The following is a 70,618-nucleotide window of genomic DNA, read 5'->3' as shown; positions in this document are numbered from 1 at the left end:
GACGGAATTGGAGGGACAGTAAAGCGGCTTGTTTTAAAGGCTAGTCTTCAACTCGTAAACAAAAATTATATCCTTAATCCACATGAAATGTTTGAATATTGCGAAAACTGCATAAAGGGAATAAAATTCATATTTATTTCAAAAGATGTCCTGTTTCAAACCAGAGAATTTTTGGCAGAAAGATTTACCAAAGCTGTCACCGTTCCAGGTACCAGGAGCTATCATGAGTTTATTTCAATCAGGAAATATTGTAGTCAAGATAAAGAAGTTGCAACAACGTTTTCATTTTCAGGTGAAAATCCTAGCATAAGCAATACTGAGTTATTGAAAAGTATTAATCCTCTAGACTTTATTAGCTGTTATTATGAACAACATTGGTGGATTGGTTTGGTTCTTGAGAAAAATGAAGAACGAGAAGATCTTCATATTAAGTTCATCCATCCACATGGTCCTAGTCCATAAATTGTGTGTCCGTTCCGTTTACCGAGTATCTTTGTTAGGTACAGTATGATCACATTTTGTTCAAAATTGATAGCCCTATTACCACAACCGGTAGATCATATACTATCAGTGAAACAGACAAAAGTTGTACATTAAACTTTAATTTTGTTTTACTGTGTGTTATTGATAGTGGAACTGAGATTATGGACGTTTTTTCTATAAGAAACTTACTTGCTTCAGCCTTGATTTTTGTGCATTTTTGACCCCTGAAACTTAAAATGCTTTTCGCCAAGAGCTCTGTCAAAATTTGGAGAATGAAAATTACAAAGTGCACACACAATGATAAACTCGACCAGTTAAGTATTAAAATTTAAATTCTAGAGATTTTGCTCAATATTTTGCGAGTTAGCAGTTGAAAGTGCCTATAATTTTAGCCACGTTTCTTATAATCGTGTTCTTATGAAAAAGTGTGTATTTGTTAGGACGAATTATAGCAATATTAGACATCCAGTAAACCAGGAAGGACATTTAAAAACAATATGAAACTAAGCCATTATGTAGACAAGAGTATATGTTTTTGCGTTGACAATTTTTTGGATTGTTTATGTTACAACCATTTTAGTTATCTCCCGTAGCAACCGGTGCTGTATGTTAGAAAATATGAATGATAGACCAAATTATTACAACAATATCTTTTAAACCAACCACTTTTGTGTCTGTTAAGCCTTCTTATCAGATTCTCAACTCCCAAAAAGATACAATTTTCAGCACTTTAGCAATTATGGATTACCAAATAATAAAATTCAAGTGTCGCTGTCATGGTAAATGCACAATATCAGCAAATTTTAAATGTCCGATATTCTGGACACCGCTTTATTTGAAAAACTGAAATTTGGTACACATGTTTTCATCAGTTAGAGAAACTTACATAACAATTTTCGTGCATTTTGAAGGGGGTGAGTTATATTAGTTTTGAAGATATGATAACTTGACATGGAATGACCCTGATGTCAATTTTGTAGGTGCGTTTTTAACACAGAGACGGACGCTCAATGAGCTGAGTGCATCGCCGTGATTTGTAAATTAGGGTTTAGCCCCACTCTACACGAAGTAATTGTAAGTGCAACGTTATTGAGGTTGTTTAAAGGAATCTTGCTTTGCCAAATAAATAACAACCTCATGTTGCATTTAGGATGTTGTCCATGATTATATTGCCGCTATAATAAACAATATAAAATGTCCGCAGTTCAAGAACAGACGGCCAGGCTTAACTTGGATGAAGAACTTTATGAAGCAAAATAGCCTAAGCAACAGAAAAGCGGAAATGATTGGCAGCACAAGGAACGTAAACACGTCCGATCCCTTCATTATTTATGATTTTTACAGTCAAGTTAAAGAGGTATCCCAGCAAACACGCGACGTTGCAACAACCTTGCAGCAACGTTGCTTTTAAGTCACGACGTCGCCTAAACATAACGTAACGTTGCAGCAACGTCAGAAATATAACGTCGCAGTTGCAACTTCAATCTAACGCGGCTGCAACGTTGTTTTTTGGTAGCGGTTAAAACGTAATATCACGACCAAAATCTGACGTTGCTGCAACGTTGTTTTTTAGTAGCGGTTGCAACGTAATATCACGACCAAAACGTAACGTTGCTGCAACGTTGTTTATTGGTAGCGGTTGCGACGTAAATCACGACTAAAACCTGACGTTGTTGCAACGTTGTATAGTGGTTGTGGAAATTACTTACGAAAATTATATTTATTGAGATATGTCTGAAGACACATATCTTATCGCCGTGACTTTAAGTCAAAGAGAGAAACACAGGTCCGTGGCAGGAGACGCTTTTTTTGGCACAGTATGATGAAGCCCGTTAGTGTTGCTTAGACGCCAGACAAAATCTTGAGACTTAACTTCCTTGATTTCCTTTCTCTGCATAAGTCTTGTCCCCATTATGGACAAAATTTTTTGGGAGCCGTGTCCCCTGACCCCTACCCTGCTACGGCCTTGAAACATGAGACCTTGGGAACGAGTTTGTCTTTTTATTTTGTGTTAACAATATATATATCTAAATGTTGCATGGTAAGTGCGACCAGGATATATTCCGGCGCGCTTTTTTACAATGAGGGCTCCCTATGAGCTTTATTTGAAACATGAAATATGTTGAGTAGGTGTCCTGGATATGATTATTTGTTTTTATTTTGTATCAAATTTTTTACTGCAAAGTTAGTTTTATGATTGTTTGAGTTTTTTTGCCAAACAAATGTAGGATCATCTGACTGGCAGTCTTAAAACTTCTAAATTTTACATTAAAGAATTTCAAGGTGCTTTATTTTCACTAGTTTAAATTAAAAATATCTTGTTGAGGCAGTCTACTGATCGTGTAGCAACAACTCCAGAGTTTGAAAGAAACAGAGATTATAGAAGAATCTGACAAGTATATAATTGGCCAACAAAGGTTACTTCAAATCAACGGTTGGCTTTTTAAAAACCTAGTGCTTGGAGTAATATTGATACATAGTATAAATATCGAGCTTGTTGATAGTTAAAAAACTGTCTATATTTAGGTGTCACAGTTATCAAAAGTTGGTGGGGAAAATGTGAAGGAAGCTACAAGGAACATAATGAAATATTAAGTACCCATTTGTGTGTCCTTTCCTTCAGTGAATGCTCTTTATGTTTTTTGTACAAGTTTAGCTGTTAAAAGTACCTATATTCTAAGTCTAGTGTTTCTTAAAATCTTTTTTCTTATGTAAAAATGTGTTAAGTATATAGTTTACTTTCTCTTTCATGACAGGTTGATGAGTTATGCAATCATGTCACTTTTCAATATGAACGGGAAAGGCTTGATTGAAAAAAGAATTGGAGCGTTGATAGTTGTGGGTGCTCTTTCTTTTCCACTTTAATTTGTATCCATTGTCGGTCTCGCATTTGCTTTTGTGGTTTTTTTATCCTAATTCAGAAACATGAAATTCTGTTCAATTCCGTCTATTCTTTTATTTCTAACTACAAGTACTTTTCTCGAATATATTTTGAATTGACTTCCATTATTACATTTTAGCAGCAGCAAATGCAGCCGAGAAAAAAAAAAGGAAATGGCATCCGTATTGAAGTATGCCCCAGACCAGGATGGTGGGATTGGACGGAATGCGAAAAGTGCAGAACAAGTTTAACTTCCATTTGTACATTTATATGTATTCTTCTTTTGTCATAGAGATAAAGATAGCAATTTATATAACCTAATTATACCCTAATAATTCAACCAGGCAAAACGTTAGTTTTGCACCAAAACAAATCTTACACCTAAAAATATTGATTTGGTTTTCTTCTTTTTTGTTGTTGCTACACGTCAATATTTTTGCATTAAATAGATTTTTGGTATTTGTATTTATTACTAAAACGTAATTTATGCAGATAGTATGTATGTTCATCTAACAAATCGTAATCATGACAAGTGTGCGCTGTAATTCCTTATACAAACAACTGGAATAAACGAGGTAATATATTTGTTTTTCGCTTGACTCAAACCCTTCAAGGGTTTACGCAAGAGGTTTTAAAGATTACGACTTCTTAAATCAACTGTATGTTAAAAACATTTAAAGTCAGATATTTTATATTTACTGCTGAAAACATTAACTGGGTGTTAACCCTATTTGGTATGGGGGGGAGGGGGTGGGGGCATAAAGTGCCTACGGCATTTTCAATGTCTAATAACTTTTTAAATACTAAATGAAATTTACTGAAATTTTGTGACTTTTCCTAACTTTTATTGGACTTACGGAAAATAAAAAAAAATATTTCCAATAATTGTCCTGTCAACGTCCTTTTTGACAGGTGGTCATATCATTTTTTTTTATTGTAGTGCTAAAAATAAATGCTTTCTAAACAAACGAGTTGTCAAAAAGTCATCATACCATATGCATACTGTGTAATTTGCAGACCGGAATATTGGTAATTTACAGACCAGAATGTTTGTAATTTCCTATTTCTCTATTTCTATTGTCATATGATAACGTCATAGGTCATTTTGTCCCATGTCAATCCAAATTGTCTTTATTGAGTAGCTACTGACGAAAGTGCTAAGAGATATACCAAGTTTTATTCCATGACAGCTACTAACACTAAGGTTCTCAAATATAGATTTTTGAAAAAAAATTCTTGAATATTTGAATTCTGATCGATTTCCATTTTCTCCTTAGGAAAATCCTTTGTCTTTGTACCACTTTCTGTTCAACTGTGCTATTCTTTGTTTTTAACTGAGGTAATAAGTGGAGTCGTTACTCTCCAAAGACAAGATCATGTGTGATCAACACCCCCCCCCCCCCCCCTTGCTAATATTCTTTTCTTTTAACTGGGGTAAAAAGTGGAGTCGTCACTTTCCAAAGACAAGACCTAGTATGATCAAACCCCCTTGCTAACTTAATTTTTATTTGATTTTGTTTTATTTTTGACTGGCGTAATAAGTGGAGTCGTCACTCTCCAAAGACAAGACTGAGTGTATAAAAAGAAAACATATGACCCGTGACTGTTAATAAGTCATCACAGAAAATTACTGCTCTATCGTTGCAATGTATCCACCTGTGAACCATGTGGTCAAAGGCTATGGTTGTGTAGTGACCATTATTTAAGTTGCCGCAATGGTTGATAATAGCCCTTTACGAAATTTCACTTCTCCATCTACGGTAAAAGGTATGGAAATGGATCAAGGTAAGCAGTAATACGAGAGGCAAATTTTGACACAAGGCCGTTGACACTGGCAAAACGTTTTAGCTGTAAAATGAGATGGGAACCGCACGACACTACCTCTTTTTCAACTAGAGCAGTTTGATTAGCGTTGCAAACATGGCAGACGTAGGCATTAGTGTCTGACAACTGCTCGCTTTCAAAAAAATTATCTAATGAAGATTGTAACGTAGGGTGCAGAGAAATTGATATGTATGGTGCTATAACTTCTAAGGAGCTGGTAATATGACATGAATTGCAAGTGGTTGATGTCTTGATGCCAATACTACAAAGACTTCCAAGAAATTGAAAGTCTAATGACAGACCAGGTAGGAGATATTCAAGAACCTCGGAGACGTCGTGTTGAGCAAAGATAATAAACGCACTTCCCTTCGCAGCTGAGATATGATGTTTTGCACGCAAAAAATGGGAGGGATCAACTGGACTTCTAGAAACAGCCAAACTTTGAGAGGCATGGCTAGAATGGATTTCCATGACAGGTCGTTTTTGACATAATTCTCCTATCTAGTCCACTATCCTTGCACCTGTAACTGCAAAGCTCTACTTATTTCAACTGTTCTTTGCTGTTTCAGAAATTAACTTTCGAAAGCATAACACTGCTTTGTACTTGGAATTTTCAAGTCTTTGTTAATGCCTAGCCCGGCTCTACTCTATTGAGAAGTGGCCATAACAGATTTAACTGCAACCTCGGCCTCGGCGGTTTTAACATTGAGGATCAACCTTCCAAAAACCAGTTTTTAAAGCAGGGGCACTGCCAGACACTAATGGATCTTTTGAATCTCTTAATAATAAATGACCACTGATTTTAGAACAATTAAGCAAGGTGGCGAGACTCTTTATATGCAAAGGGCAGGACAAACAGGAGCTATAGAGACTAATATTTGAGTTTGACCTATGTAGGAAAATCCATTTTTTAACGAAAGAAGATGTTTTGTGCTAAAACCTTGTGACACGGGATATTGGAACTTCTGAAATAAGCATTGGCTGGACTCGAGGGATAAGGATGTTTTGTAAAACCCAAAGTTTCTGGCCACCTTTTAAACATGAGCCATTAAGGATGGTAAGGCCGCTTGTTAACTTATTATCTAGTTCATCGATTGATTTGGCATCAGAAATAGAACCGTCAATGATAGGACCAAGAAAACGGACAGGCGATGACTGAATGGATGGAAACAGTCGGTTCAGATGGCTTAAATACGGAAAAAGGTGTCGAGTTCAAAGACCTTCCTTTTAGAATTAATATGCTTCCTGATTTTCCAATACAGAAAGTCATGCCAGCCCATTTTAAAACAGCAGTGCATCTTGCAAGAAGATTTTGAGCGCCAGAGAGTGAAGATGACATTAGGTTAATATCGTCCATTAAAGCTCTAAACAAAGAAAGTGAAACACTTTTAAAAAAGACGAAATGTAGTGCAGGAGGACTAAAGAGTACAACCAGCAATATTCCACGCATATGTTGGTGCCAGCCACTGGGTAAAGAAATAGAAAATAATTTGCTATAAAGACCTATGTAGTAATTCTTAATGAAAAATATTAGTTTGTGCTCTATTGAAGGGTACGCACTCGCAATATCCAACCACATGGTTGGAAGATCTAATTTATTGGCACCAGCTTCTTTAAGTACATACCACAGCATGGACATACGCTCCCAGCACCCTGGGACCTTTTCCATGAAACCTTTCTGAACAGAGGTATTGATGAATTTGTTGTTATGTATGATATGTGCTTGTAATTGCCTTGATACAAGGCTGAATAGAAGCTTACCTTTGACATTAAGTAACGCAATTGGCCGAAAATCTTGAATATTAGACTCCATGGGAGTTTTAGATTTGGAAATATTAATTTTCAAATGGTACAATGCCATTGAACAGGGACAATAAAATTTTTGTTTTCACAAGAAGACTTAAAAACATTAAACAGAAGTTTACTAATTCGAGGACATTTTTTATTTACTTTATAAGGCATTGCATTTATACCTGGAGAAGAAGCGTTACTGAGAAATTCTTGCCATCTTTACTGCTAGGATCAACCAGTCACGGAAAACCCGTAAATAAGGTAAACCTTTATTAAGGGATATGTCTTACAGCTATTCCTAAATTATGGTATACCTTAATAGCAGTATAAAAAGCAAAGTCTATCCCTCTCTACCCCTCCTCAAAATATGCAAGAATGATCGCTGCTTTGAGCAACATTTTCGTGTTATGTCATTTAATTTTGCCAATAGTCCAGGAGAACATTTGAAAAGAGCGGTAAAATCCACACACTTTTGGTTTGTTGTCTGAAAATATACAGCTACGTACTATACTTGTTTTTTTATTTTTTGAAAAATATAAACGAGTTCAAAGAAAAGAAAACTGAGAGGTACGTCCTCATACGACATTAAAGACCGTGGTGATGACGGCGTGAATAATTTAAATTGGTCTCATACAGAAGCGTGCGATGTGCAGAGATCGAACAAATATGCGAAAACGATCATTTCTAAAATGCGATTGAAAAGGGTACTGACGCCAAAGTCGATGCTGTTATGTACTCCATGTTACATGAAGTTTAAATCTTTGTAAGTGTGCACATTCTTTGTTTGTTTTTAACAATAAACAAATAAGCACACCAGTGTTTATCAAACTTCTACATAATAATCTATCCTTTCTAATTTTTTAAATTTTTATTATTCCTTTTTTATATTTACGCTTAAGAATATCCTAAGAATATACTCAGACTCGACTATTTTATCTTATGATCTACGTATGTTTTTTTCTAGAAATGACTCGATCGACAGTGGTCACCAAGTAAGCGAATCAGAAACTTTCTTCTTGTTATTACTTTCTTTCATTGTTTGACGTCTATAATTATTTACATTGAGACCTTTAAATAATAGCAGTAGCACTTCATCGATAATGTTTTTGGAAGATAGTAATACTGAATCATCCAGGTAATTTGAACGTTTCGTATCATCACCGTTGTATAGGTTGTCGTCTTTGTTGGGTTTCTGTTGATTTCGTTATTGTTCCACTTTGGTTTGGATATATGTTTTAGATCCAGACCTTCAAATATAGAAACTACTATAACTTGCTACTTGTTGGAGTTATCGGAAGATAAATCCGAACATCATTTTTTTGAAAAGAATCTAGTTATGCTTTTTTCTTTTTACGCATTACGACAGGTTGTTGAAGGCAATTACTGACTTAACTTCGGAAATCGAAGCTTGTACAGATGAAGTATTGTCCGATGAAGAAGAAATGGCGCTACAAAAACTTCTGTGTGTTATTGTTAAAAAACAAATATATGTTGATAGAGAACAATTAGCACCCATGTACCAAAATATTTGTTGACAGGTTTGGACTCGTTATCCTATCTTTCCGAGAGAAATAAGCTTTTGTTCAATTTTCTTAATCAATGTAAATAATATTGCAGTAGATAATCGCTGGATCTCCAAAAAGTACAATGCACACATTGTCACCATTGAGATCAATGAAAGTTCTCGTGCAGGTGAGCTTTTCTATTCACGTATGCTATTACTACATGCACGTGGTGAAACGTGTTTCCAAGATTTACGAACTGTAGATGACAATGTTGGATGGATCATTTCGTGAAGCTTGTTTACTGCGTGGACTCCTCCTAGATGACAAAGAATGGAATAATACTTTGCAGGAAGCTGTCAACTTCCAGATGCCTTACCAGTTAAGGCAACTGTTTGTTGTTATACTTACTCACTGCGAACCCTCCGATCCCTTCACTCTGTGGACGACATACAAGGATGCTATGTGTGAGGATTATCTTCATCATATGGGTGAGAAACAAGCTGAATACAGGGTGCTTCAAGATATTCATTCTGTACTTAGGCAATTTGGTAAATCTCGTAGTGATTGAATTCTTCCTGATTTATATGAATTACCTCCAGCTGAAAATATTGACGTAGCTTCTCAACTAAGAGCACAACTTACTCAAGAATAGGCAGCAGTGGCTGATGCGGTCATAGAAGCTGTTGTAAATATTGCTAACAATATAGCCCAAAATAACCGTTTATTCTATTTAGAAGGGGCTAGTGGTTGTGGTAAAACTTTTACTTATAATTACCTTATTTCTGAACTTACAGGTAGGGGTTGTCAAGTTGGTACTGCTGCATTTATTGACATAGCAGCAACTCTTTTAAAAAAGGGTACAACCATACATACTGTTTCGGTTACCTGTTCCTTTTGTAGAGGACAGTACTTGCAACGTAACACCAGTCTCAGCTTATGCTACAGTATGCGACAAAAGAGTTTCTTTTTACTTGACAATGCTTCCATGATTCCTAAACATGCTTTCCATGCAATAGATCGGCTTTTGAAAGACATTTGTAATAACGAACTTCCATTTGGAGGTGAAGTTTTTCTTTTAGGTGGTGATTTTTCACAGTTATTGCCTGTAGTTAGAAAAGGAAAACCAACTGATATTGTGGACGTGTGTTTAAAAAGTTCCCCACTATGGTGCTTAGTTAAAGAATTTCAGTTACTTCGTAAAATGTTACTTCGTAAAATAAGAACGAGACCAGGAGAACAAGAGTTTGCTGAATGGCTTTTGCAACTTGGCTGCACGAGAACAAGAACCTTTCCATGGTGTGATTCAAGTTCCACCCAATTGTGTGTTAGAAAATGAGTGTATTGTAATACTATGTTTAGGGATCTTACACGAGAAAATATGGCATTGTCTGTTATTCTAACACCTACAAATGATGATTCACTTATCATTAATGATCAAGTGTTAGCATTGTTGCCTGGGGAAGAAAAGGTTTATCTAAGTGCAGATGATGTTGTGTGTGATGATGAAGAGGAACGCAATCAATACCCGGTAGAATTTTTAAACAGTATAACACCTTCTGGTATGCCTCCTCATTGCCTTAAATTAAGAACTGATGCCATTGTTATGTTATTAAGAAACATAAACATCAAAAAGGCTTATGTAATGGCACTCGCGTAATTCTAAGACATCTTCACAACAACTGTGTTGATGCTGAAGTACTCACTGGCAATGCTATTGGAGATAGAGTACTTATTCCAAGAGCACAACTTGCGCCTTTGGATACAGGTATGCCTTTCGATTTAGGTCGCAGACAGCTTCCATTGAGGCTGTCCTACGCTATGACGATTAACAAGGCACAGGGACAAACCTTCGAAAAGGTTGGGATATTGTTGCGCAGACCATGCTTTTTTCATGGTCAATTGTATGTTACTTTTTCTAGAGCTAGTTTAATTTAGTAATTTGGATATGTTCGAGTTGCTGTTGTCCCTTCATCCAAGCTAGGATCCCTTAATGGGAAGTGTTATACTCAAAACATTGTGTACAGACAAGTTCTCACTTGATAATGTTTTTTTAAACTCATAGCACTTTCATCATCTAGCTGTTTGTGTTATGTACAATAAACTCTAACACGGAATTTTCGCCGATGTGTGTGCGCACTATATTGATCGTTTGGCCTACTATACAGGGTTTGTGTGAACGAATTATCTATAGTGCTTTTGCTACAATGACAATAAAAACAATTACAAAATACAAAAACATGAAACGCAGAGTATTAGCAAAAACTTCTTTTTAAAAAATTTCTGTTTTAAATCTAAAAACCTTATAACAGACATGAAAGTATAAAAGATTTTGTCAAAGTTTATAATTCCTTTTTTTAAAACAACACAAATTACAAGGCATACAAAAAATGCAGAACATTTGAACATAAATTGCAAAATTATTGTAGGTAAATATGTTACACAGATCAGTATTTACGTCATTTATTTTTTTTATTTTTACGTGCTATTATTGAAGTTTTTTTTAATGTTTTTTTCCTGTTTTTAGTTAAAGCCTAAATTCTATCATTTGTGGAGATAAGGCATGAACTAAAGTAAGGGCATTACATTTTTATACTGATAAATAAATATTTATATGTCTATTTTTTAATTTACAGCGGCCGATATTTTTTTCCCGCCCCTTCTTTATTATAAACATTTTTTGACAAATTACTGTCTTTGTCTTTCTCTTAGGTTGCAGCACGAGATTGTTTGAATTGAAGCGGGAGTAAAGCGATTAGAAGAAACGTGTCGACATTTATTTGCTTGCAAGGTATCGATCAGCATACTGCCCAGGTAAGCTCACCATTTTAAATTTTTTATTATGTCGTTAAACTTTCTTAATGCTAGCAAAAAAATGTATCAATACAATTTAATGTTTGTAATGTCGTAAAGACATCGACGATGGAGAGGTCTTGGGTAGAAGAAGAGGGACAATTTTGATGACACGAGAGTTATGATAGTGAATAGGGAAAAAGAGATAAAGAGAGATATATTGTAAACACGTGTTGTTGTTTAACCTATTTTCCCGATATTAAACTGGCGACGAGGAGAAGGGAATAACAGACGAAGATTAAATTCGACAAGATTTAATTCGACAAGATTTAATTCGACAAGATTTAATTCTTATCTGTGCAGTAATTTTAAAATTTTATGCACTTGCGATGGATGTTCGAAATCTTAATCTGCCAACCTTTCCACAGTTTCCCACAGATGTGTCTACACTCAGTTCGCGCTGGAAGAAGTATAAACAAAGATTTGAACTTCTGTGTCACGCTATTGGTGTCACAGATGAGTCTCAAAAACTAGTTATGTTGTTGACCTACGTTGGAGATAGCACGTATGAAATATATGAAAATGTTAAGCCTGAACGTGAAGAAGATATAACATATCCGAATGTCATCGCGACGTTAGAAAACACTTCGAACCACAAGTAAATAAGAGTTACGAAACATATCTATTTCGCAATATGGTACAGCAAGAAGATGAAACGATACATCAGTATTTTATACGATTAAAAGAACAAGCAGTAAAAGGTGATTTTCACGATAAAAATTTGGAAATCAAAAGACAGATTGAACTTTCTACTACTAACAACAAGTTACGTTTATATAGCTTCAGAAATCCTGATAAAACCTTGGAAGAAATACTGGTGACGCCCTTGTAGGCCCCATGATAGATAGTTACTTACCAGAAATAGGTGCACGTATGCTGTCTAAGTTATGCAGGGGTCAGATTACTGGCTTAGTTCCTCCAGTTACATTGTTTGTACCTTGGCAGATCATGCGTTACTTAGTAAACATTATGGGGCAGAAGTAGAGTGTGTTCTGCCTAAAAGTAAAAATAAAAAAGGCCAAAAAATAATAATCTTTTTAAAAAATATAACTAGTGCAGAAAAGATGTTTAATCCTGTACGTTTTGATGGGACTAACTATCTTGTAAAACGCAAATATTGCAAGGACAAGGATAACATTCTGCAGTACAATGGTATGTCGAAGGTTGCTGTTAGTGAATATGCACCAATACGCCTTGAATATGCACATAGCCATTTGAAAGTGTTGTTTTATATTCAACGGTACACTGCTGATGGCTTTGTTATTGACACCCATGTGCAGTCATTAATGCTTCATTGTGCTCAAACAGTTACAGCAGCAGAAGTATAGTTAGTATAGCTAAATTTTTCGTAGCTTCACATGTCAAGGAACAATAAATATTGTATATTGTTTGCGTGGCGTTGCTTATTTATAGCTAGTAGTCCTTTAGAAGTTGTAAACTATTTAGTTTGGGTTTATGTGAGATCGACTATTTAAGCTTTATCCAATTTGTTGTCTACCTATCCATTTTGGAAAAACAACAGTCTGAAAACCATACAGCAAGCAGATATTCTTTAAAAAGCACAGGCGAATGATAAAGAGCGAATCAACGAATTGCGGTCATTACCGCCGAGGTAAGCCACATTCTTTAAACCAACGAGGAATGAGTAAAAGAGGCCGACCTCAAAATGCTAAATGTTATCGTTGTGATGGACCATTTCCCCATCAAAACAGATGCCATGCTGAAAACCAAATTTGTAACGCATGTGGAAATCAGGGTCACTTTCCAAAATACTGTAGAACCAAAACATATCGACATCAAAACACCCGAGCACGTCTGGAAAGAGGATCCTTTTACCAATCAAGACAGCCCTTCAATAACGTTACTTATTCGCCGTTAAACGATTTTTCTGCTATGCAAAATACCCTTGAAGCTAAAAGTGATGATGAAATTTTGTTTTCTATCCAAACTTTGTATGATTGTGAACTTTCCATGATTAGTAATGTGTCTTATTCGTCTGATGTTGTGAATTCTCCATTCGATAGCACAGAAAACACAAGTAACAGTAACCACAGTTATAAGAATAGTAAGCAAAATTCTGATTTCAATACTGTTTTGTTAAATTAGAAGGAGTAAAAGTAAATTTTCTAGTCGATAGCTAAGGAGCTAGCATTAACATTCTCACATTGCGTACTTTCAATCAGTTAAACGAACGCCTTCCAAAAAAATTAAATCTACTCAAAACAAAAACAAGCGTCGTAACGTACGGAAGTGACACTTCCGTACGTTACAAATTTGAAAGTTTTAGGACGCGTTAACCTCTTAGTAGAAACCACCTCTAAAATGATTAACGCGCCATTTTTCGTGATCGACACTTCTCATAGAAACCTATTATCAGGCCGAATAGCAGTTGATCTTGACGTCATTCAGATGAAGAAACAAGTTTTTTCTTTACAAAATCAGCGAAGCATGCAGCCAAACTACAAAGCAACTGATAAACTAAAATCAAAAGAAAACATTCCAACACACCTCCGCAGAATTTTAGAAAGTTATAAAGATACCGTGTTCAGTGAGAAAATCGAGTGCATCTTCACATAGATAACAACGTACCCCGAGTAGCGCAAAAAGAAAGACGCATACCTTTTGCTTTACGAAAGCGAGTTAATGCAGAAATCGCCAAAATGAAGAAAGCAGGCATAATAGAAGATGTCACAAACGAAGCGACGCCATGGTTAAATCCGTTAGTTATTGTTCCCAAACCCGAGGGAGGAGTACGAATTTGTCTCGATATGAGAGAAGCAAACAAGGCTATTAACCGAACAAGATATCCAACCCCCACCGTAGAGGATTTAAAAATCAAGCTAAGTGGCTCAAAAGTATTTACCAAGTTAGACATGCGAAGTGCTTTTCATCAACTGGTATTATCCGAAGAGTCACGACCTATCACCGCTTTCCAATCCGAAACTCGAATAAAACGTTACACTCGCCTGATTTTTGGCGTGAACTCCACGTCGGAAGAAATGCAACATGTGCTTAGATCCTTAATAGCAGACATTAATGGAGTTGAAAATATTGCGGGCAATTTATTTATATTTGCAAAATCTAAAGAAGAGCACGACGTTATTTTAAACAAGGTATTAAAACGTTTCGAAGAGAAAGGACTCACATTGAACCTGGAAAAATGTGTATTCTGCAAAAGCAACTTAGAATTTGTTGGGCATATCTTCTCAGAAGAAGGCATGAAACCAAGCCCAAAGAAAATTGAAACCATTACAAACATGCCTTAACCCGAAGATCTCAAGTCACTTCGAGGCTTTTTGGGACTCACCAACTACATGCAAACATACATACTGGACTACGGTACAATAACTTATCCACTTAGACAATTGATCAAAGAGAAAGCCGAATGGACATCCGAATGTAAACATGCCTTTGCTACTTTGAAAAGCGCTTTGAGTAGTGAATCGTGCTTAGCATATTTTGATGAAAACAAAGAGACATTTATGTTTACAGACGCTAGCCCATATGGTATATCCGCCGTATTGTTGCAGAAAAGCAACGGTAAAGATGATGTTAAGGTTATATCATATTCATCCAAATCCTTCATAGAAACTGAAATGAAATATGCGCAAATCGAAAGAGAATGTTTAAGCATCGTTTACGGATGCAAAAAAGATCGCTTGTACTTAATCGCTAGAGAGTTCACCATATTCAACGACCAAAAAGCATTAGTCAATCTCTTAAGTAACCCAAAATCCACGATACCTCTGCGAATCGAGCGACTAACACTTCGACTTCAAGGTTACAACTTCACAATAAAACATGTAAAGAGTGCAGAAAACATATCAGATTACGCTAGCAGATACCCTCACACCTTTAGCGACGACAAAAAAAGCAACGGTATAGAAGAATATGTAAACTTTACAGCCACATATGCCTGTCCAAAAGCGATTACCCTAGACGATATTAAAACCCAAACTTCACAAGATAAAATATGTCAACATCTAGCCAGTATTATAGGAAAGAACAACTGGCACCTACTAGACAAACCGACTAACTACCCTGATTTAAGTAGCAAAGAACTAGACGAGCTGAAGCATTACCGCAAGTTCAAACACGAACTCACCGTATCGAACAACAAAGACATTGTCTTAAAATAAAGACGCATTATCTTACCAAAATGCTACCATAACATTGCTGCTACATTAGCTCATCAAGGACACCAAGGTGTTACTCAGATCGAAAGTTTATTTTCAAGGAATAGACGATTTGGTTGAAAAGAAAATTTCAAACTACATTCCATGCCAAGCTGTTACACCAACAAGAGCAGATGCGCCTATCAGAATAATGGATATACCCGAACAAGTTTGGGAAACTTTGAACATTGATTTTCTTGGACCATTTCCCACAGGATACTACCTATTTGTCGTGATCGACCAAAGATCTAAGTTTCCAGAGGTGGAATTTCTCAAGAGTACCAAAGCCGAAATACTGATACCTTGTTTAGATAGAATGTTTAGCACATACGGTAATCCACGCAACGTTATCTCCGATAATGGCCCACCATTCAGCTCGCAGAAAATCAAATCTTACTTCAAACAAAGGGGAATAAAACACAGACGGATCACTCCACTATGGCCACAGGCAAACGCAGAAGCAGAACGATTTATGCAACCGCTTAATAAAATAATGAGGACAGCTAAACTAGAACACAAGGATTGGAGGAATGAAGTTTATAGATTCTTATTTGCTTACCGCTCCACACCTCATAGTACCACCAAAGTTGCCCCTTCAGAACTGATGTTCAATAGAAAAATTAGTTACTCAATACCATCAATAGACAACAAACTAACATACGAAAACCAGCAACAAATAGCCACTGACAATGACAAAGCGGCCAAAATAAAGAACAAACAGTACGCAGATGAACGTCGACATACGAAAGAACCATCGTTATGTGAAGGAGACCGTGTCGTTGTTGTACAGCATACAACCCTACAGAGTTACGAAAATAAATGACACAATGGTTACCGCTCAATCGGAAATTGACTCATCCAACATCACAAGAAATATTTCTCATTTTAAAAGTATCCCGACAACTGCACCAACTCCTATCATTATAAAGGAGGAGGAGGAAGACATAGAGCCACAACTTCCAGTATCGCAATCCGCAAACAAACCTCCATTCAGAAACTATACACCGCCCAACCAAAATCCCAAAATTTACCCCAGCAGATCAAGAAGACCAGTTCACCAGTTAGTTCAGCAGTCAAAACCCCTGACATTTTATATGAACGTTGCCTGCTGTTGTTTTGTTACATTTAGATACGGACTACGTGCATATCGTCTAGCGAAGGGAAAGATGTAATGTCGTAAAGACATCCACGATGGAGAGGACTTGGGCAGAAGAAGAGGGACGATTTTGATGACACGAGAGTTATGATAGTGAATAGAGAGAAAGAGATAAACAGAGATATATTGTAAACACGTGTTCTTATTTAACCTATTTTCCCGATATTAAAATGTTTTCTTTTCTTTTCATTTTTAGACCAAACAATTAAATCCCACGAATTACGAGAATGAAGCTAAAATAATAAAAATCGAAAATAAAGAATCAATTAACGGAAAAGGACTGTATACTATCACTTCTGTAGAATTTGTATATATGAATTAAGAAGATAATGTTAACACAGTCAATGCGACATCAATTCATTAACAAATTTACTGACTTGACACCTTTAACGTCGATTCGCACTAAGTAATTTCGTTCTAATATCACAGTTTTGTGGATCGAAACTTGCTTATTGATTGCGGACATCTTATGCCGCATTACTTTCTACCTTTTCTAAATGTAATTTGTTACTTATCTGACTTACCTTAATGCTTTTTTTCTGAAATTCTGTCAACCGCAACCGTCAAAAATTCTTACACAAAAATTTCTTCACTAATTACAAAAAAGGGTCAAGACAGAGAGATTTGTTAGCATATTTTTTTAGGATTTAACTCGGGTGCAAATATTGTAATTTAATTAATTAACAAATCAATCAATTTATAAAGGTCATAATTGTGCTACCATTGAGATGAATGAACGTATTGATCATAATGAGTGAGGTTCAGACACTTGTGACGCTCGATGTGTCAGTTCACCTGAATCAATATGGTTGCAGAAATTACTTTTTGTTCTAGAATTAAATATTGGAAATTTTTCGTTTAAACTATTTGCAGTAAAACAAAGCAAGTAACAAGGTTTCGTTGTGAATATAAGTATCGACCGGCATTTGAAACAGAATAAACACAAAACATAAGGATGAAAGACAACAGCTTATCATTCTAACTACTTTTGTACTCTCTTCATCGGTAAATTATAACATTCACAATTTGAGCTGCTATTTAAGGGAGAAACAACAAAGAAAGTAAACACTTCCTTTCTAAAATGTAATCACATAAATGGACAACCTTGAAGTTTTTTTTTTGAAATATTACCACTAACCAAGAAGGTTTAAAAAAGACACTAACTCGCCTTTACTTTCAAGCATTTTATAATAACAGGTGTCAGAAATGTTTCTCGGTAAAACTTTTAGCTTTAATCATTTCAGCTCTTAACTTTAAAAGCAACTTTGAGGATGGGACCTAAGTAGCCTTTTGAAATGACAATAACTACACAGATAAAATTAAATTTTTTTTGAAGACTTACGTGTATGTATTTAAGTTTCTTTGTTATTTATTGAAAAACTGGGTCATAAAACCGAACATATAAGAGAAATTGATCAGTAAAAAGCTAAGTAAAAAGGTTGGTAAATAATTAAGCCAATCAATCAACGCTTATTTTTTTGAATACTTTTCGAATACTTGCTAACATGTTACCAAGCACTTTAACAATTAAGTAAACACAGTTTACAGCAGGGCTTAAAAAGTTAAAGTTTTTGCAATATTTAAGCAATGGAGCGCACTTTTAATAATAAGGCAAGTAAAAATATAAATTGTTTATTTTCTTTGTAAATACAGTGGAATCTCTCATCTAGAACTCGCAAGGGACCAAAACCTTTGTTCGAGATAGAGAAAATTCGAGATAAAGAAAGGAAAATACCTTAGCCGGAGCACAAAGGGACCGAGACTTTAGTTCGAGATAGAGAGTAGTCGAGATAGAGAGATTCCACTGAATCTATACACTTCCTGTTTTATAAGAACATTTTTGTTAAGAGAACAGTCCTTATATTTTATAGAAAAAGTAAGAACTAAATAAGAACAGATTAGTGCCTGAATCATTCCTTTTAACTAACAACAAAATAAAACAAGTGACATAAGAATTAACAACACGAGTCTGAATTTCCTGATAAAGTAAGAATAATCTAATATATGCATTTTTCAAAAGTTCTCTCTCAAGCAATTTTGGCAATTTTTTATGCGATCTACGTAAAAACCGGTAAATATGTTAAATAATTTTTATTTAGCTTTCAGAAACATCAAAGAGAATGCAAAAATTCGATCTGAAACAAAAGTAATTAAATTTTAAGCAGATAGTGTCATTCTTAACAAATTTCAAGCTTCTGATGACGTGTCAGAAAATGTAGTGACGCAAGCAAAAAGTTATTCCTGCCATTTTGTCCCTTTTATGACGTACTATAAGTGTGCCAAGTTTGATTCAATTTGAACAACCCTATGAGAAGTTATTGAGGGGCAGAATCATAGTATGTTCGAAAAACCCCAGACCGAATAGGGTTAAGAATGATGTTTATTCCAATTCAAATCGAACTTTCTTTTTCATAAAGCACCTGGTTTTTACAAACATTCAGTAAATTTTTCACAATAGTCATAAACGCATTGTTTTGAATTGTTTACTGATCAATATTATTTCCAGTCATTTGCGTGACAAAATCATAACCCACCTAATTTTGCCCCTAATTTTTATCTTTTCAATTCGAAATAAGATTATTCGTTATAGCATTTTTCTTTACAGATAGCGATAATGTTAACGACACCACCACCACAACCACCATAGCCCCAGCATCAACGACACTACTACCCGCCAAAACAACGACAACAGCAACAACAATAACAACAACAGTGGTGATGGTAGCAACACCAATGGCCTCTGTAAGCACAAAATATTAATCACGTGCTAATTCTAGATTTTCTATTTGTGCTTTTTCCACTAATTTTACAAGAAAATTTACACATTAGTATCATTTTCATACTTTTAGATCCCGATTTAAGCTACAATGCTTTTAAAATATACCGAAAAGTTTATAAAGGATCGTCAAGCAGAAATGCTTGGCGTGTTTGACGCAAGAATGGTGGCAAAGACCGGGAGGGGTATGTTTGGATCCCAAAATATAAAATAGCTAAAAAGAAGAAAAATATATTTGGTAGAAGAAATATCATATTTAACGGCACTGCAAAGATTGGAAAATTAAGTTACCAGCAGTGAATGTATAAATTTTAACCCATGCTAATTCGCAAATACGTTTTCTTTGCTGGTGATATATTTTTCTAATCTTTTGTTGTATTTATTAGCTAGAATAAAATTAATTAATAAACAATCTTCCGCGTTATGTTTTCTTTCATTTTGTCAAACTTTAGAAACTTTGTTTCCGTTGCGGAATGAACAGGTTGATGACGTCAACAAAAAACCTTTAAACACCAATATCCCTGCAACCGTTTGTCAAAGATACACGATCCTATACATTTTCTTGACCAACGTTTCAAGATCTATACGATGAAGGCAACACGTATACAAATTTAAAAAGAAATATTTTTTAGTGTTTTGGGGTGAGTCTTTGCTGACATCAGCAAAATTTTTTAACCCTTATTTCTTCTTAGGCGTTGGTCGAAACGTATGATCTGTAGATTATTTTGATCAGCGTTTCAACCTCTACACAGTACAGGCAACAAATAAACTAATTTTTTTGTATCTGCACTGCTGACGTCAGCAAAAAATCTAAAACAAACTATTATACCATTGTCCTTCTGCCTAAGTGGATTTCTCCACGCGCCTTATCGACTAGTACTGAAATATTTTATGCAAATGGAATGGAGCACTCTGAAATCGTAATTAAGATTTTGAGTACAGTTGACTCTCTCTATCTCGACTACCCTCTATCTCGAACATCTCTCTATCTCGAACCAAAGTCTCGGTCCCTTGGACATTTGTGTAGGCTCTAAGCTATTTTCCTCTCTTTATCTCGAACCTTTCTATCTCGAATACCTCTCTATCTCGAACCAAAATCTCGGTCCCGTCTGACTGTTTCTCTCTCTATCTCGAACTTTTCCGGATTTAAGAACCTATTTACACTAAAAATCGAATTAAAATGTTCCATTTTCGAACGAAAATGTTTGACGTTCGAATTCTAAAGTCACTCACAAAACATTGTTTACAGTGTTTTGAACCAGAAACCTTCTTGAGGTGAAGATGTCGGCTTTAAAAAGAAAACTCAATAACGTTTCTTTAATTCAAAAATGTCAAATAATTCGGTAAATCGAGAAAGGAATGTCAAACAAGGAGTTCCAAAAGTTTCGTGTAGACGGGAGAAAAATCGTTCTTATAATCGACAACTGTCCAGCACACCCATCGATCTCGAACTTAACAAACATTCATCTCGTTTTTTTGCCCCCTAACACAACGTCTGTGTTGCAACCATACGAAGTCTAAAAGCGCATTACCGAAGGAGAGTTGTACGTTTGCTGTGCAGTGGTTTGGAGAACAACAAACCTTTGCCAAAGATTTCAATTTTAAGCGGAATGAAGATACTGGCTGATTCTTGGGAGGCTGTAACTAAACAAACCATCATCAATTGTTTTAAGAAATCTGGAATCTCTTCTACAGGACAACAGGATGCTATTGCTGATTCGGATGACCCATTGAAAGATCTTCAAGAATGTTTGGATGATTTAAGAGAGGCTGATCCATCATTGGTACCAAATGATCTCAGTGCTAATGATCTTGTGACCTTGGATGATGAGGTTATCGCAACCGCCCCTCAAATCTCTAATGAGGATATCATTGATGAATTTCGGAAATCTCAGGACGACGAAGCTGAAGACGATGGCAGTGACATGGAGGATGATTCATTTGATATAGTTGTCGAAAAACCATCAAGATCAAAAGTCGAGTGTAGTATTGATCTTTTGAAAGATCTAGCAATGTGTTGCGAAAAAGGCAATGAAATGCAAATGCATATCTCCAAATTCGAAAAAATGTATAATGAAGACAGAGTGGCATCACTTAAAAAAAAAGACATAACCGATTTCTTTAAATGAAGCTGTAAATTTATTTTATGTATTTATTTTAAAAGAAGTCTTGTGCATTGAATATTAACATTTTAACATCTCTCATTGACCTCTATCAACTCCCGATACACTGAAGGTTAAAAATACGTTTTTTACGAAAAAATCCAATTTTTGTCAATTTTTCTCTATCTCGAACTTTCTCTATCTCGAACAAATTTTCTGGTCCCTTGCGAGTTCGAGATAGAGAGAGTCAACTGTAGTTTCTTGTTCAGATATTAAAACGACATGTTTAAATAAAGATTTATTAAATTTTTAAAAACGACGTTTTTCTTAAGTGTACTTACATCACCAGGTACAAAAAAGTGATGTATTATTTTATATTTCATTAACACTGTTAATATTTTGGAATTGATAAAAAAAAAAAAAAATAAATAAAACAAACAAACTTTTTTTTAGTCGAAACAAGCGCGTGTATTTCGCGCCAATATGATAAGAGTTTTCTTGCTCACTTAATCGCGTAAACTTCTGACAATTGAAACTTTCTTGCTCCAACTTTATGTTAGTATGTGTCGTGAGACTTTTCAGTAAGATTAATTCTACAGCTTTGCACCAGTGAAATAAAAATGAAATCTATGCTAATTAAATCTATGCTAAATTAAATCTATGCCAGTTGACTTATTAGTTAATACAGAAAATTGATGTTGAAAGCTTCCATTTTGTATTTTTTGAGTCTAAAAGTTTTATGCAGTTATATTTTTTTTCTTAAAACTAAATAACTCCTTTGAATATATCTCGAAACTTAGATTGTTAAAAAAACATAAAATAAAAAAAAGATTAAAGATTATGAAAAATGGAGAAATTTTCAAAAAGATTGACTAAAAAAGGGTGAGCTAAACAGTAAATATTTTTTTATGTTACTTCGGCCGATTTCCATTGTTGACATTTTGAATGAAAATAAGCTTAGTAAAAAACATGAATTTGGCAATTTAGCTGGATGAGAAAATACGTGTAGCTAGCGAGCTAGCAAATCTTGCTAACACGTACGCAATAGACAGGCATAGTAAGCCATTACTAAAAAAATAATTTGTTATTTATTTTTCTACTGAAAAAAAGAAGTGCTCTTCCAAAAGTATAGTTTTAGTCAGACCAGCTAAATGAGTCTTCCAATTAATATAAAGAACTGATGTGACTGCTTACCAAGTTTAAAATTTTGTTGATCTGTCATGTATTGACATGTATTCAAGCAGAAACATCACACTTCTGGAAAATTTAGTCATGGGTAGAAAAATGTCACGTTTGGAAACAAAATTTGTGTCTAAAAACACCACAAAAAGGATTTAGCTACAGTTGAAAACATACAAACCAAAAAAAATTATATAGCTAAAGGAACCATTTAATAATTACATAATGCCTGAGGGGTGGGGGTATGATCATATTTGTTTTTATGTATGTCAGATATTTTTAGTTATTATAGTATGCAATTGATAATGAGGTGACAAAACAGCTAGGTGTAATGATATTTCTTGTATAATGAGAGCTGGTTCTACTATGGTTAAAGGTTGCAACCTCTAAAGATTTTACAAAAAAGCAAAATCCCCCTTTTTGCAAGGATTTGCTAAAAACATTGACCGTAAAGAGGCAGAAAAATACAACAGCGACAGAACACAACACAGAACAATAAATATTAAAGCAATTCGAAATGAATTGAACAGGTACAAATGAAATAAATAAAACTTATCATAACGTGAATATCCTTAAACGTTAAAGCAAACAACTATCTGTGCGCCAGGACTTGTGACCCTGGCTGTCGTTCCACATGTGTTACGGAGCTCCAACACTAAGCTTTACACAGATAATTGTTGCTGTGGACCTGCCTAATGACAGTACCGGCCTGTCATGACTGGCGTAATATGCGTGGGCGTTACATCACCAAGACCAGATAAGAAAATATAACACCCTTGCAAAGCTTCTGCTAAAATGAGTAAGGGCAGCAGGATTGTCAATCCTGAACGCAAAGTGAGCAAACTCTGCTTCCCTACTGGACTGGGGTAGTAAGTGGGATCGTCAAGCCCAAAGACAAGATATGATGTCAAGCCCCCTTTACATTATGAATTTGCGTTTTGCCTCTTGACTTACACAAAAGGACCAAACATGTCCTCTTGTGTGCTTAATATACGGTCCTGATATATCTTTTTCATATTAGAGCAATAGTGTGCCTTTGATATGGAATAAATATGGAAATGAATAGACAAGGTCTTAAAATTTTAAATATTAAGTAAAAAGGGGTGTGTGTGGTACTAGATTTGTTACAATGAGTTACAAGAGGTGGGGAGTCGTAAAAAGCTAATTGTTTTTGGCACCTAGCACCTTTATTTTACCAACACGGTTTGGGAAATGTAAACGAGACCTTGGCCCTGCATATATTGCTGCTCAAGCACAGTATATATTGCTTCTATTAGCTAACTATAGTTCAACTTGACAATTTGACCCAAATTTAAACCTAATATTCTCAACTATAGGCTGCTTATAAAAAATTATTCAGATAGCTAACATTTATAGGACACTTAGATATAGCCAGCTATCTAAGCTAGCTTTAGTTTTGTTTCCTTATTGAACATATAACTAGCTACATGCCACAATCTAAGACTTACACATTTTGACTTGGAAAATAGCAGCTCAATCGAGGGTTGCTAGGTTTTCATGTGTATCAGTATATCCCAACAAAATCAGCTTATCTAAACACACGTTACCACATTTTGTTGATAGTTGATAAATAATGATTCTTAAAAGATTTGATCACCACAAAATATAGTTCCATGGTGAACAAATAATAACTTGCTTTGGAAAATTTTTTTTTAAAGACACGCGTTAAAAAACATAAACAACTGAAAGATATCGTACTCACCATGTGTGAAGGACTCGATGAGATTGCCTTTACTAGCTGCATAAATTGTAACAGCGAGACAAACTGATTAAATATATATAGTAAGCACTATACTGGTTAAAAAAAGCAGCCTGTACCAAGGTCTTGTGTAGCCGTCAAATAAGCGCTAGCGCCCCCTAGGCAACAAACCCTGGGGACGAGGATGCTCATTACCCTTACACATTTACTTTAAAATGACAGTGCTTACCCTGGACTCGGAAGAAGAATGTGCAGTGACCTATAATCAACCCTAACGCAAATGCCTAAGAAATCTGAAAAAACAAATTTACCTGGGTACAATGCTGTTTCTGATTGATATACATATACAACTAAAAACAGCTTCACAAACTTAAATGTAGCAGCAAGGATGCAACTATACAATTATAAAAAATACGATTAAATATTTGCCAAAATTATTCTCGTTATTTTGATGTTATCTCTAGATGCCCAACATGTCTTCCAGTTTAAATAACTTACACTACAAGAACTGAACAACAGCCATTGTATTTAAAGGGCGCGCCAGTGTGATGTCATCTGAAATTAATCGAAATCACATGTGAGTGGGACTAAAATTGTTGTATATGGAATCACAATGTATATTTAACAACTGGCAACGAAAGTTTTTTCCTCAATCTCGTGGCATAATAATAAGTTACTAGTCGATAAGGCCCGTGGAAGAATCCATTCAGGCAGAAGATCATAGGTTGTTTTGCAGGTTTTGCTAAAGTCACCGGTGCATATACAAAAAAAAATTGCCAAAATGTAGTTCATCTGCTGCCTGTTACGCGTACAGATTGAAACGCTGATAAAAAAAATATATAGGATCATATGTGTTCACAAACGCATAAGGAGATATAAGTGTTTTAAAATTTTGATGACGTAGGGACCGTCCTTTTGTTGTTGTTTTGTTCGGTGTCGAGGGACACCATTTTGTAAAGAAAGCCGTTATATTTATTTCAGCAAATCAAGTTGCTCCATTTTGATCACGTGATGTAAACAAAGTAAATCCGCTAGCAAAATGGATATAACTTTTTCGAAGAATTCACAGGAAATTTTGTAAAGTTTGTAAGGGACGCAAAGTAGACTAACAGGTCTGTAGCTGCTTGCAAGATTTGCTGGCTTTTTCTGGCTTTACGAACGTCTGATCTACAATCGCATTCAACTGATTGCTGAGTCTTTCTTACCTAAGGAGCAAGCCGGTTTCCGCCCAGGTCGATCATCTCAAGACCAAGTCGTACGCCTGACTGAAGACATTGAATGCTGTTTGGAAAAAAAGCTCAAGGCTGGTGTTGTACTTGTGGATCTATCGGCCGCGTATGACACTGTTTGGCACCGTGGCTTAACTGTAAAACTTCCCAACACACTGCCAAGTAAAGACATTGTACGTGTGATCATGTCCATGATCTCGAACCGGCGATTCTATGTTCAAATTGGTGGGAAGAAGTCAAAAATCAGAACCTTGATCAACGGTGTACCGCAAGGATCTTTTCTTGCACCACTATTATTCAATATCTACACGTACGATATTCCTCCGACCACTAGCATGAAATACATCTATGCAGATGACATAGCTTTAATGACTTGCAAGAAAGATTTTCCAGAAATCGAAAGAGTTCTGTCACAAGACACTGATACCCTTAGAGACTATTTTACCGACTGGAGACTGAAGCTGAACATGTCAAAAACTGTTTCGAGCACGTTTCATCTAGCGAATCGTAAGGCATATTACGAATTGAATGTTGTAAGCCATGGCGAGAGACTGAAATTCGACAAAAGTCCAAAATATCTTGGAGTCACACTGGATCGAACCCTGACCTACAAACAGCATCTGATGGAAGTTTCTTCTACAGTCTCCAAAAGGAACAGCCTACTGAAAACACTTGCCAGCAACAAATGGGGTGCAGATTTTTCAACGCTGAGAACGTCTGCCCTAGCCCTATGTTATTCTGTTGCAGAATGTTGCTCCCCTGTCTAGAGTGAAAGTCATCACTGCAACAAGATCGACACCTCATTGAACGAGTGTCTCAGACTTGTATGTGGCTGCTAAAAGCCACACCGACAGAACTTCTACCAATACTGTGTGGAATCGAACCTGCAGACATAAGAAGAGACAGAAACATTCTTGAACTCCACAAACGTACCCTTTCTGACGGTCATATGATTGCCGACATAAGAACACAACCATTGTTGGACAACAGGTTAAAGAACAGAATACCGCTATCAACCCGAATGCACTCACTAGCCCTTAAAAACGATTCGAGTTCTCCAAAATCATGGGCTGCAGCAACTTGGAAAACACGGTGGCGAGAATCGAACTTTCGACTCAAACAATTCATACCAGATCCGTCGGATAAGCCTAATGGTCACGACCTCGAGCGCCGACATTGGGTGTTGCTAAATCGTATCCGCTCAGGCTACGGAAGATATGCTAACTTCATGCATAGAATTGGATTAGTTGATAGCCCAAATTGCGTCTGTGGTGAAATTCAAACCCCAGAACATGTACTGACATGACAAAGAATTGATATCCGAGGCAATATCGGAACTGTTGATGATGATTTTCGTTCGTGGCTACGTGATAATACTATTTTAGATATATGATAGGATTTTATCATATGTTTTGGAATGCATATCTAGATTATCAGTGTCATACTCTACTGTTCATACGCATATATATATATATACAGGAAATTTCGCCTACATCAAAGGAAAATGAACAGAATCGATATGCCTGTCACAGACAGACGGACACACCCTCCGTATTATTATTATAGACATTACATATTACCTTCAGGACCATACTTCGGACAGGAGACTACCTACAAGTTTGATCATATTTTGGGGTGTGATCATACGGTGCAAAGTTTTACATGATATTGCTCATTAACTAATTCGCAAATATTGCACAGATGATTATCGTGTGACCTGGCAAGGATAAATAAATGCACAATGAGTAGTAGCAAGATAAATTATGGTAAGAAATTTATATCTGTATATTCTTCTCTCATTACTTACATTGAAAAACGCGTTTTTGTGCAATATATTGTAAATTAATTTTCATATTCCAAATCTTCGCGATATTTTACGATGTTAAATGAAAATAATACTCCACCCAGGTGTTGCGAAAACTTTTGGTTTTACCAAGAAACAAAAAACTGATAAAGATAACACTTTTTACCTAAGTTAGCTCACATTGACCTTTTATCACACTTTTTCAGAACAACTATGGATGGTCTACCAACTTTCTGTTGGTTTCCAAAAAGACAAACGGGAAGTTAAATATTTTTGCGAGTATCTATGGGAAGAAAACTTAATAGAGTAACAAACATACTTAATACTGATAACAGAGGAGAAGATACAATTCTGGACTGTATTTCTGAAATGTAAAAAATTAACCGGTTAAGAACACAAATTCTTTTCTTAGTATGATGATCTGAAGTGACATTACCAACGATTTTGGGTAAGAAACTATTTGCCTGTTGAGAAAAAGTGTAAAAAAAGCTTATAGCAAGTCATCTATACTACAACTATAAAATTCTCAACAGAAACGTGAAACCATGGAACTTTCTTCCAGCAAAAATGAAATACATACAGTTTAATTCTCCCCCACAAAAGTTTAATATGAAATATTAAGAAAGGCATTAGCTTACACAAAAGCCTTTAGTGAAGTCCAATTCCACAAAAAGTTGTTCTTTCATTATATTGCATGTGGTCTTTTTCCCACCAAAGTTTACACAAAATTTTAAAAAACAGCAGTTGCAACACAAACAAAAACACAAACAACCTCTCATCCTCTGATAAATTACAATAAGTCTAAAACCCAATGTAAATTTCCAATCAAATTTCTACAACTCCCTGTAAAAATAACCTGGCATTTTACATGTAAGCTGACGAAAGTCAAACAGGATGTCAGAAACAAAACAATAAAAAATAACTTAACACACACGCTTTAATTCTAAAAATAAAACTTCCACTTGTCGTATTGCACGTGGTCCTATTGTAAAGTTTACAGGAAATGTGAAAAGAAATATAAAATACATCTGCAAAAGTTAAAGTCTTTAAAGATTTTGTAGGTAGCTAGCTAGCTTGTTACATCATAATTCGTGCTCATAAAAGAAAAAAGTTTGGAAACTAAGGTAGCTAGCTATAGATAATTAAAAGGAGGAAAAACAATATAAGTCATAGGTTAGAGCTAGCCATGGCATGGAATGAGGAGGAGCAGGCATTGGGGATGCTAAACATTAGCTAGCTAAACAGTAGCTAAGACCCCTAGTTAAATATACTTAAACTGGGAACACTTAGCTAAAACTAAAGCTAGCTATTTATGCTCATTAAAACACATATAAAGAGAAACAATAGTAATGTAAGAATAATAATATTACAGTGAGCCAGTAAGTTCAACATACCAAAGTTTTCCGGTTGTTAGTCAGCTAACAGCTTTATGTCGCATTTTAAATTTTAGGACGAACACATTAGTTACGCGGCAAGGGATACATTAATTATGCAACAAAAACATAAACAAATATGGTGGCTAGGTTATTTTTAAAAAAGCCGTAAATTATAAAACTTCAAGAAATTGAGGCTTTTCTTGGAAAAGGCGAGTCTGCTTGCTCCAGTAACATAAAAACTAAACGTCTGAAAACATCAAAGTCCTTATTATTATTGATTTTAAATCAACTTCGAACTCTAGCATTTATTTTCTGCTTTACTTCTAGCTACCACTTCTTACTTCACTTCTTGGACCTTTCTTTCTCTGAATTACTTTTTGCACTTTTTTCAAGGCGAACATACCGTTCTTTTGTTGTTGTTTTGTTCGGTGTCAAGGGACACCATTTTTGTAAAGAAAGCCGTTAAATTTATTTCAGCAAATCAAGTTGCTCCATTTTGATCACGTGATGTAAACAAAGTAAATCCGCTAGCAAAATGGATATAACGGATATGGATATAACTTTTTCGGAGACTTTCTGTTGGTTTCCAACAACAAAAACAGGAAGTTAGGGTGTGATCATACGGTGAAAAGTTTTACATGATATTGCTCATTAACTGATTCGCAAATATTGCACAGATGATTATCGTATGACCTGGCAAGGATAAATAAATGCACAATGAGTAGTAGCAAGATGAATTATGGTAAGAAATTTATATCTGTATATTCTTCTCTCATTACTTACATTGAAAAACGCGTTTTTGTGCAATATGTTGTAAATTAATATTCATATTCCAAATCTTCGCGATATTTTACGAAGTTAAATGAAAATAATACTCCACCCAGGTGTTGCAAAAACTTTTGGTTGTACCAAGAAACCAAAAACTGATAAAGACAACACTTTTTAACTAAGTTAGCTCACATTGACCTTTTATCACACTTTCCTTTATACCTCACTTTTTCAGAACAACTATGGATGGGTTACCAACTTTCTGTTGGTTACCAACAACACAAACGGGAAGTTAAATAAATATTTTTGCGAGTATCTATGGGAAGAAAACTTAATAGAGTAACAAAAATATTTAATAGAGATAACAGAGGAGAAGATACAATTCTGGACTGTATCTGAAACGGTAGTGCTAAACACCGGACTAATCCAGAAGTACCCAAAACATTACGCATATTGAAGCAGGGCCAGTGCCTGTTATGAACATCTTGATGGAGTATGGGAACAACTACCTAGTATGTACAAATTCATTTTTTCCATTTCTTAATTCCTATTTAACTAGGTCTTTTGATCATATTAGCTAACGGCCATACAATTTTTATTAAAACACCAAATTCTAGTTCAATTTTAAAGTTGTGTATTACATTAACCAACTTATGACAAAGTTTTTTAGAAAAAAAATTAGGGAAAAACAATGAGAATTTTTTTTTGATTAGGTAATTGTATTTATTTTCAGGGTCATGTGGAATTGAAATACGGGAATACTGGAAATTACACAAGTTTTGATCAAAATCTTGGTAATGATGCAATTTATGATCAAAATATCTCTGTAAGTTATGTTTATTTTAAAGCAAAGTAGGCTAGCAACTACTCATTGTACAACCATGTACATCATATCTTCTAGTAAGTCACCTAACATTAATTTTGTTATAATTGTTACTTTTTCTTAGATTCCTGAAGCACCTGAAATCTTTTCAAATCCTCTCATCAATAACCAGGCAGAAAGAAGATGCTTCTGTAAGCATTTTTATAAATAAAGTATAAAAAAATATATTCAGACCTAGCACAAAATTGAGTAAAGTTCTAGAAAGAAAAAATATGTGACGATGTAGTCAATTTTATGTAGGAATTTAATTTGGTGAATTGGTTGTTGCTAATGCAATATACTTTTACATTTTTATAGCGGTCAGCGAGACAAGATGATAATGTTAAGACATCAACTCACGTAGCAAAGTATACCTTTTGTGTATTTCTTTTATATTTTACAAAACTTAAGAAAATTTTTGCCAAAAAATTACTGAAATTAAGATTTAATTTGAGATAACAAAACAGCAAGCTGTGATGATGGAACTGGTCTAACGACCCTAGAAGTTAAAATTGTAGAGGTTACACCCTCTAAAGATCAAAACGCAATGCAAGATCTCCCTTTTTGCAAGGATAATCTTATTTATACAAAGAAGAAAAAAACTTTTTTTTCTTAATGGTCGGTGGGATATTAGAAATTGCCTTCTAAATTTTAGAAGATTCAAAGAGAATAAGAGTAACTACATCGCAATGCAGATAAAACTGGTCTTTTAAGACAGAGATGTTAATGAACAAAGGAGGTTTCTCTCCAAAGAATAAGAAGTTACTGGAGAACTTCTGTATTCTCCCCTTTACATGGATGATCGAAAGGCTAATGCATTTCGGCTGTACTGAAACAAACACCTATGAATGTGGAAACACGAGGTTTGGTGAAAATCACTCATGCTTGGGATCTGGTGTGGGCCTTTTAGTAAGCATCCTTTGCCTCCTGCAAAACCCTAGCCACATTCACCGACACCATCCGCCAAAACCACTAACTTTTGTTGAACGTTGGAAAAAGAAGAGTCGACAACTACAAATCGTATTGTTGTTGCTTTTACCTACTGACACAGAGCCCAGGGCTAAGAGTGGTAGGCTTGCAAGCCAGCGCTAAGAAAGCTCGTGACGAAGAATGAAAAGCAGCAAACCTGGAAACAAAAGAGCTTTCTGACCTTAGACATAATCACTTGAGAAATCGTATCGTAATGCTTGGGCTGAACAAGAAACCGCCCCTTAGAAAGGTAAACTTGGAACTCAGCGGCGGCAACCCAGAAAACCATTACATATCGTCTCAAACTTAAACAAGTAATTCACTTCACCATCCAGTCAACTTTTATGTTTCGAAATCTGCCACGCTCCATTCTTTGGAAAGAGAATAAATGAAAATTACAAAGTGCACGCACAATGATAAACTCGAAATAACAGAACGACTTTTGTCCAAGAATCAGTGACCCGAGCTACAATTGCCTAGGGGAGTCGAAAGAATAGTCTAAAGGCTCATTCCTGTTTGACTGCATTTTCTGCTATAGCGAATAAAAGCTAACAAGTTTTTTGTTACCGTGTGCGCAATTTGGCAAAATTAGAGATTTTGTTTCGTTAGCTTTTTGCACTAAACATGTTTTTTTGTATACCGAGTTGCTAAGGGCTGAGGCTGATATTTGGCTCAAAAACTAAGCAAGCGCTAAGCAACTGGGTATTCTAACGAAGCAAGCAAAGCAGTTTTTTAAAAAGCCGAGAATATAAAGCCAGCTATGGCCCTTCAGAACAAGCTTGCCAGTAGGAGACCCACAGTGATATTTCTTACCACTCGAAAATCGGAAAAACGCACTTTTTGATTGGTTACTTCTGTAGGGGAACCCTTCCCTCTTTGATTTTTGAGAAAACTAGCAGTTAGCCCGTGGAAATATCCACGGGTTCGCCCGTCCTTTTTATATAGCATTGTGTGCGTCTCGCTAACTGTGCAGCTAAGGTACCATTTTGTGTGACAGACAGACCAACAGATTGACAGAAGTATACGAGTATTATAATATAGACTAGTCGTTAGCCTGTGGAAAAATCCATGGGTTCACCCGTCCTTTTTATACCGCATTGCGTGCGTCTCGCTACCTGCTCAGCTAAGCTACCATTTTGCGTGATAGACAGACGGATGGACGAACTAACGTATACAGGTGTTAAAAGAATGAAAATTACAAAGTGCACGCACAATGATAAACTCGACCAGTTAAGTCTTAAAATTTAAATTTTAGAGGTTTTGCTCCTCTAAAGAATATGCTCATATAAAGGAACACAATTCTTCCTTTTTCCAAGGAGATAATTGGCACAAAAATTGAACAAACAAACAGACAGAGAGGGTAGGACAGGACTTCCGTAAAGGGTACAAGGGTTTCGACTCATATTCCTGAACCAAGGTACCCAAAATGTCTAGCTGAGTCACCTCAAAAGAGGTCTGCGAACAGTCTGCAGCAGGAACTAGATATTTCTTTCATCCATAACTTTTCATCTGTCCTACTCTGTACAACCTTGTGTGACTGGGGTAAGAAGTGGAGTCGTCACTCTCCAAAGATAGGACCTGGTACAGTCAAACCCCCTTGCTGGCGTAATTTTTCTTTTTCGCTTTTATTTTGACTGGGGTAATAATCAAGACAGTTACAGTCATCTGGTAAAAAATTTGTTAACATAACTTTCAAAACTATGGAATACGTGAACAAGAGATAAATAACTTCTCCTAAGATTACTAAGCATTGTTTCATAAACCACAGAGCATATCAAACCTTAACATTATACAAACCCTACCACACTTTGTGCACTTGTGTAGAGCGCCACCTACTACACTAACAAACATTGGTGGAGCGCAACCAACCGCCACAGTAAAAATATCTGATAATGCAAAGACTAATCCCAAAATACAATGTTTGAAATGACATAACCATGTAGAAATATCTGTTCTGCCCAGATTGCGAAAACGGCCCGTTTACAACCGGGACAGCCGGATTATGTACGCATGGTCTGATTATGTTTTTTTAGCCCTAATTATGTCGTGGTGACCGGTTTATGAACGCTGATATAATGGCAGGCAGGCTGTGATTGGCATTTCCTTCCGACTTTTGTAAATGAAACATTGACGAATCTTTATGTACGTGGGTAAGTTTATTTTATCGTTTTAAACACCTGTTATTCCAAAGAACTAATTTCAAAGCTGTGAACGTGGTAATCTGATAAAAATGAAGGTTTTGAATCTGATAAAAAATCTTCTAGAAGATGTTTAATATAGCTAAGTTTTTCGCGCAAATTAGGTATCGGGTAATGTAGCTAGCATGAAACATTAGTCAAAGATACATTTCTTCTCGATATAAAGCAGTATTTACAATAAAAATATGAACTAACAAAGGGTTTCACACTCGTTATTTTATGTTAATTCTTCGTTGTTCTGATAAAATGTTTTCTTATAAAAAGAGTGTATAGTACGATAATTTTCTCTGCTTCACCTTTTTGATAAATGATAAAACCATGTTAAAGAACATAATATGAATATAAAAAAAGGTCTGGGGTAGCCAAGCTAGATTCAACCTTAGCATATTGAAAAAATCTATGTCTAAACCGAACATAAAACGTGCTGTATATATTCACAATATCAGCCAGAATATATTCTAACAAAGCAATGAAAAAAGTTTAACTTCAATGTATTGCAGCATGTCAGCATATGCACGTCCAAATGGCAATTCACCTGCATAAACTTGCAATACATATTCACATACTATATCTGACCATTTTGAGTTTGTAGTTGCTGCTAAATATTTTGTAATCTGCATATAGAATTCTGGCTCTGTTCTTTTCAATCCCTCAAAATTAGCCGCAACTTGAAAAACACCTCCTGATTTCTGGTTAAGCAACGGATTACAATGTGGGTCTATGTATTTCTTCAATATACCGTTTTCAAGGCATCGGGTTAAAAACGCCCTCCATTGCGGCTCCAGTGGGTTCTTCTCTTCATCAGAATCAATTATCACTATAAAACAAAGTTAGTAATGCTTCACATACAGTTAGGATTAAATAAACAGGGGCAAAATATTCTGATTTACCAGTTACTTCTTCAATACAGTTCTTACAAAACCAATTACCACGTGGTTTTCTCTTCAGATCGGTACAACAAAAATGACTCTATGTGAGACATCTGTCACATGCTATGCTTCGATCGGGAGCCCCTATACTCTTCTTGCATGTGCCACACGTCCAACTTGATGTTCTCTTTTTCTTTTGTATCAATTTCTTGAGATGTTCGATAAATCCCTTGTTTGCATATTGTTTTAAAATATCAACATGGACAAGGTCGTCGCGTACAGAGTCAGGTAATGCTTTAATAGATTTAGGCAGCATACCTACTTCTACGTCCAAACTCTCGCTCATGATGAGCTCTGCGTCTTCACGCTTAACAAACCAAGACAGTAACATCTTGCACCTATTGTAGGCATCCATTTGAACATATGCTTGCAATGGCCCTTAAAATAATAGAAATGATAATGTATGTAAATATTTAAAGCTTCAAAATTAGCTACCTGGCTGCCTTTCAGTGCAATTAACAAAGTTTGATATCTTGATATCTAGGCTAATTTGAAATTGGATAAATATTAGGCAACTTCACCCTTGTCTCTTTTTTTTCTTTTTGTCCAATTTTTCCTTATCACGACTGTCGGTGCAATTACCAATGCAGAAAAGCGAGTCATCGCTATTATTGAGGATTTTCTCAAGGCTTTTGATGTCTGCAGTAATTTTTGTTTCTTCTTGTTTGTTTTCTGGAGCTTAAAAAAAAGTTACCATAGTTTAGATTTCAAAAAAAAAAAAAAAAATCAAAAAGTTTAGGATATTTTATTCGCGAAAATTAATCCAAAATATTATACGAATTTTTTCAAGAAGTACTTACTTACTTGCAAGAAGGCTGTCCATGGTTATACCGGGGGTGTATTTTTGTGCTTGCTTGGTACGAATGGTCGTAGATACCCCTTCAATTTCTTGGTTTTCAGAATCATCAACCAAGGATTCCAAGTTTCCTTAAAAAAACAAAAGGAGATACCTTATGCTTCAAAAATGTTTTATAGAGCTTTAGCCCTTAGATTTCAGTCTTATCTGCTTACTGCATAAATAACGTAGCATTTGTGGTAAATTTTCAAAATAATCATGAAATTAGCAACTAGTTCTTGTAGATTTTTAGCATAAGAAATGGTATTTTGTGTGCAAAAAAGGCATTACCCTGCAATACAAAGTAGTGTAACAATTTAAATGTACAGTACCTTCTGCACTGTGGGCTTTGTCTTGTATTATTTCATTGCTTTGTGAGTCTTCCTTGAGCACTAAAAAATATCTTATTCATCACGAAAAATTCTGTCCAGCTGTGCAAAATTTAGTACAAGTAATGCCGATGTTATGATATGACATGTTTACATACCAAATAAACAGTGTGAAGGTCTGTAAAGTGTTTCCAATCCACCATCACTTTTTTTTATTTGAGGTTTCTTAAGACCATCAAATTCGTACCACCTATTGTTGTGTCGCAACAATCCCATGTAGTGGTACATGTTACAAAGTGAAACTGCAACCAAGTCATACCTATATGATATTATTATTATTCGTTACACATAACTTTAGACATAACATTTTGGCGTCAAGGCATTCGGAATCATGTATATTGAAAATATATCTTTACAAAGAGTTATAATAAAACTTTGTGGATAGTTGTCAAAAAGTTGATATTCCCACAATGTTACTCTATTGTATAATATAAACACTTGAAAAAATACATTACCTTGTTGTTGCCACACATAAAAGTAAGTAATTATGAAAAATGGCATATACTTGCCTGACATAATTTCCATTGATTTCAAGATCCATCATCATAGGTATTGAATGGAAATCAATCCTTCTGTCCAAGCCTGCCACTTCAACATTAACTGGTAAAACCATAGGTGATTTTTTAAATGTTCTGAAGTTTGAACGTCGCTGACCATTACAAAATGGTCTCCAAGTTCTGTAATTAAAAAAATCATGAATCATATACCTTAATTATGCGTAAATTCGCTCTCAAATGTGCAGTGCTGGGATGCACGAATTTCAGGTTGCATGAATAGGTTTAACACAAAATTTATGCTATACCCTTTTGTGATGTTGTCATCCCAGAATGTCCATTCTGAATGATTTGTTTCACATTTGAGCGATTCTCCACATCTTGATGTGTTTGCAGATTTGAACCATTGTATGATTTGCTCTGTGAACACTTCAGGGGGAATCCAATCAGTTTCTTTGTAATTTTGGAAATCAACAGCAGGAAATTCAGTGTGAATTAATGTTTTGTTCGGTGCAGGACAATTTGGACTATTGCAATTTGATGTTATGCAATGTTTCATCACAGGTCCCAAGTAAGTATTGATAAAGATATGCTCATCACCATAAAAATTAAGTATATCATTCTTTTCAGGTAAAGAAGTGCTATTGCTACATGATGCTTGGCAGCATCATATTTTGCATCATTTAGTAAACAGAGCATTTCTTTATTTTAGTCACAAGATTCATCACATAATCGTGTATAGAATCTAGGATATTCGTTGAAAGTCACTTTCAATATTGAAAACCATGTGTCCAATGTACAAGTGTTGTTGAATGTAATGTTTCGTCCATTTAGGTTCACAGTTCCACCAAACATTGGGAGCTTAATGCAAAATTGTTCTATGTTTTCTGGAGAAAAAAAAGATCTGTTTTAGAAGCCTATTCAGAATAGCAATAACGAAATGAAGTATCAGCAAAAGTGGAGCACAACTAAACAATGCAATTTCGACACCTATTACTTACCAGCTTTTTGATTTCCACATTTTACGCCAGAATGGCATTTCAAATTGCATGTGACGTTTTCTTTGATGCATTTGCATATGTTTGTTTTGCATCCTGACTTACAACCACATCGACTCACTACATTATCTGTTACATTTTGAAGGCGATTTGCTTCCCTCAAGCTGACAAACTTATCAGAATTTTTAAGGTCCATGTTGAAATTTCCCCTGAAAAATTCTAGATCCCCAGATCTGTATTTATTGTGCAATACGCCATGTTGTGTAAGCAGTTGATAATGTCTCTCTTTGCTGCAATGGTTTTTCTCAAACCGTTGAACCATCTCCTCTCTCGTTTTTTTTATCTTTTTAGAAGCTGTTGTTCGTGGAGTCCAATGTCGTTGGAGTGTTGACAATGCTGTAATATATGCAAGAACTATTAATATAAATATAAAAAAACTGAGTATGGACGTTACTATTTCTTATTGTCTTGTGAATGGAAAAGCACCATGTTGATGGTTTTCATGGTAAATATTTTTATGTACTATATGTTTCTTCTTTAAAAATTGATTATTTTTCATTAATATGAAAGGTCCACTTGTAAGTTTTTATATATATTTTTTAAAAACGTGTCAGTACTTACAACAAGTTTCGCAATCGTCTTCAATAACATGTGCTTCATTTGTGACGTTCTTCGAATTCGTATTCTCTTCGCCTACACAATTGATTCACAACAAAGATTAAACACAGAATTCATAATAAAACGTCAATTTTAATTTCAGTTCAGTTGAAGAAAAAGTACATACCATCGTGTGGCTGTTCAGCATGACGTTTGTAATTCATTTGTTCTTTAACAGGTATGGAGAAAAAGTCGATGTCTTCATCGTTATCAAAGTTCGAATCAGTGATAACCTTCGACTGTTTTGAAACAGTCGGTATGATTGTGGTTGATGGTGGCTGTCCAAATACCAGCTCGTAGGGAGTAAATCCTGTAGCGCTGTGTTGTTGTGTGTTGATGGCATCTATTGAAAAAATGAAAAATAAGTAACGACAATTCGATCTGCATTTCGGAACTATTGTTATCAACCTACAACATATTTGTGGCAACCACGAGCTCCAAGGTTTAGTTTCACTGGCACACTCAGCTATCATGACTGATACTTTATGCTCCACATTGATATGAGCCTGTTCTATCATGCCTTGACTCTGTGGATGGCGAGGACGACCACGAACCACCTGAATCTCCCCTGGCCAAGCTTCGATAAGATGATCTACTGATTTATTTACAAATTCTGAACCGTTATCGGAATGAAAGATCTTTGGTGGTCCGAACAATGAAAATATTTTTTCCAACTCAACAGTGATTGGAGCGCTTTCCTTTCTCTCCAGGGCAGCAAGAAAATTAAATCTCGACCAATGACCAATGATCAATGGAATGAAGGATATACTTATAGTCTCCATCAGGCATATGACTCATGTCTATTAAATCAACCTAAAAATGCGGAAAGTGAAAAGTTCATAAAAAATATAAAACAAACATATGTAAATTTTAAGCATTTGATGTTGAGGCAAAGAAATCTCCGGTTGAAAAATCAAGCATTATTAAGAGCGTTTTGTTATTTTAGTTCAGGTGTGTGCGAACTTACTTGGAAGCGTTTCATGAAGCCATTTGATATAATAGGCTTGATTGGCGGTACAGTCTTCTGTGGCTGTTTTAAGTGGCAAGTTTCGCAAAGATTGATATACTCTTCAATAGCCGATCTTGGGATACCCCAAAATAAACTTGAAACCTTAGTAGGAAAAATACGAATTGAGTAGTTATTTGTATCAATCTTTATATTTTGTCTAGGGTACAATTTTTTATGTAAATATAGTTATTAATTCTGATAAGAAAACACTAATACCTTTTTGAATGTCTTTTTCACACCAGCGTGTTTTAATTCATTACAGTGAATTGAGCGTATGATGTCAAAGAATTCATCTACGTATGCCACTCTTAGTAACCTTCAGGTATCGATTGATTACTTGTATGGTTTTTCTGAAAAAAGTAACGGTTATAATAATTACTTACATTGCCGAACATCGAACTAAAAATTTGAAATCACGATTTTTCACTTACAGCTTCTTGTGAAGGCACAATCAAAATATCCACCTTTACCAGGTCTTCGCAGTTCATCAGCTTAACCTTCTGGGTCAATAATCTGAAGCGACGTGCTTCTGTACCCTTTTTACTGTCCGACTCATTGCTTTTTAAGTTCTGGGAAATTTTCTTCCGGAACTCTCTTGTTATTGTGCCACTCGTTGGTCTTTTACCAGTGCCCGTGTAAGGCTGGGCAAATTGTTCAAATTTTTGGCGAAGAACTTCCATGGCTTAACTAAAACTAGTGTAGCTCCGACGATTGAAAAATTTAAATGAAAGTTTTTTCGAACGTTTTCTTCGAATTTGTAAAAAAATAGACATCCTGTCTGGCGAAAGAAAAAAAGGCTCCACGTAAATTGCGAATTTCGTTTCATTTGGGATACTTTCCTATTTGCTTGTCACGAATGATATAAAAGCCGGTCGGCCCCGATTACGTTCGTTGTATAAGTGTCGAATAATATTTGACTGTCATACATAAGCCGGCCTTCCCCGATTATGTGCGTTCTATAATAAGTGAGAAATAATAGAAAAATGTCATACATAAGCCGGTCGGCCCCGATTACGTTCGTTCTATAAGTCTCGAATAATATTTGACTGTCATACATAAGTCGGCCTGCCCCGATTATGTTCGTTCTATAATAAGTGAGAAATAATATTACACTGTCGTATATAAACTGGCCTGCCCTGATTATGTTTCTTTTATAAGTGCCAAATAATATTTTTTGAGTAATAAGCCGGCCTGTCCTGATTATGTTGCCCTGATTATGTATTTTCTGCCCTGTTCTTAACCGGGGCAAGCTGCCGTACTTAATCAGGCCAATGTTCATTATGCGGGCAGAACATATCCAGCAATGTATTGATAGACATGAACCTAGCAAAACTCTGCCACAGTTTATGCTCTAGTGTAGAGTGTCAAACTACACTTCCAACGAACTAACGGAGCGCTACCAACCGTCACAATCTTAACTATCAATACAACGGCATACATTTCAAGTGACACAGTTCAGAAAAGAGAACATATTTTAACTATAACACCCCCAATCCTATCCAACCTAGTATATCAGCAGTTTCGAACCCTTTCACTGAACAAGCTGATTTACTTAGAAGCTGAGCGGGTTCACCTTAACTAAGGTCCCTGTAAGGGTCATCAGCAGTGACTCAGCCTCTCTTTCTTTCACTTAAACCTAGGTGTAATATTACCTTCTTATAAATCCAGTGGACTTTCACTACCTGATTAAAGAAATCTCTAGAGTTAAGTGCAAATCTGTTAAGCACTCTCCAAAGACAAGACTACAAAAAAAAGAAAATAATTTACAAAGAGGTGGGAAGCCACCGCAATGATGAACTCAACCGGTTAGGTCTTTGAAAAAAAGCTAGAGGTTGTACTCCTCTAGAGAATATGCCTCTAAAAGCACAATTCTCCCTTTTCACAAGGAATTAAAAAAAATATATAAAAAAAATAAAATAAAAAGGACACAACACATTTGAAAAGATGAACAGAACAATAACCAAGGGCAGGTAGGTTTCGACCCATATTTCTAAACCTAAGTACCCTGGATGTCTAGCTGGGTCACCTCGAAGAGGTCCGAGGACGGTCATCAGCAGAAACTAGACATCCCTATCTTCCTAAAATTAACTTTGACCACTTTCACTTTTGACCACTCTCCAAAGACAAGACTGAGTGTAGTCAAGCCCCCTTGCTGACTCATTCCGGTTAAAATATTCTTATCTCAGCTCTTCTAAAAAGAAAACATATGACTCGTGACTGTTAATAAGGCGGTCATCACAGAAAATTACTGCTCCATCGTTGCAATGTATCCACCTGTGTAACATTTGGTCGAACGCTATGGTTGTGTAGTGACCAATATTTAAGTTGCCGCAATGGTTGATAACAGCCCTTAATTGAAAATTTTTACGAAATTTCACTTCTCCATCTACGGTTAAAGGTATGGAAAGGGTACCAGGGTAAGCAGTAATACGAGAGGCAATTTTTGACACAAGGCCGTTGGCACTGGCAAAACGTTTTAGATGTAAAATGAGATGGGAACCGCAAGACACTACCTCTTTTTCAACTAGAGCAGTTTGATGAGCGTTGCAAACATGGCAGAAGTAGGCATTGGTGTCTGACAACTCCTCGCTTTCGAAGAAATTATCTAAGGAAGATTGTAACGCAATGTGCAGAGAAAGTAGGATTCATGGTGCTATAACTTCTGAGGAGCTGGTAATATGACATGAATTGCAAGTGGTTGATGTCTTGATGCCAATACTAAAAAGACTTCCAAGAAATGGAAAGTCTAATGACAGACCAGGTAGGAGATATTCAAGAACCTCAGGGACGTCGAGCTGAGCAAAGATATTAAATGCACTTCCCTTCGCAGCTGAGATATGATGTTTCATAGCACGCAAAAAATGGGAGCGATCAACTGGACTTCTAGAAACAGCCAAACTTTGAAGAACACCTACAAATGCTTCGCCTAATTTTGAGGTTGTTTTGCTGACAGAAATGGCTTCTTTAACTTTTGGAAGGTTATAAAAACATTGTAAGATGGAGTTTGCATAATATGTGTTTCCCAAGTTTTTTTAGGCCGCTATTCCTAAAATCAGGGTTAGATGGCAATGCGACTGTTGTTTTGGAAGACCTTGTAGCAAGTTTTTCGGGTTTTTTGATTTTACAAGATTTTGTGTGATTTGCGGAAGATTTCTCAGGGGTTTTTGATTTCTTACATTCCATATTTGTAACAGACGAAACTTCAGGAATGATTGGGGCCTTTTCAGGCTCAACCCAAGTGGTAGAATTTCGAGACATCCAGATGTTAAAAGAAGCACTCATGGAGGTAAAAGTTACGGATTGTAATAGGGAACGTAAAGGCTTGTTAGGGAAACTAAGGCGACGAAAACAGGTCCTTACTGATTCTGAACTGAAACCCCTTGTGCTCACCTCAATGGCAAAGAAATGCACGATCCATCCATTGTTTTTCATAGCATAACAAAGTGAAGAATATTTTTTTGTTTGTGCCAATATTCCGTGTTCTCTTCACATGGACAAGTCAGTTCTAACATAATTACAGTTTTGGAAGAACTGGATATTAATGACACGTTTGGGTGTAGTTGTGTTATTGCAATGTATGGTGGAACAACTAAAACGGAATCTAAATGTGACAGTATTTTTCAATCGGAAGCAAGGTGAAGAAGGCCTGGACACTTTGTATGCCTCTTCTTAGATGGTGATTAACCGGCCGTAATTAAATTAATTTTGTTGCACTTAGAAACCTTAAGAGGTTCATATGATACCAAAAACTCTGTTAATGCCTTAACCAAAACTATTAAAACCGAGTCATGACGGCATGTGTATCTACCCTGCGTAAAGGAGGTCCTACAGGCACCCAGTATGTGAGAGACATTTGAGGATGGTTTCTTGCACAGAATGCAACTTTTGTGTTTCTCAATTCCCCATCTCACTAGATTGGTTGGAGAGAGAAGGGTGTCGTAGGTTGCCCCTATACAAAAGGAAGTTAGACATTGTGGCAGTGAAAGAATTGTTCTCCAAGATAAATCATTTTTCACATAATAAAAAAAATAAATATAAAAAAAATAAAATAAGAATAGTCAAACCCCCTTGCTGACATAAGCCGGAAGTTGTGGTGACTGCAATTTACCTAAGCTTTTCAAGGAAAAGGATGTAAGGTTGTACATCATCAAGCAAGCTTTGTTTGCAAGGGACCACTTCTCTGTCGTTGCAATGAAACCACTTACCATGCACTTGGTTATAAGCAACAGTAGTGTAATGGCCATTGTTCAAATTTCCAGAGTGGTTAATTACAGCCCTAAGTTGTAGTGCTTGTGACAAGAGACTTTACTGTCTATAGTGATAGGTATAGAAACGGTGCCCGGGTAAGATGTGACAGGAGAAGAAACATTAGACAAAAGACCTTTGTTATAGGCAAAGCGCTTTAATTGCAGAATCTTTTTCAACTGTTGCAGTTTGGTAACTATTGCAGTAGTGACAGAAGTACGAGTTGACACCTGACAATTCTTCGCTCTGCAAAAAGTTATCTACTGAAAATTGTACAGTCGATGCCAAGGGCAGTTGAAGAAATGGACTTACTTGCTCAGAGGTGCTAATATTATTGCAAGCGCTGCAAGTATTGTAGATTTTAACAAGAGTGTTGAATAATCTACCAAAGAAAGGAAAGACTAAGAACCACTCTGGTATGAGATACTCAAGAGTATCTAGGGCATCTTGCTGAGAGAACGGATTAAAAGCAACAACCCTTGTATTAGAAACATGGCCTTTTAATGCATTTAGAAATGAAGAAGTGTTCACTGGAACCTTGGTGGAGGATAGTTTGCGTAGAATACTTACAAACTTTTACTTATCGCCATATTGGAATCATTTGCAGAATTGGCTGTGGCGACTGCCGGTAACACATAAAAACATGGAATTGATGCAAGAAGGAATTGATGTAACATGTGTTGCCCATTTAGCAAGCCGCTGTTGCTGCCTAGTGATTCTTGTGCAGGCAAGGTAGTGGAGGTCTTTGTTATGTCCTGGGGATTCGTGTCCTTAAAGCTAGTGGTCGAAGTTGCTTGTGACTTGGATGATTTCTTTGAAACAGTTGGGAAACAGTTGGTATCAATTGAGTCGTATGCTGTGGGTCCCTACCAGGATGAATCTTCCGATCTGACCTTCATACTGTTCAGACGTCTTTTTGCCGCGCAAAAAAAGGGCGTCGCCTGTGTCAAAAAACTCATTTTAACTTTAAAGAACTAAAGACTTGAATATGTCCACCAACACAAGCCCCATCAGTATCAACCTAAGGAGTAATGTAAGAGCCAAGACCACCAACACAACCAACAACAACACGAAAAGTGAAATGCTCCCGGAAGAATCCTCATCCAACTTGGCAATCACACAAGACTTCCTTATTGAGCAGATCTCTAACCTCAAAGAATATTTCAAAAACGGACTATTGCAACAAAAAAATGATATCGTTGAACAACTAAGAACTGAAAATAAAGTTTTAAGAGATGAAATTGATGCAATGAAAGAGAAAAATCAAGAAAAAGATAAATTCATGCTGGAATTGGAAAAAGACGTGATTAATCTCCAACAGTACGTCCGACGGAACAATGTTGAGGTTTGTGGTATACCTAATTCTATTGACCAAGATGAGCTTCAAGATAAAGTCATTGAGATTGCTAAGGCTATAGGTGTTGAATTTTCTGAAAGCGATGTTGAAGCATGCCACCGCCTTTACGCTAGAGAAAACGAAACTAAGAAGACGATTGTACGCTTCGTTAACAAAAAAAACTGCGACCTTTTACATGCAAATAAATTCAAGTTAAAAGATTCGAACTCGAAAACTAAAAAGAAATTGCGAGAAATTGGTCTGAAAGAAAATATTTTTATTAATTTTAACCTATCCCCGTACATGAAGTTCCTGTGGGGCAAATGTAAGAGACTTCATTCAAAGAAGATGATCAATCGTTTTTGGGTTTTTAATGGAAATCTCTTCATCGTTGTTGAAGAAAATGATCAGAAAATTAAGATAGATCACTTTGATAAACTTTCTGGCCTATTTCCAACTTTCAACTTTAACGCTGATGCCGAATAAATTTTTTCGATTCTCCACGCTTACTAATATTTTTAGTATAATTACCAACTAGGAAAATTTTTTGTTAGTACGATCTATGATTGATTTCTAATATGGCGGCGAAGATGTGCTAAAATTAGTCTGATGCTCATGCAGTAATTTATGTGAGTTCTTTGGCTTCCCTCTCAAACGCGCAAACTAAGAATTAGTAAGTTTTTTTGTGGTATATGCAGTGAATTGATTAGGGCAAATTCTAACTGTATTTTTTGTGATTTTTGTAAACTTTGGGTTCACCCAAGTTGTAACTTGCTTAATTCTAATGACTTCAAAAAACTCACCAAGGATAACTCAGATGAGGCATGGTCGTGTTTAAAGTGTAATTCTGAAATTTTTCCATTCCAGAGTGACAATACAATAGACAAGATTTTTTCTGACGTTAACTCTCATATTGAAACCTCTTTTTCAAATAATGTTGATGATGAAGATCAACGGTTTACTAATTGTAAATATTATGAATATAACAGCTTTAACTCTACTCTTGAACAACTTTCTTCTTCGGACCTTACACCTAATTTTTCTTATTTTCATCTTAATACTTGTTCTCTTCCCAAGAATATTGATAATATCAACATTCTTCTGAACTCTCTCAATATTGACTTTGATGTGTTAGGCTTCAGTGAAACTAGACTTAGTAAGTACTCAATAACACCAATTTTAAAAGGTTATAGAGGATTTCATAACCTTTCAAGCAGCAATGCAGGAGGTACTTCCTTGTATATTTCTAATTCGCTAACAGTAGTGGTACGCTCAGACCTTTCAAATTTGCTCTTTCTTGAAAGTAAATTAGAATCAACTTTTGTAGAAATCTTAGATAACAATCGTAAAAATACCATTGTTGGGTGCATTTATAAACACCCTAATATGCCAATTCCTGAATTTATTAATTTGTATCTTAAACCCTTCTTTGAAGTAGCTATTAAGCAAAAACAAAAACTTATTTTAATGGGAGATTTTAATATTGATCTTCTAAAATGTGAAAGTAACCATCTAGTTGATGATTTCCTGGATGAACTTTATTCTAATTTTTTACAACCATCTATAACATATCCAACCAGAATATCTAATACATCTAAAACTTTAATTGATAATATATTTACATCTAATCCATTTACAAAATATTTCTCAGGTAACATCATCACCTCAATTTCAGACCACCTTCCTCAATTTTTAATTTATTTTGACAATAGACTTAAAGTCAAGGATAATTTAGACACCTATTACAAGGATTGGAAAAATTTAAACATTAATGCCGTAATAAATGACATAGAATCTATAGATTGGGATTCTACTTTGCTTTTAAATGAAAATAATGTAAATAACTCTTTTAACCTTTTTTTTAATCAATTAGACCAAATTGTGTGTAGACATACCCCTAATAAAAAACTATCAAAAAAACAATTAAGTAATAGAAATAAACCTTGGGTCACTGGAGCTATTCTAAAATCCATTAACATCCGCAATAATTACTATAAAAAGTTAATCAAAGCTAAAAACCAAGAAAAAAAATTATATTATCAAAACCAATATAAATTTTATAGAAATCGTATAGTTAATCTTATCAGGAACTCAAAATCAAACTATTATAAAGAATTTTTCTTAATCAACAAAAATAACAGTAGAAAAATTTGGAAAGGTATAAAGGATATTTTAAATAATAAAGATAACAACAGTAGATCTAGCACTTCTTCCTTAAAAATAAATGATAAAATAATCTCTGAAAAATTAACTGTAGCTAATGCTTTTAATAAACATTTTACTTCTGTTGCAGATAAAATTAGAAACCAAATTCCACATAACAATACACACTTTTCATCTTACCTAAAAAATAATAATAGTAACTCATTATTCTTTAACCCTGTAACAATAGAAGAAGTTTTAAAGATCATAAATAACCTTGATTTAACCAAAGCATCGGGCCCAAACAGTGTCCCTAATCTTATCTTAAAACAAGCCAACATAGCAATTTCTGCAATATTAACCAAACGTTTTAATCTTTCCCTACAACAAGGTGTATTCCCAAACATATTAAAGATGGTTAGTGTCATACCAATCTACAAGAATATAGGGTCTCCTCTTGATCCAAATAATTATAGACCCATATTATTATTAAGCAATTTGGATAAGATCTTTGAAAAAATAATTAAAAACCGATTAATTTCTTTCCTAGATTCTAATAAAATTATAACCAATAAACAATTTGGATTTAGGACCAAACATTCAACCACCCATGCACTAATTAGTCTCACTGAAACTATTCGACAAAATTTAGATAATTGTAAGTTTGCATGTGGAATCTTCATAGACCTTCAAAAGGCCTTTGATACTGTATCACACGAAATTCTCCTTTCAAAGCCTGAACATTATGGAATTAGAGGTGTAACAAACTCCTGGTTTCGCTCCTATCTCAGCGATAGGGTACAATATGTCTCCCTAACTAACACCAAATCTAAAAAACTTTTTATTAAACATGGAGTTCCCCAAGGTTCCGTTCTTGGTCCTATTTTATTTTTACTTTATATTAATGATTTAATTAACTCAATAATTTTTTCAGAAATTTTTCATTTTGCAGATGACACTTGCATGTTATATGCTAACCATAATCTGAAAAAAATGCAGAAGCATTTAAATATAGATTTAAAATGTATATATAAATGGCTAACTGCAAATAAAATAGCATTAAATGTAGCAAAGACTGAAGTCATCCTATTTAGGCAAAGAAATAAAGCAGTCAACTATGATATAAGGCTGAAATTAAATGGAAAAAAACTTGAATTCTCATCTCATGTAAGATATCTAGGTATATTAATAGATGAATTTCTAGATTGGGATTTCCACATATCTTATATTGGCAATAAATTAAGAAAAACAAATGGAGCTCTTTGCAAACTAAGATATTATGTGCCTAAGGATATCCTACTTTCAATTTACCATGCATTATTTTCTTCTCATATTTCTTATAGTCCGCAAGTGTGGGGTCTCACTTCAAAGTCGTGTAGAATTTTTCGCTTACAAAAAGCTGCTCTCCGAATCATTACTTTTTCTACCATCAAATCCTATTTTTCTTAATCTTAATATTCTTACTCTTTCAGATCTTATAAAATTTCTCAACATTATTTTAACTTTGAATATTATAAATCTGCATTCTCCAGGTAATATTTGTGATATTTTTAAATTGGTCTGCCATTCATCTAATCATTCAACAAGAAGTAAATCCATTAAACTTCTAGCTAGACCTTCTGTTAGGACTACCTCATTTGGTCTCAAATCTATACGTTACCAATCTATTATTAATTGGAACAATATCCAACAACACTTTCACCAATACGACCTAGCCTCTCTCACTTTAAAACAACTAAAAAAAATCTGCAAAACTTATCTTCTGGATTGCTATAACACTAATCTCTCCACTGCATAAAAAAGATTTTACTAAAAAATTTTTTTTTTGTAGTGTCATACTGCTTATTGCAATCGTTTGATCTTATATAGGTGGCCATCACCTACATTAGTATTTATACTATCTGATGGTCTCCCCGTAGGTATTTATTTAATGTAAAATATACAGTTATCTCACACGAAATAAAAATACTACTACTACTAATCCAAGACAAAGAATCTCGAGATAGCCAGATGTAAAACGACGATCGCATAGATGACTCAGTAACGCACAGACATGCTAGAAAAGCCGAGACAACAGAGGCAGATTCTAACTGCTTCAGAACAAAATCCCCTAGCTCCTACTGCAACAGCAAAGAAATGCACAGACCAATTGTTTAATCTCATGACGGAACAAAGTGACGAGTATTTATCAACCTTAACTCCATGCCAAGTTTCCATGTTCTCTTCGCATGGGCAAGTTAATTTAAGGATAACTACAGTTTTGGTTATGGCAGTAGTTAAAAGTATGTCCGGACGAAGTTAAGTTACAGGCAGATAAGGTGGTACTATTAAGGTTGAATCTAAGTCTGACAATAACCTCCAATCAGAGGCCAGGTGAAGAATTCCTTGAATTTTTGAACACTTTTTGGTGGGAAGACGTTTAACAGCCGGAACAAAGGATACTTTATGACATCTAGATGATTTTGCTGGCTCACAATTGGATAAGAACTTCCGAACGGCCGTCATTAACACACATAGAACAGTATCGTGGCGGTACGTGAATCTACCTTGTGAAAGGGCTAATTTACAAGCGCCTAAAATGTGGGAAACGTTACAAGAGGGTTTTTTACATAGGGTGCAACTTTTGTCATTTTGAATTCCCACACTTGACAAGATTTGTAGGAGAAGGAAACATGTCATAGGTTGCGCTGATGCAAAACGAAGATAAACTTGGCGGCAGAGACAGTAGGTTTTTCAAAGAAAGATCGTATTTAATAAACGAGCACCACTTAGTCCAGTTACCTTGGACATGAAGCTAAAAGGCTCGAGCATAATAGATGTTTTCCTCGTTGTCCTGCACAACATCTGATACAAGTTTGCGGTAAGAATGGGTACCAATTGGTGAGACACTCTTATGGCTTACCAGTCCTAAACCTGCTCTACCAAACTGGTGGAAACCAAGTATTTTCTTGAACTGGAGTTGACTCTCTGCTGATTCTACTATCTGATCTACCTTCCAGTGTCCAGCCTTTAAGTCTGGAGGAGAGTGTGAGACTAGAGGATCAGCCGAATCTTGCAGGAGAAGATGACCACTGATCTTAGCAGATTTCAGTACAGAGGATAGACTTTTTAAAGGTAGTGGGCACAATATAGATGGTTTCACTCAGCCAAAAAACATACAGCGCTAGGTTTGTGCTCATTGGTTGATTTGATAAGTAGGCTGGTTCTAGATAGCTAGGTGATTCTGGCAGGTTCTAGGTGATTCTGGCTGGTTCTGGGTGATTTTGGCAGGTTCTGGGTTATTCTGGGTGAGTCCGGAGTTCAGCACCAGGTGTGGCGCCGTAGTTTAGTGGTTATGGCTCTCGTACTCTGTGCGGGAGACCGGGGTTCGATAACTCGACGCACATAAAACATGGTATAAATTCTTGTTAAAATCGTGGTATATCTCAGTAATCTTTGATGTTTATGCAGAAGCAGACAGCAACAGCCAACTAACGATTAAAAATATCCAATTTCGAGAGATTATTTCGTATCAAACGGAAAAAAAGGAAGAAAAGATCGACCTCATGCTACAACAAATAAACAAAATCGAAAATCGTCTAGGAGGTATCGAAAGCACCCTCACAGTAATGAAAGAGCTTCAATCCGATGTAGATACAATTAAAAAAAACCAGTGCGGTATTATAGAAAAACAAGCAAGTCATGACACTACGATTAACAACCACACAGAAGAAATTACTGGTCTGAAGTTCACATGTGACAACATTCTATCACGAAACACAAAAATTGAAACGGACATCAGTGATCTTAAAAAAGAAAACAAGACTAAAGAAGGGAAAATCAACAAGCTTAGAGCCGAAATTAACGATCTGGAGCAATATGGGAGAAGGGTGATGGTCGATATCAGAGGCATACCTAGAGTTCAGAATGAAGATACAACACTTTTGACGACACAACTGGCTGAACTGATGAAAGTAAAAATCGAAAAGGAAGATATAGACATCAGTCATCGAACTTCCAACAAAAAGGAGGCCAGTATAATAGTAAAATTCAACTCAAGATACAAACGTAATATTTTTTACGAACGTCGAAAGAAGCTGAGTGAAAAGACCATCCAAGACTTGGGGTTTCAAGGATCTACGAAAATATACATAAACGAAAGTCTGACATCAGTGAATGGAGAACTCTTCCGTCAGGCAAGAGAACATTTATTGAGCAAGAAATTAGTAAAGTATGTGTGGACAAAAAATGGGCAAGTTTACGTTAGAGAAACAGACACTGCAGATATCATTAACATTAAATCGAAAGATGATATTTTTAAATGTGCATCAGATCTTCAGTGATTCAAATTTTATTCACTTTTTTGTTCTCTTTCATTTATTTCTTCATTTTTATTTTTATTTCACTTATTCTTCGCGTTATATCTTTTGTGTTATGACTATTTTGAACTTTGACTATGTCATCTAACAGGATTGAAAATGTGATTTGCCACATCTGCAACAAAATAGCACTTAATAACTGTATTCTCTGTGATTTGTGCAACACATGGTTACATGTGTCTTGTCTCAAGATGACTAAAAGTACTTTCAATAAGCTTTCTCAGGATGAAGTCCCATGGTTTTGTAGACAATGCATATATAGAACCCTTCCATGTACAACTCTTACTGATATAACATTGAATTCTCTAACTTTTAACTCTTGTATAAGCGATAATTTCAAAGAGTGTGATTTCTGCAACAAAAACATAAAATGTGTAAATTCCACCGTAACCTGCAGCACTGGTAAACACAAAGTCCATTTAAAGTGTGCAAATTTAAACAAAACTAAACTTAAAAGCATTAACATAAAAAACTGGATATGTAGCAATTGTAACTCCTTTCCTTTTAACGATATGGATAGTGAACAACTTTTTAACCTAATGTATAACTCATCGCTTGATAAGTATGACAACTCATATCTAATAAATAAAAATCTTGATGATTTACTAAACCTCCCTAAATTAGAGATTGAACACCCTAATAATATAGGTAGAGATGATGCCAGCTCATCGGTTCTAAATTTTAACTACTATAGTCTTGAAGATTTTCATAAACTAACACAATCAAAGCAACTCAATGCTGCATTATCCTTCTTGCACACAAACATACGATCTTATCAAAAAAACATTTCTAATTTGTGTGATCTAGTTCATACTCTAGAATACAAATTCGACATCATTGGCCTATCAGAGGCATGGCACTCCTCAGGTAAGGAAATTAATTCAATAACACTATCAGGTTATCACCCATATGAATTTATCAGTGGAAATTCTCAAAATGCAGGATGTGGTTTTTATATTAATTCTGAACTCAAATATATAGTAAGAGATGATCTTTCAGGAGTAGTTAACGAGAGTAATGAGGAATTCGAAATATTGTTTATTGAGATTTTTAATGATCACTCCAAAAATATATTGGTAGGAGTAATATACAGGCACCCTAAATGTAACACTACAGAGTTTCTGGCCCATATGCAAAAGTTACTTTTCTCTATAAACAAAGAAAATAAAAAAATAGTAATCATGGGAGACTTTAACATCAACCTTCTCCAATTCGAAGAACATCAAGAGCCAAATTCATTTTTGGAAATAATGTTGAGTAATTTTTTACTTCCACACATTATACAACCTACTAGAATAGCTAAAAGTTGTAAATACACATTAATTGATAACATTTTTTACAATGATATTTTAGATGAATGCATCAGTGGAAACCTTATTCCACATATAACAGACCACTTACCAAATTTTTTAGCCATTGAAGACATTCATACGAGTCGCGTGAAGAACAACAAAAAGGTAAGAGATTATACAAAATTCAATACAGAGGAATTTCGAAATGAACTTATGGGTATAAATAAAAAACAAGAATTAACTTCAATGGATGATGTAAACCTAATGTATAATGTATTTCATGATAACTTGACAACTGTAATAGATAAACATGCACCATTGAAACCAATGTCAAAAACTCAATTGAAAAGATCTGTAAAACCATGGATAAATGATCACATGCTACTTATGATAAAAGAAAAGAATCAACTCTATGGTATGTTTATGAGAAGTGGCAATAGGCAAGCATATACTCAATATAAATTCTTGAGGAATAAAATAAATCATAGTATCAAAATTAAAAAATTCCAATACTATAAAAATTATTTTGACACCAATAAAAACAACATCAAAAAATTCTGGAAAGGAATTAATCAGTTTTTGAATAGGAACAAAAATCAAAACACACCAACTGCTATAAAGCAAGATGGTAAAACATTCACTGATCCAAAAGACATTGCCTCTTTGATGAACTTATATTATGCAAATGTGGCTCCAGAATTGGTCAAAAAATTACCAAAAAGTTCTTCCAAAAAAAATTTTAACGACTTTTTAAAAGACAGAAACCCTTTTTCATTTTTTTGCTCTGCAGTTTCTCCACAAGAGGTGGAAGACCACTTATCTAAGTTGGATCACACTAAAGCAGTTGATGTATATAATTTCCCTATAAAATTCATAAAACAAAATTGTGATCTCCTATCTGAACCATTATCTATTATCATTAATAAATCATTCTCTGAAGGTGTGTTTCCAGACGCATTGAAATATGCAAAAGTGATTCCTTTGTTTAAAAATGGGACAAGGCATGAAGCAAAAAACTATAGACCGGTATCGATTCTTCCGTTATTTGACAAAATAATTGAAAAAATTATGCATAAAAAACTAATGACTTTCTTGGATCAATACAAAATAATATCTCCTTCGCAATATGGATTTCAAAAAGGTAAGTCAACTAGCTATGCAGTCCTGGATCTAATTACCAAAATATCTTCTTCATTAGCAACTCAGAGTCACTCTATCGCTATTTTTCTTGATTTTGCCAAGGCATTCGACACAGTAAACCATACTATACTACTAAAAAACTAGAACACTATGGAATTCGTGGAATAGCTAATAAATGGTTCAAGTCATATCTATCTGGACGGACACAAAGTGTATCAGTTTCTAACATTCTGTCAAGTGCATTACATATTAGTTGTGGAGTTCCACAAGGTTCAATCTTAGGACCAATATTATTCTTACTTTACATAAATGACATCTCTAATGCTTCCCCTTCTTTTAAATACACACTATTTGCAGATGATACTAGTTTATTTATTGATAGTAACAACAAACAAGAATTATTTAAAAAAACTAATAACGAGCTAACTTCTGTCTGTGATTGGCTTATTGCAAATGCTTTGAGCCTGAATGTTACCAAATCTAACTACTTATTTTTTAGCAAAGAAAAACATGTCGATATCCCGGAGATCAAGTTACTAGGAAAGAACCTGACTCGTAAGAATTCTGTCAAGTATTTGGGAATAATAATAGATGACGAACTTTCCTGGGATAATCATATACAATCTGTTTTAAGTAGAATTTTACAAGGTATTGGTATCCTAAGGCGTCTCGGTCCTATTCTTCCATGCAAATCTTTACTTTCCATATACTATAGTTTAGTTTAATCACATATCCAATATGGTGTTATCAACTGGGGATCACCAAACACTAAAAATATAAACACCATCAATAGATTAGTAAATAATTGTCACCAAATTCTAACAACCAATAATAATCAAACTATAAACGATATGAAACTTTTATCATTCAATCAGATATACATGGTTAATGCCTGCAGGTTGTTATTTCAGTTTCATAAAAATAACCTACCTCCTAATGTTTACAACATATTTAAAAAATCTGATAGTGTACATAATCATAACACCAGACAGTCTCAAAACATGGGTCTTCATATTCCTCACAGAAATAGATATCTTCCTTTACTATATCTTGGTCCTACTTACTGGAATCAATATTGTGTAAACTTGAAAAAAGATACTCTCATATCAACATTTATACATCACTTAAAAGAGAAATTGTTAGTTCTATAGTATATCAAACATATTTTTTATGCGATACTATATAATATATTATTAGTATTTATAAACAACATCATTTGCTCAAAGTATTACCAATACTACTCAATAGTTTTTGTAATCTTTCAATACCTATTCCTTTAATTTTATAACTTATTTAAGTTCATTGTCAAAGAAAAACACTCCCCTTTTTGCTCTTTTCTCGGTTCCCCCACCCCCCATAACATTTTTTTTTAAATGTATATAGTTTTTAAAAAAGAAAGTTTATATATTTATATGGTGTACACGGCTTAGAAAACCCTTGTGGTTGTATTTGTGTATACTTAGTTGTAACTTTATTCTTCAAACAGAATACATATTTACTTACTTACTTACTTACTTACTTACCCAAGCCATGTGAGGGAAATTGGGAAGATGGCACACTGTGTGGGCCGTTGGATGTTGCCGGGAGTTGTCTAGTAGAGCGCGGGCTCTAATTGGGTCTGCGTAGCTCAAAATGAGCATTAAATACTCTAGGACTCTCCATCTACGCCATGGCCCCTCCTGGAAATAATTGACAGGGTATATCCCTCGATATTTGTGAGGCTAGCCATGTAAAATATGCACATCGATGATGTCTGAATGGCTGCTTCACACGCTGTAGATTACATGGATAGACATATTCGTGTAGCAAAAATATTACATAAGTCGCAATATTTGGAGCGGTTCTTAAACGAAGTGTCTTTATATATATTTTCTTAAGTAAAGATTGTGGTTTTCTAAATAAACAAAAGGAAACAGTAACAATGATAATAACAAATAGTAACGTAAACAGTCCATATTCTACAGTTTTCACAATTAACACTTTGATTTCATTATATGTGGTGTAGGGAACTTGATGAAATTGGATTTTTTTTTCGTTTTACTTAAAAAAAACAACCTGCGTGAATGGTACTGAGTTTCTCCCCGCGAAATTTAGATAGATAGATAGATGTGCATATTTTACATGGCTTGACTCACAGATATCGAGGGATATACCCTGTCTATTATTTCCAGGAGAGACCATGGCTTAGATGGAGAGTTCTAGAGTATTTAATGCTCATTTTGAGTTATGCAGACACAATTAGGGCCCGCGCTCTACTAGACAATTCCCTGCAACATCCAACAGCCCACACAGTGTGCCATCTTCTCAATTTCCCTCACATAACTTGGGTTAAGTTTGGTTGCTTCTAGAAGTTCAGTTGACCCCTCATCCAATGTTTGGTCAACTGACTCCTTAATGCAATTACCCAAATCCAAGCAGGCTTTGCCCATTGTGGAGACCAAGGGTGTTTCATCTCGCTGAAAGGGGCCATCTAAAAAGGTTAGCAAAAAATAAAAATGACACTCAACCAATTAGTGTCTATAAAAACATCGGTTTTTTAAACAAAGGCAACACCTGTTACGCCAACGCCATTTTGCAAGTATTAAGTACCATTCCAACACTCTGGTGCCAGAGTGGGTCAGAATCGTTTCATTTATCACCTATTGCGAGGTCTATTTCCCTTAACATGGCGAAGCTGAAGCAATCATTGTCACCTGTTGACCCTTCGAATTTTCTCTGGGCCCTTAAACGTCAAATGCACTCTGATGGAAAAGTGGACTTCCAATTTAATACTCAGCAAGATGTAGCAGAGATTTTGTTTGTGGTTTTGGACGCCCTTAAGGGATTTTCCCCGATTGCTGCAGATAAAATTTCAACTGAAATCTCAATGTCCGTAAGCTGTAGCACCTGCCTGTGCACCTCGGTAAATGTGGAAATGCAGGACATTTTCACACTGCCAATGACATCTAAAATCCAATCTTGTGTCCGCAAATTTTTAGAACTGGAAATTCTAACTGATGGAAACAAGTGGTTTTGTCTGCAATGCTTTGCACATAGAGAGAGTACTAGAGAAACGCAAATCAGCAGGATTAGTGAAATCTTATTCCTGCATCTTAAAAGGTTTTTAAAACATGGTGAACATCTGGTAAAAGACAACAGAGTTGTTGAATGTGTTTCTTTACGTGACTCTCTTCTGCAACTACCTCTCGTCAGTGATACGGACACAATGTTTAATCAGAACTACTCATTGTTAGCAACAATTAATCACTCCGGTACGGTAACCGCAGGTCATTATTGGGCTTATGTTAAGGATCCTGCCACAAATTCTTGGTACCACTGCAACGATGAGCGGTTTGCAAATGCTCTCCACCTATTCTCAACAACAATTCATGTTATATTCTTTGTTACGTTCGCTGTTGATCCGCTTTTTCTTTCTTTCTTATACATTTATCATTACGTTTAAAAAACCTGTACTTCCAGGGTCATGGGGGAGGAAAATGTAAATCCGAGCGGTTTTATATTACCCCAGCTAGTTCATTCGAACCAGTTTGCCGTCAATACCCAGAGGGTAAAGAGTTCAGCTCACTCTTCTCTGGTAACTTAAAAGAAGCTTAGCAAGGGGGTTTGCTTTCAGCTTGTCTTTGGGTGTAACGATCCCACTTTTTACCACAGTTCAATAAGGTGCCCAAGTTTACTAACTTGCTCTTCAGGCTTGGCAGCCCTGCTGTCCTTAGTCAAAATATGTACAGGCTGGTCCAGTCATGACAACCTCCTGTGTAAGGCTGAGTGTTTGGGCCCTGTAACACATGTGGAAAGCTACAGCCAGAGTCACAAGCTCTGGCGCACAGGAGGGCTTTATATAATTCTTTTTTATATTATATATTTTTGACATATACATTTTTTCCATTTGTGTTTGTTCTGTAACCAGTCCGTTTATGTTGTTAGCTCTGTCTTGTGTTGTATTGTTTGTGATTGAAGGATTGTTTTTTCTCTTTAAGATTTTCTCAGTGAATAGTTATAGGTCCAAGTTGGACAGTACTCATGCTTGTAATAAGCAAGAAAGTGTATTCAGCACCTTCTTCTGGGAGCCTAATCCCAATTTTATTTACATCCACCGTCCCTGTAGACAAGATACTTCAGTGCAGCTTGCTGTATTGTAAACCTTTTTCAATTTTTGCGTGCTATGAAAAGTCATATCGCAACCGCGAAGGGAAGCGTGTTTAATATCTTTGCTCAGCACGACGTCCCGAGGTCCTTGAATATCTTCTACCTTGTCTGTCATTAGATGTTCCATTTCTTCGAAGTCTTTTTAGTATTGGTATCAAGACATCTACCACTTGTGATACATGTCATTCTTGCGGTCGGAATGACGTCACCACCATGGCAACGATAACTAGCCATTTTGGCTTGGGGGTAGAATATGGTAGTAAAAAGCGGGAAAGACAGCATTGCTTCAATATTCTCAGCAGGATGCCAAAGTGTTGTTGTGTTGAAAACTGTACAAATAATAAGAGGAATAGGCAAGATTTAAATTATTATATTATTCCAAAAGAGGAAAAACGTCGAAGACTATGGCTAAATGCGATAAGTCGTGCACAAGTTGATGAATCTGGAAAAGTTCTTGACAAAACATGGTCACCCAAATCACTACATAATTTTGTTTGTTCTCAACATTTTGCAACTGGTAAGGCATACTCCCAACTGCGTACATGTGCGTTTTGTTAGCCTGTTCTGTATTCGAAACTGAAATGTGTAGCTAGTAAAAATAATCCTTTTAGGAAAGAAAGAGAAACATCCTGATTATATTCCTTCTGTTTTCCCTGGGAGAACTAAAGACAACTCTTCAGAAATGGGTAAAATGGATCGCGTCAACAGAAGAATTAACAGGGCTCTGAGTAAAGAATGTGAGTAGCTACACTTTTTTATATAAAAAATACACAAAAAATGGACAAGAGGCCTTGACTATAAAAATGTTTTCTTTTCAGTTCCATCATCAAGTACATGTGTTGAAGAACCGACGGAATTAACGTTGACTGAACAGACCGATTCAAGTACCAATGTATCCAGTTCGTTGGTAGAGGAAGAAAGGACTCCATTGTATATGGAGACGTTAATCTTCGTAATGAAAGAGATATCTTGCGGGCTGAATTAAATCTTAAAACTACGGCATTATCCTATGAAGGATTAAGGAACAATAAAGACAAGAGTATTAAACTAACTGGCTTGGAGTTCAATATACTTGATAAAATAATTTCCTACTTAAAAAAATTCAGCATTGAAGTTAGTCGTAGTCCTTCCTTGAACGTTGAAGATCAGATATTGTTAACGATCATCAAACTTAAACAAAACCCAAACTTCGAATTCTTGGCATATATTAAAAATATAGCTACAACAACATGCATTGAGTGTTTTTGGAAATGGGTTAACATAATGTACTATAAACTGAAATTTCTTATTCGGATGTCAGACAGGGAGAAAATATTCCAAACAATTCCAGCAGTTTTTAAGCAAAAATTTCCAAGGCTAACAAGCATTATAGACTGCTTTAAAATATTTATTGAGGCACCAAGCAATTTTTTAGCAAGGGGACAATGCTACAGTCAATACAAAAAACACTGTACAATCAAAGTATTTATTTCCGTCACACCGGTTTGCGCAGCATTGTGTAACTTAAGTGAGAAGCATAGTTCATAGGAAGTAAATACCTTGAAGTTAGACTTTTGTAAAATATTTCTGCCTTAGCATACACATAAACATGTAAAAATGTATATAAATGTAACAATAAAGTTTAAACATATCAGTTCACTTTTTTCTACATTCGTAGCAATACCAGACCTTCTGGGCTGGAAGTTTTTTCAACTTTAAACAGCTTGGATGAAACCAGTTGTCGCACTCATCGCATCCAACCATCTCACCCTCACCAGTCGTAGACTCGCACACACAATAAGTACGGTTTTCTGGTGTTATTTCCGGAGTAAGAGCGTTTGTATCTGTGTTGTACGATTTTGTTATTAAAGCAAGGCAAAATATGATTTTTCCAAAACAATGTTGCCTGCTCTTCATAAGGGTTGTAAAATCTTGATCGACAGGGATCCTTAAAATTAAAATTTCTTGCGGTGTCCAAACAACAAAATCACCATACAAGACATTAGTTAACCAACATTTCCATTTGAATTTGTGCATAATAACAATGTTTACTATCAAGTTTATAAATTCCATTGATATTTTTGACATAAAATGTGTTAGAATTTATGGCCTCTAACAAAGAGCCTTCACGTAAACTGTATGGGCACTTAACTTCTACAACACCGTAACCGCAACACTCACAGCAAACTAACGCATCAGGGGATGCACCTAACCAAGGATGTTCTGGATGTACACATAATCCTACATCTTTGCATTCAAAATCGGTGTGAGTTTCTGGGTCTCCCAACACTACAATATTGTTTACAGTATCGGAAGTTGATATTTCCTGAAACAATAACAATGCTTCGTGTTCATGGTCTCTACCCCATTTTAGGGGTGGCACATTCAAAGATAAAATTTTCTTCTGACAAATTTTATCCATTAAACTTTTGGCTGGGTTGGTTTCATCTGTATGAAGCACTGAATGGATAATGGAACCAGTGATTCTTGCAGCTCTCTGTTTGTACCAGGTTGAAGAAGTAGCTTGATTTCTAGTCGCTTCTTCGATGTAACAAAGATCTGACTCACTGTACTTTAAGTTCTCAACAATGAAGAAGGTAATTTACGCTGAACAGGTGGAGGTTCATTTAGTACGAAAGCATCTTGATGCTCTTCAAACAGAGATAAACCTACAACTTTCTTACTTTCGGTTGATAAATCAGCTAAAAATGCACTTTGTTCCTGTGATGTGGCAGGTAGCATATCATTTCTTGTATATGATTTTATTGTTGACTTCCCTTTATCGGAATAAAAAATAATGTCACAGATTTTGGAGGCGTTAACATTCCGGGTAAAATTTTGGTTCCACTGGCAAGGAAGGTCTGTAGGTGTGAGTTAAACCTTGTCGAACAGCAGCTTCCAGTTTATAAAGAATTGCTGCCACATGAGAACATGTTTCACCAAGGCTAATAATTAAAATAATTTTTAGTTATAGCTACAATCAGAGGTAATATATACAACAAAGAAATAAAACTTACCCAGCCATGCATGTACAGTGACCAGCTACAACCTTTCCACTCTTTGCAACAGCTACCCAAGGATGATGGGGCTCCCTTAGTTGTACGGTAGGATGATCTGACATCAGCAAAAAACACTACACCACCAGGAAAATGAATAGGTTTAGTCGTTTGCACCCAACCAGAAATAAAATATTGATAAGCCTGTAAAGATTTATAGTTTTCCATTGCCTCTGGACTGAAGATCCCTAAGTGAATCAAAAATTAAAACAAAAATATTTATTTAGTCAGGTTCAACAAACAGTTTTCTGAAAACTAGCTAGCAAGATTCTTACTTGGGGATTTTATAAGGTAGTGATCAAGATGATGATATGAAAGTGGTGGCCACTCTGTTGGGTCTTCTATCCAATCATCTGCAGGTCTTTTGTACGGACATTTTTCTAAACCAATTAGCAAAATCTTTTCCTTGTAACGTTTTAAAGCTTCTCCAGTCAAATTTTCTTCGTATTGATACATTTTAAAATTAAAAAGACGTCTTATCCCTTCAATCGCTACAGAAAGACTGAAAAAGCGTACACCATATCGTAATGGCTGCCAAAACTATTGTTTGTCACGTGACATTCCGACCGCAAGAATATCACCAGCTCCTCGGAAATATTTTTTACTGTTATAAAAATATGTATATAATTAAAGAAACGTTTGTTATCATGTCATCTTACTTAAATTGTTTGTTTCATATCGAAATTTTGTATCACTCCAAAAGTAAGAATCTCGAATATTAATTTAAAGGGTGTTGAACTAATGTTGTAAAACTCAAATAGTGGTTTAAGAAGTCTTTCGAAATTTTTAAGAAGTCTCTTTTCAAGGTCACGTTTAAAGATTTGACATTTTATTATTCTTCATTAATTATGATGTGACGCCCCAAAGAAGTGTCAATATTTTCTATTGTCATAATGTTTGACCGGTAAAAGAGCATGGATTTACACTTTGCCAACATCAATGGCTTATCAATGTTTTATTGTCTTTTTTGCAGACTAACTTGCAATCTCCCAATACACCTATTTAACATTACGCGCGCCATTATTATTCCGCGCTAGGGAAGGGTACTGGGTTCTAAGAAGGGGTGCCTGATAAAATCTTCCTTGTGTTCTTCTTAGTTAAACTTGATGAAAACGAAGTATAAACAACACGCTTACATTTATCTATCTGCACAAAATCTTTTATTTCAAGAATTATTTATCATGCCAAGTGTAAACTGTGCTGTTATTGGCTGTTTTAATAGCACTAAGAAGCTGCGAAAATGGAAGAAGGAACGATGTGAAATTCACGAAGTTAACCATGAAGAATGTTCATGTCAGCGACCGTTTAGTTTGTATTGCTTTCCAAGCGTCCTTAGAAATTACGAACAGAGACAGCGTTGGATAAAAGCTATGAGAAGAATTAACCCAGATAAAAGTGATTGGGTACCAAAACAAAGTGACAGGGTATGCTCTGTTCATTTTGTTGATGGAACACCTTCCCAAAAGTATCCAGACCCAACACTAGAATTGGGGTACGACACTCCTGTTACTAAAAAACCTAGGAGGGAACTATTTCGACATTCTCTGGAAAAGTCATCTCTTGATTCAGAAAATGTTCCCAGCAATGAAGCCCAAGAAGAGGAACCTTGTTGCTCAAATATTTCTGACGCATCAGGATTTTTTTCACCGACAATACCAGACCACTCTTACACTATTTCTTCACCGCCTACATGTGAATCATGCAAAGACAAGAGCGAAATGATCAAATCTTTGGTCAGTAAAGTGAACTCCTTAACTGTACAAGTAAAGAAGTATAGAGGCAAAGCCTTTGAAATTGTTAAAAATACAACAATGACTTGGAGAATCATTAAAAGTGATTCCAAAATGAATTATTACACTGGTCTATCTTCTATCATGTTATTTAACACTCTGTTATTGTTATTAAAGCCTTACTTACAGCAAGTGAATTATTGGAGGGGGTCAAAACGAGCATGTTTAAGTACTAAAATAAAGTGTCAAACTAAACATGTGAAAAAGTTAACACAGCGTGATGAGTTTTTGTTAGTTTTGATGAAACTTCGTTTGGGCTTACTGACAGAGGACCTTGCAGATCGTTTTGGAATATCACCATCAACATGTTCCACAGTATTTGTAACTTGGATTAGAATTATAAGTAGAGTTTTGGGTGATGCACTTGTTGTCTGGCTGCCAAGAGAAGCCATTCGTGATAACTTGCCTAAAACATTTGCCAAAGCAGGTTATTCCAAATGTCGGGTTATAATTGATTGTGCTGAGGTGTTCATTGACAGACCAAAATCCTTAACAAATCAAGCATCTACTTGGTCAGACTATAAACATCACAATACTTTAAAATTTCTTGTTGGTATAAGCCCTTCTGGATATATAACTTTTTTATCTGATTGTTATGGTGGGCGCGCGTCTGATAAATTTATTACAAATGACTCTGGATTTTACGATTTGTTAGAAGGGATGATGAAGTTATGGCAGATCGTGGATTTCAAATCAGAGAAGAATTAATGTTACGTTTTTGCAAATTAGTTGTTCCACCAGGTGCACGTGTAAAAAGTCAGATGACAAGTGCTGAATGTAAAAAAACTAAAGATGTAGCAAATTTAAGGATTCATGTTGAGCGAGCAATTAACAGAATTAAGTTTTACCGCATACTCAAGGGAGTGTTGCCTGTTACAATGTTACAACATGCAGATCATATAGTTAAATGCTGTGCTGCATTATGTAACCTAAAGCCTGTATTAATTAAAAAGAAACCAGAAAAAACTACTTGAACACTTTTGTAAATTTTCTTTTTTCACATTTTTTGCTTGTTTTGTAAATATTTTTACCAAAAAAAGTTGTCTGAGTTATTCTGTTTTTTTAATTATTGTTATCTACTCGTATCTCCCTTTGTTTACATGCGCACTCATTCTAATATTTCGGGCTCGCCTACCTACTTGAAATAGTTAAAGTTAATGGCCGTAAGTGTCGGAAAATCGAGGCCACACAAAAATTTATCAGAATACCTCATGGAACGTTTAAAGAAATATAAAAAAATACTGTATGTACTTAATGCCTAAATGAGAGGTAGCCTATGCCAAATACTTTTCTTAAGGGAATATTTTGATTAGAAGACACATGGTCATTTTAACGCAGAAACATCTGGCTACAGATGGCATTTAAAAAAATTGGTTGAAATGTATTTGTAAAGCACGTTCAAATCAAAGAAAGATAAATATGCTCTTCAAACTTTTATTTCTAAACAGACAAATATATACAAAAATAATTTTCGATAGCTTATGCATAAAATAAATCATCCTGAAAATATGGATTTTAAATAAAATGTGTCGTAATATTCTATAAATGTTTTTCTCATAGAATTCCACACTTCAGGCTCAAAGTTTATAATGTCGTGCACCATCCCATGAGGTGTCCAATCTACAAAATGACATTGGGAAAAGCCAGTTACTCCCATTTGCATAACACATTGTGTGTAATATTTGTGGTTTTTGTTCAATACTGTTTTTTCTTCCATGTGCGTCAAGTAGGGTAGTTTTACGTTTAAATCCTTTGGCGTCGTGTAATTAATCGAAAAAGGACATTTTACTTCTAAACATGCTGGCAGACAACAATCACATGTTATTATTCTGTCTGGACTTGCACCAATGTAAGGTGTGTTTTTATCTAAATACAAGCCACACTCTAAAACCTTCACATTTTTATGCCCTTGTAAGAAGTTGTCTGTAAATGCATTAACAGCATTTATTTCCATTGTACGACCATATTTTAGTGCTGGTATAGGGCTAATAAATGACATGCCTGAAACTTTCTGGTTTAATGCCCAGATATTAACGGATCCTCCACCTCCTGATTTAACTTTTTTCATTTTTGTTAAAACTTCATGGCCTTTTGAGGCAGAGATTACATGCTTTCTAAAATTATACCAACCAGTATTCTCACTTTGTCCTTGGGTTAATTTTTTAATATGAATAACTTTCTCGGGTGTTACATATAGATTGCCACTAGATTGCATTCAAATTCAGTTTTTGTTTTTGACATTGCAAGTATGTCACTTATACTGTATATGTCTGATGGTTGAGTTACATCAGAAATACTTAAACACTCTTTAACAAAGTCAATTTCTGGTTTTGGTACAGCAGTAAATAAAATACTTTCAGGAATAATTTCTTTTAATTCGTCTGCTATTTCGTTAAGAGAAAGTAATTTCTCGCCACAATGTTGAAGAGGATCAAAGTTCTTTTTAGGTGTCGATACTAAAGGGCGCTTTCTCTTTCCTCTGTCTGAAAAGTTATCTCTGCTAAAATTCAAGTCTTTAATTTTAGTTGGAGCTACTTGCTTTCTGTTAGGAAGCCACTCGTTAGCGGTGCTTGTACAAGCTGTATTTGTAAGTCCAATTCTGACAGCAGCTTCAATGCGATATAAAGCAGCCGCAACATGATTACATGTCTGGCTCATTCCAGCCATGCATGTACAATGGCACGACATTATCTTACCACTTTTTTCCAGAATTAACCATAGTTTATGGAAAGGATCGTTAATCGCTTGCGACTTTCTGCATGTACCTTTAAAAATGCAAAAATTACTTCCCGATAAATCATGATAGGCGAGAGGTTGAAGCCATCCAGATTTATAATAGCTATATGCCTTTGAGTTTTTGTAGTCATTTAAATCTGAACAACCTAGTTCTGATGGATAAAACATAAGGTAGCTAAAGATGTCAGGATACAACACCATGGGCCAAAACTTTATTCCTTCTTGCTCATCCATCCAACCGTGAGGTATTTTAAAAGGATCTGGAAGTGTTCTATCGTTTATTTTCAGCTTCTTCTGATACTCCTCTTTTAAATTACTCTCTACTTCTTGAGCAGTTTTCACAGGCTGGACGAAGTTCTCAGCTGCTGAAAACACTCGAGCAATTAGTTCTTCCTTTCTTCCACTTATCCTTAAATTTCTAACTCTCAAGTAGTTCTTCAACTCTTCGACAGACATTTTTGATATTAAATCGTAATCCATGTTTGTTTTAAATGTTTTAAAAAGTTGGTAAATAATTTGATAGCTATAGCGCGATGTTTATACTTCGTTTTCTCAAGTGTACTGAATCTTAGCGGCACCCCCAAATGGTACCGAGACTCCCGGCCGGGATTACGTAATCGTATAATGTTAAATAGGTGTATATCTTTACAAGCAAATTTGCTGTCTTGCTCAGTTATGTTGTATCCATTTTTTAAGGAGATGATACGATTTGATGGCAACTGTTTTGCTGTGTCTGGTAATTTTTTTTATTGTTGCTGCTGCTTTTGGAGTGCTTGTCGGAGGAGTCATTGGTGTTGCAGAATGATGGCTTGAAAAGTCCAGTATTGAGGTGCTCATTCGGTGACGATGCTGGTACTGCATCAATGCTAGTGGCTGGTTCTGTTAGTGTTATTTCTTCTCTCATAGTGGAACCAAAGCTTATTGCGTCCAGAAACGTTATTAATGTACCATCATTCTTATTTCCAATTTTTATTTTGAAGGCTGGTATATTTTCTGGATCACTTAACTCCTTTTCTGTTTCTATCGTATGTTGTTAAAAGTGATGAGTGTCTTTGGCTTTTTTGTGCCTTGTTGGTGTCAAAGAATTCCATACCACTGTCCGCTTCTTTCCAAAATTGAGATGTTTACAAATAATCGGCAATGTGCTCGAGGTGGGATTGGTATGTCCAAGGATGTTTCTCAATTACATGGTAAGGTATAATTGTATTGCTTCTTCTACGTGAAATTTCACTGCTGTGTTTAGTTATTTTAATTTCAGTACCAGATAGATTGGTATGGTTCGAGTTTTCTTCCTTTACTTGCAGTCTGTTAAATGCATTTAGGATTACATTTGCAGGCTGGTGATTTGAGGTCTCCGAAGAAATTACTTTAAGAAAGTTGAAGCTTCTTTCCTTATTTTCTGCATTTGTTGTAGGTCAAGAGAAGATACGATATTGTTCTGGTGCATGTGCAATCAATACCATACAGTTTGCGTTTGGTTAACGATTTAGGGCTTTTAATTACTTCGTTCATTGCCAACGCATGTAAAAAGGTGGTATTGTGCAGTCGCAAGGTGGATGTAGGTGTGCGACACTGTTCTGGGCTGTACATGATCTCCTGAATTTCACAAGCTGTTTCAAGAATTTCAAAAACTTTTCGATCTACTCTCTCATGCCAGTGGTTTGTGTAGTCTACCAAGCTTAATCAGAAGAACGTTTAGCTTCTTCAACGCTGAAGGAGGCTGCAACCGTTGTTTCAAATAACTGTCTATCATTATTGTTTAGATGAAATGGCAGTTTATTGTATGTATTTTTTAAATGGCCAGCAACACAATGTAATGGTTCGCAAGGAAAGACTTTGTAATTGGCGAGACCAAACTGCGGCAAAGAACAATTTGGTGATCGATAAAACAGTGCTGAAGCACGGTGTCTTCCTTTCAATTCTCTGTCAAGCATCTTCAGGTAAATAAGCTGAATGAACTCATGTCTAAAGATTACTGGCCATCTGCACTGATATGTAGTGTTGTCTGCATATGTTGCAATACGTTGGTGTTTATGTTCGCAACCTTCCATAGTATTGACACCTATCTTTAGACATTTTTCTGCATGCAGCAGTGCTCCATGGCACAATGTCCAAAGACTAGGACAAATAGATTGCTTTAATAAACAACATTCTTTGAATAGCTCATGTTTCCACACTCATAGGTGTTTGTTTCAGTACATCCGAAATCCATTAGCTTTTCGCGATCATCCCTGTAAAGGGGAGAATACAGACGTTCTCCAGTGACTAGTGACTGTGAGAAAGACCATAGATCATGAAGGCCTTTTGTTTTTAGTGACTGAAGAGTGTGTGTTCTTCATCGGTTAGGATGGGTCTTCAGTTGCAATCTCGAGACGATAACTCCTGCCAAAGAATGGAGAGTAGCAGATTTTGAAGCATAAAAGTTGACTGGATGTTCGAGACGATATGTAATGGTTTTCTGGGTTGGCTCCGCTGGGTTCCAAGTCTACCTTTTTAAGGGACGGTTTCTTGGTCAGCCCAAGCATCATGATACGATTTCTCAAATGTTCATGTCTAAAGTCAGAAAGTTCTTTTGTTTTCAGGTTTGCTGCTTTTCATTCTTTGTCACAACCTTTCTTAAGGCTGGCTTCCAAGCCTAACATTCTTAGCCCTGGGATCTGTGTCAGTAGGTAAAAGCAACAACGATACGATTTGTAGTTGTCGACTCTTCTTTTTCCAACTTTTAACAAAAGTTAGTGGTTTTTGCGGATGGTGTCAATGAATGTGGCTGGTGTCTTGCAGGAGGCAGGGGATGCTTACTCAAGGGCCCGCACCAGATCCCAAGCTTGAGTGAATTTTACCAATCCTCATGTTTGCACATTCATAGGTGTTTGTTCAGTACATTCGAAATCCATTAGCTTTCCCATTATCCCTGTAAAGAGGAGAATGGAGAAGTTCTCTAACGGCTTCTTATTATTTGGAGTGAAACCTCCTTTTTTTCATTAAACTTTCGACCCAGATGATAAAGAGTTCAGCTCACTCTTGGTAACTTATAAGAATCATAAGAATGAAAGACTCAATAGAATAGGGTTAGAAGATGAGCTAGCTGTACTTACCCTTACATGATTTGAAACTATAATTTTTTATCCTTTTGTTTGACATTTTTAATGGTACTAATGCATTTGCAAATGTCATTATATCTCTTTTGATGTTGTTCTTCAATCCTCTCAATTCTCTTTAGAAGTTGCCTCAGCAAACTAAAAAAAACAACAAAAAAGTTTAAGCTTTATATACTACTTTAATAAAATGTGTTACCTATTTCAGTATCGTTTTCAATAATTTGTTATCCTGTCTGGAAGACAATGTTGCACATTTTGTTTTTTACCTATAACTTATTTTATTATTTATGTGTTAATGCGCTATTGTAGTTCTGTTTTTTTATATAGTTTCTGTTTTATTTCTGATGATTTAATTATTCCCTTCGTCATCCAAGCTACAAATATTTTGATTTTATTATGTATTATTTTAGAAGATCTCTATAAATATATTGTACGCGTCTAACACTTTAACTGTTTACTACTTGCTCCCAATTTGATTGCGCTGGAGCTAGTTTACATTTCTGAAGTGCTGGTTCAAAAAAACTTCTTTTGTAAATTATCTTTTTTTTCGCTGCATTGACGGAGTATCTTTAGCAGCATTGCATGTAAAAAAAACTGGAAAGCGGTCAGAAACATCTCTTTTTATGATACGTGACGTGATGTGGCTTTCAAAGAGAGAGTTAATAAATATGTGGTCAAATATTGTGTTAGATATACTAGTCACCCGTATTGACCTGTTAATTATTGGTATAAACCCTACTGAGAGTTTTTTTATTTTAATGAATCCATGTTGAAATCTCCAATTAGAAAAACCCGTTTGTTCTCTCGATTTACTATACGACCAGTCGATAGCACTACCAAACCCACTTTTATTAAATAGCGCTACCGTTAACGTTCTTACGTTAACGGTCAATGATATTAACGGTCAATGTTTTCAGTTGCCGGTTAACTTTTTTTATTAACTGATAAAAAATTAGATTGACCGTCAATTTAAAAGATTGGCTGTTATTAAAGTTTGTTGACAGTAAATAGTTTTGATTGTCGGTCATTACAGTTATTTATAAATATCAAAGTCGTATTAACGGTTAATAAAATTCATTAACTGTTAATCGCAAAAATTAACGTAGCCAGTCATAACAACCTGCTTTTAGAGACATGTTCTCTAGAGGAGTACAACATCTAGCTTGTTTCCAAAGACCTAACAGGTTGAGTTCATCATTGCGGTGGCTTGCCACCTCTTTGTAAATTATTTTCAATACCGGTAATAATACTGTATTGATACTACCCATAAAATTACCGATACAAAGTATTGATAACTATAATTTACCGATACTTTCTAGATTACTATCGATACCTTTTGTTCATTTTACCGATATTACCAATACAACTCCATACCCATTACCTATACATTGTACCATTACCTATTACCGATACCGTATTATCAATACCAACTATAATAACGATACCAATTATCGATACACTTTTACCAATATTCTACATATATATATATATATATATATATATATATATATATATATATATATATATATATATATATATATATATATATATATATATATATATATATATATATATATATATATATATATATATATATATATATATATATATATATATATATATATATATATATATATATATATATATATATATATATAATATATATATATATATATATATAATATATATATATATATATATATAATATATATATAATATATATATATATATATATATAATATATATATATATATATATATATATATATATATATATATATATATATATATATATATATACACATATGTAACTTTAACTTATACTATAACTACAACTATAACTTTTAACATAATCACATTTTTATCATCTTCTTAACAAACATATTTGAATCATTCATGGCTGTTTCACACTCGGTGATTTGTTTGCGCACATATCAACCGTATTCCCGCTATTTAAAAATTCAAGCGATAAATGGTGGAAAATCCGGTAAAAGTCACCTAAAGTGTGTATAAGAATTTTGCTTACACTTTTTACGCGACACTGGCTAGGCCATGTCTTAGCTTTTAAGACGAGAAAAATAATAGGTTTTCCAAACTGACACACTCGCAATTTTTATTTTTTGCGTAACTTTTCTTCAAAGCTTATTTTTTACTTGGTAATACACTCATTCGAGGAAAGGCAAGAATCTCTAAGAACGAGGAGAAGGGGTATTAAAGTAATAGTTTATTTCACGGAAAGTATGATAATCTTATCCTTTTTATCTTGGTGATTGTTACAAATCAATTTTGTTAACAAATATGCGCTGGAAATGACGTTGATTATTTTAAATCTGCCTCCGTAA

General features: G+C 35.2%; 10 protein-coding genes across 12 annotated transcripts; 7 read left to right on the top strand and 3 right to left on the bottom strand.

Annotated features, from left to right (window-relative positions):
* The first annotated feature begins 14,648 nt into the window (after positions 1-14,648).
* Positions 14,649-16,332, top strand: LOC130613554 (uncharacterized). The gene is made up of 2 exons (XM_057434882.1): positions 14,649-15,440; positions 15,523-16,332. Exons 1-2 carry the CDS (start codon positions 14,649-14,651, stop codon positions 16,330-16,332), a joined length of 1,602 nt encoding a protein of 533 aa, XP_057290865.1.
* Positions 16,333-33,774: 17,442 nt separating this feature from the next.
* On the bottom strand, positions 33,775-36,022 carry LOC130613975 (uncharacterized). Of its 3 annotated transcripts, none has more exons than XR_008975784.1 (5): positions 35,900-36,022; positions 35,745-35,804; positions 35,099-35,504; positions 34,539-34,955; positions 33,775-34,465 (listed from the first exon to the last, which is right to left on the bottom strand). XR_008975784.1 is itself a non-coding variant. In XM_057435354.1 (3 exons), the coding sequence occupies exons 2-3, from the start codon at positions 35,178-35,180 to the stop codon at positions 34,618-34,620; spliced, it is 420 nt and encodes a 139-aa protein (XP_057291337.1). In that variant the 5' UTR covers positions 35,181-35,504; positions 35,745-35,991; the 3' UTR covers positions 33,775-34,617. The 3 variants fall into 3 exon arrangements, 1 of the variants encoding a protein (XP_057291337.1); XR_008975783.1 differs by having other exon boundaries at positions 35,099-35,255; positions 35,378-35,504; positions 35,745-35,991; XM_057435354.1 differs by having other exon boundaries at positions 33,775-34,955; positions 35,745-35,991.
* A 1,866-nt stretch (positions 36,023-37,888) lies between these two features.
* Positions 37,889-38,732, bottom strand: LOC130613553 (uncharacterized). The gene is made up of 2 exons (XM_057434881.1): positions 38,078-38,732; positions 37,889-37,986 (listed from the first exon to the last, which is right to left on the bottom strand). The coding sequence occupies exons 1-2, from the start codon at positions 38,730-38,732 to the stop codon at positions 37,904-37,906; spliced, it is 738 nt and encodes a 245-aa protein (XP_057290864.1). The 3' UTR covers positions 37,889-37,903.
* Positions 38,733-45,149: 6,417 nt separating this feature from the next.
* Positions 45,150-48,698, top strand: LOC130613552 (uncharacterized). Its single transcript, XM_057434880.1, has 7 exons — positions 45,150-45,160; positions 45,239-46,316; positions 46,414-46,421; positions 46,604-47,131; positions 47,273-48,034; positions 48,155-48,214; positions 48,602-48,698. Exons 1-7 carry the CDS (start codon positions 45,150-45,152, stop codon positions 48,696-48,698), a joined length of 2,544 nt encoding a protein of 847 aa, XP_057290863.1.
* A 1,048-nt stretch (positions 48,699-49,746) lies between these two features.
* LOC130613551 (uncharacterized) lies at positions 49,747-51,004 on the top strand. The gene is made up of 3 exons (XM_057434879.1): positions 49,747-49,772; positions 49,815-49,876; positions 50,112-51,004. Exons 1-3 carry the CDS (start codon positions 49,747-49,749, stop codon positions 51,002-51,004), a joined length of 981 nt encoding a protein of 326 aa, XP_057290862.1.
* A 113-nt stretch (positions 51,005-51,117) lies between these two features.
* LOC130613549 (uncharacterized) lies at positions 51,118-54,197 on the top strand. The gene is made up of 4 exons (XM_057434878.1): positions 51,118-52,772; positions 52,920-53,053; positions 53,123-53,473; positions 53,575-54,197. Exons 1-4 carry the CDS (start codon positions 51,118-51,120, stop codon positions 54,195-54,197), a joined length of 2,763 nt encoding a protein of 920 aa, XP_057290861.1.
* Positions 54,198-55,725: 1,528 nt separating this feature from the next.
* On the top strand, positions 55,726-58,561 carry LOC130614523 (ubiquitin carboxyl-terminal hydrolase 2-like). The gene is made up of 2 exons (XM_057435950.1): positions 55,726-58,355; positions 58,437-58,561. The coding sequence occupies exon 1, from the start codon at positions 56,138-56,140 to the stop codon at positions 56,912-56,914; it is 777 nt and encodes a 258-aa protein (XP_057291933.1). The 5' UTR covers positions 55,726-56,137; the 3' UTR covers positions 56,915-58,355; positions 58,437-58,561.
* Positions 57,832-59,145, top strand: LOC130613548 (uncharacterized). The gene is made up of 3 exons (XM_057434877.1): positions 57,832-58,135; positions 58,230-58,355; positions 58,493-59,145. Exons 1-3 carry the CDS (start codon positions 57,832-57,834, stop codon positions 59,143-59,145), a joined length of 1,083 nt encoding a protein of 360 aa, XP_057290860.1.
* A 2,035-nt stretch (positions 59,146-61,180) lies between these two features.
* On the top strand, positions 61,181-63,151 carry LOC130613547 (uncharacterized). Its single transcript, XM_057434876.1, has 2 exons — positions 61,181-61,355; positions 61,824-63,151. Exons 1-2 carry the CDS (start codon positions 61,181-61,183, stop codon positions 63,149-63,151), a joined length of 1,503 nt encoding a protein of 500 aa, XP_057290859.1.
* A 1,479-nt stretch (positions 63,152-64,630) lies between these two features.
* LOC130613546 (uncharacterized) lies at positions 64,631-65,659 on the bottom strand. Its single transcript, XM_057434875.1, has one exon. The coding sequence runs from the start codon at positions 65,657-65,659 to the stop codon at positions 64,631-64,633; it is 1,029 nt and encodes a 342-aa protein (XP_057290858.1).
* Between the last annotated feature and the right edge of the window lie 4,959 nt (positions 65,660-70,618).

This window comes from Hydractinia symbiolongicarpus, chromosome 11, assembly GCF_029227915.1.
Source record: "Hydractinia symbiolongicarpus strain clone_291-10 chromosome 11, HSymV2.1, whole genome shotgun sequence".
NCBI lineage: Eukaryota > Metazoa > Cnidaria > Hydrozoa > Anthoathecata > Hydractiniidae > Hydractinia > Hydractinia symbiolongicarpus.
The sequence above is the reverse complement of the archived record's forward strand: the minus strand, read 5'-3'. Positions and strand labels throughout refer to the sequence as shown.

What these genes read in the sequence shown, in the direction of transcription:
- LOC130613551 (XM_057434879.1), top strand. Translation starts at nt 49,747, where the DNA reads ATGACCACTGATCTTAGCAGATTTCA. An exon ending in ACTGATCTTAGCAGATTTCA is followed by an intron (nt 49,773 to 49,814) that starts GTACAGAGGATA and finishes GGCACAATATAG; the next exon opens with ATGGTTTCACTCAGCCAAAA. An exon ending in CTCATTGGTTGATTTGATAA is followed by an intron (nt 49,877 to 50,111) that starts GTAGGCTGGTTC and finishes GGTATATCTCAG; the next exon opens with TAATCTTTGATGTTTATGCA.
- LOC130614523 (XM_057435950.1), top strand. Translation starts at nt 56,138, where the DNA reads ATGGCGAAGCTGAAGCAATCATTGTCACCTGTTGACCCTTCGAATTTT.
- LOC130613553 (XM_057434881.1), bottom strand. Translation starts at nt 38,732, where the DNA reads ATGGAGACTATAAGTATATCCTTCATTCCATTGATCATTGGTCATTGG. An exon ending in TGCTGAACAGCCACACGATG is followed by an intron (nt 37,987 to 38,077) that starts GTATGTACTTTT and finishes TCAATTGTGTAG; the next exon opens with GCGAAGAGAATACGAATTCG.
- LOC130613547 (XM_057434876.1), top strand. Translation starts at nt 61,181, where the DNA reads ATGGCTGCCAAAACTATTGTTTGTCACGTGACATTCCGACCGCAAGAA. An exon ending in AATTTTGTATCACTCCAAAA is followed by an intron (nt 61,356 to 61,823) that starts GTAAGAATCTCG and finishes TTTTATTTCAAG; the next exon opens with AATTATTTATCATGCCAAGT.
- LOC130613548 (XM_057434877.1), top strand. Translation starts at nt 57,832, where the DNA reads ATGGCAACGATAACTAGCCATTTTGGCTTGGGGGTAGAATATGGTAGT. An exon ending in TTCTCAACATTTTGCAACTG is followed by an intron (nt 58,136 to 58,229) that starts GTAAGGCATACT and finishes TAATCCTTTTAG; the next exon opens with GAAAGAAAGAGAAACATCCT. An exon ending in CAGGGCTCTGAGTAAAGAAT is followed by an intron (nt 58,356 to 58,492) that starts GTGAGTAGCTAC and finishes TTGACTGAACAG; the next exon opens with ACCGATTCAAGTACCAATGT.
- LOC130613975 (XM_057435354.1), bottom strand. Translation starts at nt 35,180, where the DNA reads ATGACTCGCTTTTCTGCATTGGTAATTGCACCGACAGTCGTGATAAGG. An exon ending in AAGAAAAAAAAGAGACAAGG is followed by an intron (nt 34,956 to 35,098) that starts GTGAAGTTGCCT and finishes TATTATTTTAAG; the next exon opens with GGCCATTGCAAGCATATGTT.
- LOC130613554 (XM_057434882.1), top strand. Translation starts at nt 14,649, where the DNA reads ATGCAAACATACATACTGGACTACGGTACAATAACTTATCCACTTAGA. An exon ending in AGTTCAAACACGAACTCACC is followed by an intron (nt 15,441 to 15,522) that starts GTATCGAACAAC and finishes CTGCTACATTAG; the next exon opens with CTCATCAAGGACACCAAGGT.
- LOC130613552 (XM_057434880.1), top strand. An exon ending in ATTTCTTATAGTCCGCAAGT is followed by an intron (nt 48,035 to 48,154) that starts GTGGGGTCTCAC and finishes TTACTCTTTCAG; the next exon opens with ATCTTATAAAATTTCTCAAC. An exon ending in TATAAATCTGCATTCTCCAG is followed by an intron (nt 48,215 to 48,601) that starts GTAATATTTGTG and finishes GTCTCCCCGTAG; the next exon opens with GTATTTATTTAATGTAAAAT.
- LOC130613546 (XM_057434875.1), bottom strand. Translation starts at nt 65,659, where the DNA reads ATGGATTACGATTTAATATCAAAAATGTCTGTCGAAGAGTTGAAGAAC.
- LOC130613549 (XM_057434878.1), top strand. Translation starts at nt 51,118, where the DNA reads ATGTCATCTAACAGGATTGAAAATGTGATTTGCCACATCTGCAACAAA. An exon ending in TTTATGAGAAGTGGCAATAG is followed by an intron (nt 52,773 to 52,919) that starts GCAAGCATATAC and finishes GTTTTTGAATAG; the next exon opens with GAACAAAAATCAAAACACAC. An exon ending in GGTCAAAAAATTACCAAAAA is followed by an intron (nt 53,054 to 53,122) that starts GTTCTTCCAAAA and finishes TTTGCTCTGCAG; the next exon opens with TTTCTCCACAAGAGGTGGAA.